The following is a 72,089-nucleotide window of genomic DNA, read 5'->3' as shown; positions in this document are numbered from 1 at the left end:
GCGGTTGTGTCTGCAGAGGGTCTTTGACGCTCAGTGTTCGCCTGGGATGGTGGTTCCAGAGAGGCTCCTGAGTGTGTCATCGTGTTTGCTCCAATGAGAAAAGGAAACAGAAAAGAGGAGATCCTTCCTGGCTGGCCTGGAGTCTCCAGCCGCACTGGCTCCTTTCCGGTCCTCAGACACCTTGGTTCTGCTCACGCGTGATTGTCTGCACTTGCTTCCCTTCCACCTCTTTGCAAGACCAGCTCTTTTTCATCTTTGGTTCTTGCTCCAAATGTCACCTCCCTGGAGAGACCATTGTTGACCTGCTGCTTCTGGAGTCCCCTCTCTTTGCTGCCCTCTGTCTGGTCATCTTATTTCATCCATAGAATTGGTAGTGACCTCATTTCTTACCTGTCGACTGCTTTCTCACTAGAACCTGAGACTGAAAGTGTGGGGTGGCTTGTCCCGCCCTCCCCCAGGGCCTGGGGCCCGGCAGGTGCTCAGCAAACAGGACTGGATTCTTAACTGGCTTCGTCTGCCTCTAGAGTGTGTCTTTTTAATCCTGTGAATACCAATTAGATTTTGGTCTCTTTTCTACCTTTTTTTAGAAGGAAACCTAATTTTGGAGGGAGCACATTACTTTGTACTTCTTCCTGGAAAAAACTGACTGGCTTATCAGAGAGTTTCTTTGAATGGAAAACGTGCTCCTGAGAAGAACAAACAGAAGGGAAGGGATCTCGGCTCTGTCCCTTCCCTGCCCTGTCTGGGCGGAACAGTCACAGAGTTCTGCAGGGACAGGAAGCCCCTCGGTGCGGTCCTGCCTGGCTGGCTTCTGCGGGGTGTGGACCAGCAGGGCGTAGTGGACCAGACGTTGAATGGGGAGCCTGGGAGTCAGGCTGGCTCTGCCCGAGGACACGGAGGGACTGGGCAGTGGTGCCACCGGTGGGGCTGCTCCTGGGATGTGACTGAAGAGTCTGCGTCACCTTCTCGCCCCAGGACCCTGTCACCACGGTGTCTGTGACTCTACAGCTGGGAGCGGTGAGCTGGAGACAGGCAAGGTTTCCTTCAACTGACGAGCGACTTCAGAGAGGCTGCTGTTGTCTGCCATGTCACCCAAGTGCGCTCACGTGAGAGGACTTTCTTAGTCGTTTCTGTAAAGGAGCATTTAGCTGTCAGGGTCAGGGTCTGAGGCCTGCCTGTGAACATCCTCCTCCTTCCCCTTCACGCTGCTCCTCACTCCCTGCCTCCTCAGACTGGATGGAGCACGGCAGTATTCGGTCCCACATCTCCCCCCTCTGTAGCTGGGCTTCAAGTTGTTCTTAGGCCTTCCACGTTCTTCCAGATCGGGCTCTTCTCCCAATATCCACGCAGTTTCCTTGAAAGGGGAGGATGTTGTCTGAGTAAGTCTCATGCAGAGTCTTCAGCCAAGCACGTGGATAATTCCTAAATTACTTTATTTTGCAGGACCGAGGTCTGGGAGTCCTAGAGAAGTGCTGTCTTCTAGCATGTCGCTGCATGGAGTTTCTTCTCCATTTCCTGTGCAGCATAATGCTCTCAGTCTTTGATACCTCTCTCCCTCCTTCCTAATCATTTTACCTGGAAATACTGCTGCTTTTAAAATACACTTCCTGGCTTTTAAAATACATTTACTGGCTTCTCAAACTTTCCATATTAATTTTCCCTTAAGTCCTGTATCTCAGAGGCAGCCCGTCCATCTTTCCTTTGCTCCGTCTTTGCTGACGTCTTCTTTCCATCCTTCACTCCCAAGTTTGCTCTATAAGATACTTCGGGTTCTAGTGCTCAGTGTCAAGCTGTTTTGAAGTCATTTCTGGAAACTTCCCATTTTGCTGAAAACGTATTTCTTTAGTGAGGTCTCCAATGACAGATGGTCCATTTCAATTTTCTTCTGCCCATGGAAAAATCCCTGGAGCGACTGAAAAGAAATACGAGGGCTGCTTCTCTCAGTGACCTGGGATTTGGCTTCTTTGCTTGTCTCCTCTGTTTGCGGCAAGTCCTTTAGGCGACAGCTGTGTCCTGTGGCACTGGGTTTGCATAGTGTTTCATCCACTGTCAGCAGGTGTAAGTTAAAATGTGCTGATGAAGTAAAGGTATTTAAAGTTCCAGGTAGCTTGGTGTGGAGTCATGCCTGCTTAACTGTCCCGTTTAGGCATGTGTGTGTCTGCCTGTCACTTTCAGTGTTCTGAGATGAATGTCATTTTCACTTGGGATGGAGTTCATGATTTAGATAAAATTACATGCATTTTCTTTAAACTCTTTGCCCAAATTGTGTTGGAAATTTCAGAAGGGTGATTTTCTTTAATCATTTTTTTTTTTCTGAGGGGAAGGTAATTAGATTTATTTGTTTGCTTTTAGAGGAGGTGCTGGGGATTGAACCCAGGACCACGTGGAGGGTCCTCTCGCTTACAGCTGCACCCCTTGAGCAGCTAACACCTGGCGTTCGTACCAGTGAAGTAAATCAGGGAAAGACAAATATCATGTGATATCACTTATATGTGGAATCTGGAAAAAAAAAAAAAGACACAAATGAACTTACTTACAAAACAGAAAGAGACTCACAGACCTAGAAAACAAACTTATGGTTACCAAAGCAGGAAGTACAGGGATGGATAAATTAGGAATTTAGCTCCTATATATTAAAACAAATAAACAAGGTCCTACTGTATAGCACAGGGAACTACATCCAGTAGTTTGTAATAATGTAATAATGAAGAAGAACACAAAAAAGAAAATATGTATGTCTATATGTAGAACTGAATCACTATGCTGTGCACCAGAAACTAACACAGCATAGGAAGTCAACTATACGTCAATATAAATAAATAAATAAATAAATAAATAAATAAATAAATAAATAAATAAATAAATAAATAAATATTTTTAAAAAGAGGCTTCGGCAGTCTGGCGGGTAGAGTAAATGACCAAAGTAGATGACACACAGGACAATAGGGAGTGGTGGGGCCTGCGGTCAACTTGGAGGCAGCTGGCCAACTCAGTGGCACCCAGCTCAGTGTAAAACCTTACCCTCTGCTCCATAAATACAGCTCAGCCCACTGGGCGGCCACGTGTGATCACTTCTGCTTGTGGAGGGCGGGAAAGAAAGACTGCCTTCTTAGCCTCATTTTCCATTTCTCTGTCAGGCGTGTAGTAGAGTGGAACATAGAGGGGCAGGAACTTGGTGACAGCAGATCCCATCGAACCCCATCTTGGCATGATTAATGAAGATTAAATCCCCTCAAAGTGTTTCATGAAATCTAAGGCAGGAGAGAATTCCTCATGTGGCCGGGGTCCAGGCCTGGCACAGCTGGTCTGGACCTACCTGCCCGGCTTGCTCTGGGTGACCCGTCCCGTCTTTGGCTAAGCTTTAGATTTCTTTCTTCTCCCTAAGTGCACTTGGCGTTTTTGCCCAGCAGAGGATTTCTGTTCTTTCCTCCACCTGGTGAAGCTCTGACCTCACTTTCCTGGTTGTTCCTGTTCACTCTCTAGGTTCCCGCCTCCAGGTTCCTCAGGGGAGAGCTTGGGCTCTGCAGGTGCCGGGTTGGGAGGGCATCCTCCTCTTTAACCTTGAAGCATTTGCCATATAAACAAAGTGAGTGTCCTTTGCAAAGATCACTTTCCTCACTAGACTGTAAGCCCCACGACAGCAGGGATCATGCGAATCCTTTTTGCTGCTGCACCCTCCAGCACTGTGCCCGACACACAGTAGGCACGATGCGCATTCCTGGAGTGAATGGATGAATGATTGAGTGAGGGCATCAGTGACTAGACGTGAGCAGAGACCTGGGAGGCCAGCTGAGCTCTTGGCATTTGCGGGTGGCAGCACCTACGTGGGGTCACCGCGTCCTAAGGTCTGATTCTTAGTGTTGCAGGTCCCTGAACCTGTGCGGTCTGTCATGATTGACGGATCCACCCAAACTCATAGGAGAAACCAGGGTGCTGACTTTTGAACTGATTGAAGAAGACCCCTGGCCCATGGTCGGAAGGTGTGGGTCGGCCCACCCAGTGTGTTTCCTCATTGGACACGGTCAGCGTAGAGGTGATGAGGAGACCCTGGTGGATCCCGAGATGACATGAAAGGAGAGCGAGCATGGAGTAGGGTACGTGTGTGTCTCTGCGGGGCCACCGTGGTCACTGGCGCTGCAGAGTCCTCAGCGATTGGACAGATCGACAAGGAGGCCCTGCCCTTTAACAGTGTCAGAAACAAGCTGACAAGTTAGTTTCCTCTTGGTTGATTCTTTTTCTAGACTCCATGCTAATGATTATGTTGTCTTCCCTTGGAAAAAATTAAAAAGGACACTACAGTTCAACAAATATTTAGCATTCATGTGCACTGTTAAACCTTTATCTCATAGCGAGACCTGCTCTTTCTGCTTTTGTCCTGGGAGTCACGGTGACTTCTGGGATTTCTGCAGACACCTGATCTAATCTGTCGTGAAGTGATTTCAGTAAACCTTCAGAGGGTGAACTTACCTTGAACTTCTGACTCTTTACTCTGTGTTCTAAGTCACTTATGAACACAGTTACTAAACCATTGTTGATTGCATACGTGCTGTTTGAAAGACTCCACGCTGTTATGACTTACTGTTTACAGAATTTCTAGGTAAATGATGACGGAGAAATAGGGGCTGTGACGTTATTTAATCTTGGCTGTTTAAGTTCATTGGGTATAAGTTTTCTAGAAGGTATAAAAACATTTGCAAACAAAAAACTTCTTGTGATAAAAGAGATCCAGGGGAATGGATGGTCAAGGAAAAAAAATTTACATTCTTTTAAAGTTGATACAGTACTAAGCATTAACATTTCATTTAGCTACTGGTAAAAGAATATTCCTTTCTTCGTTTTTGGCTTATGTAAAGGCACTTTGGAAAGTTTTTTCCAGGATTGGGAAACAGCATAAAATTGATAGCCCTTAAGGCATATTGATTTTCTGTCTGAGATTCCATCTATGCCACCAGAATACTGCCGTGTTCACCACGCTGACAGAGTGGAAATATCGCTCATATTTAGCGTTTTTGGAAAATGCAATTAGAGGGGAAATCAACAAGTGTGGATTTGTTTTTTCTTTCTAAATGCTGACGTACAGCAGGGCGCTGTGACCGTGTTGTTATTTATATGCCTTGAGAAGGCTCTTCAATAGATGCCAAGTCTCTTGCTGCAAGGACAGTGCTCAGGAAGGCTGTGTAGACGACACATCGTGTATTTTGTCGTGTAGGACAGTGCAGAGCAGGCAGGCTGCTCTTAGGTAACTGCACTTTGCTGTCACATAATAAGAGAGTAAACAGATGTAGGACAGGCGAAAACAGTAACTACTTGCTATAGTTCTCATACATTTCATGTCTTTTTTGACTTGTCATAGGATGCCGGGATAAAAGGATGACAAGTCAGTATCCAATTGACTTTTTTTTCCTGATGGCTAAATATCTCATTTGCTTAATTAGCAGGCTAGAATAATGCCATCTCCCCACTCCCCAACAGGGGGAAAAAAAAAGGACATCAAGTCCTAATCTCTTCAAGCCGTAAATATTATATTATTTGGAAAAAGCACTGTTTCAGATGTGATTATGTTAAGAACTTTGAGATCGGAGATTTTCCTGGATTATCCAGATGGTCCCTAGATGCCATCACAAGGTCCCATAAGAGAGAGCCAGGGGAGAGTTAAAAGATACAGATGAGAAGGCAGTGAGAGGCTGGAATAGAGGATGAAGGCAGTGCTGGCCCAGGAGACTGGAGTGATGTGGCCACCAGTCAAAGAAACCCAGCAGCGTGGACCCTGGACGCTGGAGAAGGCGAGACGTGGATTCTGTCCTAGAGCCTCCGAGGTAGAGCAGATCTTCTGACACCTAAACTGTGGCTCAGTGATACTGATCTAGGACTTCTGACCTCCAGGACAGTGAGAGAACACATTTCTGTTGTTCCAAATCACCAAATTTGTGCTCATTTGTTAGAGCAGCCACAGGAAGCTAATATAGTGAGGATCCAACATATTGACTGCTTTAGCATTTTGGAATCTTAAAAATGTCATGAGTTAGTATGATAGGAAAATGTGAGTTTCATTGTCTGCTCTGCTACTAGCAGCTAGCTTACTTTCTGCCTCTAATCTATTTGTCAGCTGAGAGAGCACAGATTCTGAAAAGCTAAAGACCTTGTCATATCATTTTTGTAGTCAATTTTTTTTGTTTTTTGTTTGTTTGTTTGTTTTTGCAAAAGGGGGCATTTGTTGATTACTAAGTAGATGTTCCCCTATGTACCTTTCGTCTTTAAAAATGTATATTCTCAGCTTTTTCTGACACCATGCTGGCTTGCTGGGTTCCATATTCCTTGACACAATATTCAATTGTGATTTTAGTTCTGTTTACCCCAAACGACAATCCACAGAAGTTTGGAAATATAACCATTAGATTTCAGTGATCACAGAGGACTGCCCCGATGATTTTCATGAAGGCACAGGACCAGTGTGCTTTTGGGGCTGTGTTGGCCCTCTGTTTGGAGACATACCCTCTTACTACACCCATGATGACACCAACCTTTTCATCGCTTAGAATTGAGGTTTTCAAATAGGGATTTTAGCTTCTAAAGGCAATTTAGATTTCTTACAATGGTAAGAAAGAAAGGTATGGAAAATGCTAAAGTAAAAAAAGAAAAACAGTAGGGCATACAAGAAGTAATGCCCTCAAGGAACCCGCGTTTCCTACTTAAGATGAGGTATTGGCACACAATGGAAGAGTCAAATTGTCATCACAGATCCCTTAAACCTTTGAGTTCCACCTTGCTTCCTCAGTGCTGTCTAACGTAATAGTTCCGGAGAGGCTGTCACGTCGACTTCCATTCTGATAGCACAGAATCATTATATTTTTATGACTCTGTCGCTGACAATAAAAGGAGAAATGTTAACAGTTTTCAAAAATGTAGGCAGACTTGGAGAGCTCTAGGTGGACAGGTACAGTTTATATATATTAGCAATTAGCAATATGAAAGTCATCCTTGTGCAATTTGTATGGGACACAAAATGCAACTTAACATTGGCTGTGTGTCAGTTTCCTTTCAAGTATTCTAGACCTGTAGACTGAAGCTCTTACATATTGCATGGAATCAATCTACCCAGCCTGGTTGCTGGTTTTTGGGGGATATATTTTTAGGTCTTGTGAAAATTAGTATGATATTACTTTTAAATAATGATTTCATATTGGCTCATGGATAATTTTAAGCCCTCCATTTAGAACATTTGCGATGATGATATGAAAGGATGATAACATAATGCTTTTTTTTAGCAAGCACAGTGAAGCCACTTTGGTGAAATGTCGTTGGTGGCCGTATCCCTTGTTCACATTTCTTGTTTGTAAGTCCTTGTTGACTATGTGAAGAAAAACTATATTCTACTGTCATATCCTGATGGAATAACTAAATACAATTGTGTTAAAAAGATTTATTTAAATCTCATTTTTGGTAGACTATTATGATATCAAGCTTTGATTTTGACACATTCTCAGTGAATTGGATTGTTCTGAATTTGTGGAAATGGTCAGGCTATCAGGGCTTAATAAGCAAGCAGATTATTATTTTTAATTTTCTAATACTTCAGTGTAAATCAGCCTCTAGACCTTTCTAAATATTTATAATTTTGAGTCATTCAAGTAATTGGTGCTTAAATATTAAATGACTTTGAATGGCCTCTCTACGTGGATCATTCATTCAAATGAAGCTAAGCTTCTATCCTGAATTTAGGTTATTTTATACTCTATTACTGTCCAGCTGAATTTTGCTTACTATACTATATCTTCATTAAATTATATGTATCTGCAAAGCAGATGGCAAAACACTTACCTAACAGTGAACGGCATTAACAACTGATTAAAGTTCTAATGAAATCACTGCTCATATTTCTGCTTGAGTCGCTTTATGAGGATTATCTAGTACAGGAAGAACCCACCTGCTGAACACTCCCCGTGCTGAAGCTATACATATATGTGTGAACTCATCAGATGGCCTCCAGTCTCAGAAAGCGGACCAGTGTTTAGATTCCCATCTCGCATGTTGACAGATGCACTCTGCTGCTTGCTGCAAGGCTAAGCCGTCTGTCGATGAGACTGCTGCCCCTGGTGGGGCATGACTTGTTGGTTAATCAAACTGTATTTTAAAATTAAGTTTTCTCCAGCAGTGTTCTCTCAAGAGTAGGATAAAAAAATCGAAATCAGCATTTCAGTGAAAACAACCTGGGTGATAGTTCAAACTATAGATAAAAATTAAAAATTGAAATCTTCTGAAGTCTAATCGAGATGGAGTCCTCCTCCTGGGAATTGCAGGGTAAAATGATCTCAGATCCTTGGGATAAATTACTCCTCCCAGAGGCAAAGAAATAAGTTCTTAAAGGAGAAGAAAGAGAATGGTAGCCGAAGTGTAGAGATTTGGAGACTATTTAAAGGTAAGACTGAGTGAATGTTTGGGGCCATCGTGACATAAGTGCGTCATTAGTCATCTCCAGGTGAAGTTTGGATCACTTAGTTTTATGAGACAATTTGAGTGGGGTGTTTCAAAATTTCAGAGTAACTGAAAGGAATTAACTGAGGGCATAATATATCTTCGGGTGTCGTGTGAGTGGGCCTTTGGACCGAGAATGTAGCTTGCTAAATTACTTTCATTGCCTTACTGATTCTGATGGATAGATGAGTACAGAGTCTCATTAATGTATGTGGCTCACAGGTGTTACTCAGGCTGTCTGTGGCATTAGGCACAGATGGGCTGGATATGTCACCTGCCAACAGGACAATACAGTTGTCCCTTGGTGTCCACAGGGGATTGATTCTGGGACCCCCGTGAATACCAAAATCCATGGAAGCTCAAGTCTCTTATGTAAAATGGTGTATGTGGTATTCACATGTCACCTACATGCACCCTCCAGTACACTTTAAATCATCTCTACTTTACTTATACTATCTCATGCAATGTAAATGCCACGTAAACAGCTTTAAGTGCTATATAATTTCTGGTGTACAGCAAATTCTAGTTGTGCTTTTTGGAAATTTCAGGAATTTTTTCACTTATTTTCAATCCATGTTTGGTTGAATCCGTGGATAGGAATGGCTGACTGCAGATGGACTTTCCCTCCAAGACTGTTTTCATTGACTACACAAATGCCGAGACTATCCAAAAAAAAGATTCAAATTCAACATTGGAAAGAATTAAATTCTACAAGTGTTGCCTGAGTGCGTGCTAAGAGTCAGGCATGGTGTGTGGCGTGTTTGCAAGCCTTTTGTGATTGAGAGGCATGTGTGCAAGTAACTGTAACACAACTCAAAATTCAAGGTTCACCGTGAAGACAAGGACATAATCCATTTGTAGAGGGAAAACCTTCAGGGCAGGGTTTATAGAGGAGGCTGAATCCGGAGGGCTTCTCGTGCTGTGCTGGGATTTCCACAGGCAGACCTCCTGATGGCCTGCTGGGTGGAAGGGGCCTGGTGAATGAAGGCCAGAGGCAGGAATGCTGGGCGTGTTGTGACTGGTACCTGAATCGCACAGGTAACTTAAGAATGAAGCAGAGCATGAAACAGAATAGGTGCGTCAGGCCCCTGTGATGGCCGGTGGTTAATGCTATGCTGAGAATCTTGTTCTGTGTACAAGGAGGACCCACCAGAGATTTCTGAGCAGGAAGATACTCTGATTAGTGTGATGGTTCAGGAAATCCTTGGGTGGTGATCTGGAAGAGGTTTTAGGGGTGATGTCAGCCCCACGACTAAGATGTCCCACATCTGTGTCTCCCTCTGGACAACAACATATTGGCATCCATCCATCAGCTCATGTGGGATCCACTACCGCAGAGAGGTGGGAGGAGCCTTGCCCACCCGTCTCCTGGGCAACAGGCAATGCACCTTCCTCCCAACTGTGGACCCTGCAGTGGCCCTTGAAATGGCTCCAGTGCCACTTGACCGTGCTCTGGGAACCCCTGAAAAACAGTCTCAGAAAACCACCCACAGATGAGAAAGCCTTTGTGGAAGTCTAGGTTTCCAGTGCAGAAGTTCCAGCACCCCATTGGAACCAAGAAATCTGAGACTGGATGCTCCAGAGAGGGCCAGAGGGACGGTGTGACTTTACCCACATGAGTCCTCCCGCACAGCAGCACGGCCCAGAAAATCACAGCTTCTCGCCAATGATTTCTCCCTGCAGGGAGAGTGAGAGCATGTAGGTGAACGGCCAGCTTCCCCAGGGCTGTGGGATGCTGCCCCAGTGGCCTGTTTCTCTCTCACTCCATCCAGAGCCCTGAGTGGTGAGGGGCAGGGACGAGGATGGGAGAGCGGCAGACAGGACTCTCGGAGGACATCCGAGGGACCTGGATCCTAGCTGCACCGCAGACTCCACCAGGAAGCCCACCCACGAGCCTCTGGGATGCCTTGCCCGTGGGTCCCCCAACGTGGACACCCCCAACACTCCGTGCACCTGACCCACACCCCTTCCCTTCCGTCCTGTGGTCTGCGTCTTGTGCGTGCTCCCCAAGTGAGAGCGAGCTTCGAGCTTCGGGAGGTGACCACTGAGCATGCGTGGAAAGCTGGCTCGAGTCAGAGGGCCAGGGAGAGACCACCAGCTTGAGCTTTACTGCCGCCCTCAGGGAAGCAGAAGGCGGGATCCCAGGAGGACGCACAAGCTGAAGAATCTGCCGAAAGAGGGAGCGAGCAGCGTGGCGCAGGCACGGCCTTAGCCGCTCTCAACCACGGGGGTGGCCCGCAGGTCAGTGGAAGGAGGCTCAGTGTCGCTCACCATCAGGGAGACGTGAATCTCAACCACAGCGGGGCCACCTCAAGCTGTCAGGTTGGCTCTCATCAAATGACCACAGGTAACAAGTGTCCACGAGGGTGCGGAGAAAGGGAGCCCTTGGGCACTCTTGGTGGGGATATAAATGGGTGCAGCCACTGCGGAGAACAGGAGGGAGGCTCCTCCAAAAAGTTAAAAATAGAACTACCACGTGAGCAGCAATCCCACCTGTAGGTGTGTGTCCACAGGGCGTGGAATCACTCCCTTGAAGCATATCCACACTCCTGTGCTCACTGCAGCATTATTCACAGTAAAGGCTGGAAACACCCCGAGGGCCGGTCTGTGGAGGACGCGGTACACGCACACAATGGAATGTCATGCATGGGGGAAGGAAGGGGATCCCGGCTCTAGTGAGATATGCATGGACCTTGAGGGCGTTGTGCTGAGTGAAGTAGCTCGGGCAGAGAGAGGGAGACACATACTGTAAGGTGTCACTCAGATACGGACTCTAAAGAGCTGAAGTGATGGGAACAGGCAGCTCCAGGGGCCGAGCAGGGGCAAGTGGAGAGTTGTTGGTCCAAGGGAGCAAGCTTCCGGTGGTAAGACACATAAGTTGTGGGGTCTAATGTGCAGTGTGGTGACTATAGTTAACAACCGTCTATGACATACTTAGAAGTTGCTAAGAGAGTAGGTCTTAAGTGTTCTCACCACAAAAAAGAAACGGTAACTCTGAGAGGAGGTGGAGGTGTTCGCGAACAGCTGTCACTCTTTCATTTGAATGAGGTGAAGATACAGAAGAAGCTTTACATGAGATGTGTAGTTGTCCCGAACTGTGTACTTGTATCAAATCATCACACTGTACATCTTAAACGTACGCATCTTATAGGTCAGTTGTATCTCAACAAAACTGAAAAATAAACACACAGTTTTTATCTGCCACCATTGTTATTATCACTGAGTTTCCCATGACAAGAGCAAGGATGGAATCCAGGTCATTTGTTACCGTGTGGTTTGACCCTCAGAATTACAAAGTCACTGATTTCCTAATGATCAGTGGCACAAATCTAGACATTATAGTCAGTATTTTAGCAGCAGAATACCCTGATGTTCAAATTTTCGGCCGAGCGCTCAGCCAGGTGCAAATGTAACACTGACGATTTTAGAGCAATTTTTACAGCCAGAGAGGTTTTTACGTGATCATTTCCACTGACCTTGGAATTGAAGAAGCCACTCAGTTATCATACAAAGGCTATTGTGGTGATGTGCATCAGAAAAATGGTATGAGATGAAGAAAAAGGAATAACCTGAGCTCTATTTGAGGAATAGGGTGCATTCTTTTGTAATATCCACATTACAACAGGTTTATAATTTGAATGTAAAATGAGAGCTGATGTCCTTGTGGGCTGTGTATTCACATTTTAAGGAAGAGAAAATATTATTCTCAAATGTGTCATGAGATGACATTAACTTTCCCACCCACCAGCCTGTGTTGATCGAATAGTCCTGAATGTTCAGGTGCAACCTCTTGAAAATGAAGCAGAAGTGAAGGTAAAAATACAATGGACTCATTGTTGGTGGATAAATTTAAGAAAAATAAACTTGTTTTTCTAGGTAACTTATAACTTGGAAAGTTTCTGATGCAATATTATAATACCAAAAATGTTAAAACTGTAGGCAATATTACGAGCTTTAAGAATCTTCTTGTTCTGGTCAGTAAAGAAAAATTCTACTGTAAAACCTTTACAGAAAGAATATAGTACTTTCTCCCGTTAATGGTATTATGAATTCAAAACAGTTCTTTGCAGGTTCCCCCAATTTAAAAGGTGACAGTATTTTCCATCTCACACTTACTTCCCTACAGATTAGTTGGAAAATTCCTTTAAAAATTTCCCTTAGATGTATTCTCTTCCATTCATGCTTGTTTTCACCATTCAAGCTGTGCTTTTTTTTTTTTAAGTTTGAATTGTCTGAGTAGCCTCCTCACAGTTCTTCCAATGCATTTTAGAAGATTGTCGTCTTAGTTTGAACTTCTGTAACAGAAATGCAGTAAACTGGTGGCTTATAATCAACAGGCATTTATTTCTCACAGTTCTGGAGGCTGGAGTCGAAGGTCAAGGTGCAGGCGGACGTGTCTGGTGAGGCGCCTTTCCGGCTCATAGGCGGTGTCTTCCCACTGTGTCTACACGTGACAAATGGGGCAGGAGAGCTCTGTGGGATCTCTTTTCTAAAGACACCAATCCTACTCATGAGGGCTCCATCCCCTTGATCTAAATCACCTCCCAGCCACCCCAGTACCATCACACTGGGGATTAGGTTTTGTGCACAAATCGGGGTTGGGGGGGGACACAAAACATTCAGTTGATAGCAATTTTGCTGGGCTGCTGTTTTTACAGCACTGCTTTGGTCATGTCACACTCCTCTAGAATTATTACTTCCTTTTTTGGGTTCTATCTCCTCCAGTAATTAATTGTTTCTTCACATTTTCACGCCCAGCAGTTCAGTGCCAGTCTATCCATCGAATGCAGCCCTTACCATCATCAGTTTGACTTGCATCCACCATGGCGCCCCCAGCGCAAACACTTCCGCGCCTCTCTGTGCCCTGCCGGGTCTCTCCTTCCTGCTCTGGTCATGCCTTTCTGTCCCTGGCACCTGTCCATATCTGTTCCATCCTTCAAAGCCTTTCTGTTTCGAGCTGGGTCATGACGCACAAACCAGAATTTGCTTTCGGGAATTCTCTCACTGCAGTGGTGATGGCAGGGACCCTGCCACATGGTTTAAGTACAGACTCCAAATTCCTGGCCACTTTCAAGGACAGGGAGGTCACAGCTGAGACTCGGTCTTCACACCTACCACAGGACTTCTGGGAAATCAGGATGGACTACCTGGTGTCTGATCTGCAAGAGAGCTTCGGGGCTTAGAGTGATGGACTATTTGGGAGCGGTAGTTGAGCTCTGACATTCACGCTGCTACGATACTTACAGGACGTCTTGACGAACCTAATAGAACCACAGCTGTCACTCTTTCATTTGAATGAGGTGAAGATACAGAAGAAGCTTTACATGAGATGTAAATTTTAAAAATGCAGTGAGCCCCAGTCTTGGAAATATTAGAGTTTTTCAATGGGAATATGGTATTTTACTCAGTATTAAGTAAGTCTTTAGTAATACATACATATGTCTAAATAATAGTTGAAGGAGGAATTTATGTTCTTTTAAAATTTTTACTCTGTTGGGGGACGGTATAGCTCAATTGGTAGAGCACATGCTTAGCACGCATGAGGTTCTGGGTTCAATCCCCAGTGCCACCTCCTCTAAGAATAAATAAACCTAATTACTTCCCTCACGAAAAAAAAAAATAAACTTTAAAAAATTTTTATTGAAGTACCGTTGCTGTAAATGTTATGTTACAGGTGCATAATAGAGCGATTCACAACTTTTAAAGCTGATGCTCCGTTTATAGTTATTATAAAATATTGGCTGTAGTCCCTGCGTTGTGCAGGACGTCCTTGTAGCGTGTTTTATACCTGATAGTTTGTGCCTTTTACTCCCCTCCCCCTTCTCTCTCCCCACTGGGAACCAGTAGCTTGTTTTATGTATCTGTGAGTCTGCTTCTGTTTTGTTATATCCACTACTTTGTTGTATTTTTTAGAGGAATTTCTGTTCTTGAAAATAGACATGTTATTTTTCTGGGCTTGGCTAAAACATAATAGTGGAATTAATGCTTTCTGCAAAACAAATAACTGTGTTATAATTATTAAGAGGAAAATCTCAAAACTGAAAGTTTATCAACTCCTAATCTTTTTTTTTTTTTAAGACAAATTAGCTCTTAATGCGAAGCAATGATTTCCATCTCCTCTTTTTTCTTTAGGGTCCTGCACGCTTCATTTGCTCCTAGGTAAATTATTTTAGAAATGCTGTGCTTCTCCTGAACATTTTTAAGTAGAAATTAAGGGTAATTGGGTACTCCTGCGAGACACAGTAAAGGGTATTTCTTATACAGAAGGCAAGAGTTAGAGGTAGAGTTTTCTTCCTGTGGTCACGAAACTGGAAGCCGGTATCAGACTTCCAACTTGATAAATCATCTTGAAGTTACTGTCTGTACTGTCTTCAGCTTTTCCTAAAAGTCCCTTCCACCGACATGAGCAGAAACCGAAGCTAAGGCAGGCATTCAGGCAGTGCAGTCACTTCCGTTTCCAATAGGAGGCTGATGGGGGAATGACAATTTTACAACCATTGACTCACTTTCCTGGGGACTTAAGTCACCAACTCTGTCCAGGCCTCCTGTTGAGGTTTGGACTTGGCAAAAAAGGAGAGGTCCCTTCTCATAGTTTTTTTCCCTCTTTTTTTCTTAATGGAGGCACTGGGGGTTGAACCCAGGACCTCAGGCATGCTAAGCACCTGCGCTGCCCCTGGGCTGGACTCACCTCCCTCTTCTCACGGCTTTGAATTGTTGACCCCACACTCCACTCCCTCCCGCCAGTTTCTTCTGAATTTGCGTTTTCTCCCTCCGACCTTAAAAAAAAGTTCTTATTTGTGTTTTGATTGAAAAAAGGGCCCTTGTCAGAACTCAGTCTGCTAAGTGGGTGTGAGAGGTGCACTTTCCTGAGCCGCCCAGCGCCCAGGCGCGCTTTCCGCCAGGCAAGTCTTACAGCCTGGACCCCGGCCACCGTCAGACGCAGCGTAACAAACGGGTGAAAACAGAAGTGGGTTGCAGACGATGGCAGCCCACACGCGGAAGGCCATCTCTTCTGCGTTGCCGGGGGTGTTCGCAAGGTTCCGGTCAGGGATCGCTGTTGATTTTGTGGCAATACTTGGAAACTGCTCAAGTGCAGGTTTTGTTTTCCCCTTCACATGAGCCGAAGAGAAGACTGCAGAGGGACTGTGAGAGTTTAGAGCAGCCCTCGGCAGGGAGTGAGGGCGGCGCCCAGCGGATGGGCGTAGTGAACGAGCAGCGCTGCGCGCTCTGTTTGGAATCGCCGTTTTCAAAACGGGTGGTTCACGAAATGAGAGACGTTTCATTGAGAGGAGCTGGTGGCTTTGAGGCCACGGTGCTCGTTTCTGGGGCCGACGGCTTGCTGGCAAAGGCGCCATGGGTTTTCTACACGGACAGAGGCCCGCGGAGGGCACGCACGCTACAGTTGCGCGAGCCGCATCACCAGGCGCCCCGCGGGCTGCGGTTTGTCGCTGGGGCGTGTCCGGTGGATCCGGAGGGCGGGGCGGGGGCGAGTTCCAGGCCGAGCTGGGAGACTTCGAGGGCCCGCAGCCTCTTCCTGGCCTGAACGTGCCCGCCTCGTTCCAAGCCATTAAACACCTTTAAACTCTGGATCCTGTAAACAGCACACGAGCCAATGCCCATCTGATGGCTTGAGTCTTCACCATCACTCAGTGTTTGCCCAGAATTAGCAAGTTCCAGGCTAACTGAGAGAGGTCATCTGCCCCAAAGTGATGTCTTCAGTTTTTCATGTTGAATTCTGCTTGTTCCAGCCGTTTCTGGAGGGCGGGGAGGTACTTTAGTCTATTTCTCTCTCGAATGGTGTTCCACAGCTTCCCCTATGTTTGCATCTTCTAGATGGGGAAACAGTGAAGGCAAAGGGTTCATTGAATGAATGCCTCACAGTCTCCTCAGATTAGCTGTGTTTAAAGATAAACTACTCAGCCATAAAAAATAATAAATAATGCCATTTGCAGCAACATGGATAGACCTGGAGATTGTCATTCTAAGTGAAGTAAGCTAGAGAATGAAAAATACCATATGATATCACTTATATGTGGAGTTTGAAAAACATGACACAAATAGACTTATTTACAAAACAGAAACAGACTCACAGACATAGAAAACAAACTTATGGTTCCCAGTGGGGAAAGAGGGTGGGAAAGGATAAATTGGGAGTTGGGGATTTGCAGATACTAACTACTGTAAATAAAATAGGTAACCAACAAGTTTCTACTGTATAGCACAGGGAATTATATTCAATATTTTCTAGTAACCTATAATGAAAAAAATATGAAAACGAATATATGCATGTGTATGTATGGCTGAGACGTTCTGCTGTACACCAGAAACTGACACAGCATTGTAAACTGACTATACTTCAATTTAAAAAATGGAGTTAAAAAAGCAAAGATAACCTGAGGCATATTAAACATTTCTAGAGTTTATTTGAGCAAAAATTGATTAGAATCAGGCAGATAGGAGGTCCGAGGATCTGTACAAAATGAAAGTCTTTATAGGCAGAAGGGAACCGAAATGAGGAAGTTATACAGGCAAAAAAAAAAAAAAAGTGGATTGATTGTTGCAAAGTTCTTTTCCTTCAGGGGGTCTCAGGGGTCTGTCAGGTAGATTACCTAACCAGTGCTGACCAGGTGTTTCCTGGCTGGTTTTAAGATTCCACTTCTGGGAGACCTGAAACTGTAATTAAGGTAATTCTCAGTTTGGTGACAAGAGTGGAGTTGGGAGGGGGCTTAGCATAAGCCACTCCACTGGGGGCCTGTTACCTTGTTTGGAACAGGGGCTAGTGCTTTGTGGGGAAATCTGAAGTTAAAAACCTGAGCTGCTGCCCAGAAGAGGGGATTTGTATGATGTCACTACACAGAAGAACCGTTGAGTCTGTGCCATTTCTTCTGGATTCTGCACCGTTTTCACTTTTCTGCGCACCTGTAGTCAGTCTAGTGACATAAGAGGCGTGTCAGGAGTCAGAAGACCCAGGTTTGTATTCAGACCCTGGCCCCTACCAACTGTTTGACTCGGAGCAACTTAGTCCTTTGAATCAATTTTACTACCTCATAGGTTTCTTATGAGAATTAAATTAAATGATGGATGGGATTAATATGTCTTAAATGTTCCAAGCATCAAGAGATGAGACAGCCAAAGGCAAGAACGTTCACAGCAAAGTGCTAGTTTCCTTAGCATTTTAATTACACGGAAAATTTCCTTCCTGAGGAAATATTTTCTTCCCCGTAGATTGCCGTCTTTTCATTTGGATAAGAAGTGCATCTTCTACAACTAAATATTTTCTCCTTTCTCCTCTTTCTTTTAGTCCCTCCCCCCTTCTTTCTCTTGCATTTATTTTTTTGGGGGGACTGTGTGTGAAGGCTTTTCTGTCCTCATAAGAAGACATTGATTCGAAAGATAGAAGATAAACGATTCTTACAATTCGGTTGTCACATTTTATTCATTCATTTCATTTCTACTTTATTTTTTATTTTAACATATTCTAAGTATATGTTACTAATATACTAATACAACAGACATCTGATCTAGATTTTAACACACTTTGCTTTAGTTGCCTTTATTGAAATTCAGAATATTACAGAGACAGCCAATGCCACAGACCCACGCGTCATCCTGTCTGCCTTTCCCTGGGCACCCTATCTGCTAAAGGGATTCTGCGTCCTTTCCATGAGAAGTTTTGAACTTTAGTCACAAATGCATGTCTCTGTGTGCAAAAGAAGGTATTTTCCTCTGTTTAAATAGCTTATACATATTTATTCTTACCATATTTACCAACCTTCCGTTTGCTTTTTCTCTCTCAAAACATTAGACTTGTAAAACAGATGCGTCTAGTTTATTAATGTTTACTATTACCTAGCATTCAATTTTATGATCCTTCTGGAATTTATCTGTTTTTTTTTTTAATTGATGAACTTTTAAAGGTCATTTCCAAGTTTCTGCAACTATAAATGTATCTACGGTGAATTTTCTCGCATCCATGTGTGTGTGGTAACTTCGTTAGATTATACGCCTTGCAGTGAAGCTGGCTGTGTTGCAGCGGGTTTACCTGGGCACCTGAACTCGAGATTCCCAACTGCTCTTTAAAGAGGCTGCACCGAGTCCAGGCCTGCTGGCAGCGTGTGCGTGTGCTCATCACCCTGATCCCGACACAGCTTTGAAATGCCTGTCTAACTCTTCGCTGTGATTGACTGTGTATTTCCTCAATTACTTGTTATTTGGTCATTTGACCATGTTTTTATGTTTATAGTGGTTATTCAGATTCCATCTTCCATGAATTGCCTGCTTGTATCTTTTGTTCATTTTTTCCCCTCTGTTCTTCGTTTAAAAGTATTTACAGGACTTTTAATGTTCTCTACACCAATCTTTTGTCAGTCACGTGCATTATAAATATCTTCTCCCCATCTGCTTCATGTTGTTTTGACTACGATGCTTAGAATGTATTTTACAATACAGATTTCTTTTTAATTTTAATGTAGCCGGATTCTTCCTTTATGATCTGCCATTTCACTTTTGTGTCGTGTCTAAGCATTCTGTTCCTCCCTAGATGTCATAAATATATTTTCCTATATTCTTTTCTGGACATTGTCAAAGGTATTTGGATCTTCAATGACACAGGTGTCATGTGGATGGTGCGAAGAGGAAATCTGCATTAGAAAAGGCAATGCTAGCTGCTTTAAGAAATAAACTCCCAAATCTCAGTGGTCTAACCTAATAGAAATGTATCTCTTTCAAGTAAGTCCAACGTGGGTATTACTGATGTGAAGATGTCCCTCTGCTAAGCTTTGATGCCAGGACCCAGGCTCCTTCCACATTGTGGCTCTGCTGTTGTACACTTGGCTTCAAGGTTGCCAGAGGAGTGAGGGAGCCATGGTGATTGTGGGGGAGTCTTCAGTGGGTCAGGCCTGGTGGGGGGTGAGTTCATTCTGCCCACCTTCCAACGTCCAGAGCTTAGGCACAGGGTCACATCTAAATGCAAGAGAGGCTGAGAAAGGCTGTTTATCCATATGCCCGTGAAGAAGAGAATAAAAAAAGAAAGGAGAATCTTATAAACTACCTACCACCAGGTCTATAAAATTTTTCCCCCAAAACAATAGCTAAATGTTCCACCACTTTTTAAAAAATAACCTCATTTAATTATAACACCATCATCTCTATTATATACCAACTTCCTGTATGTATGTCGGGTTACTTTTTGACTCTCAGTTTCGTTCCATTTGTCTGTTTTTCTGTGCCTAAACCTTACTGTTCTTTTTACTACAACTTTACAATTGATTTTGACAGCTGGAAGTATCATTCTCAGCTCACTTTTATTCAGAGTATATACACCTGGTATATGTAGAGAATTACAAAGATATGAATTCCAAAGTGGTGATAATATACTTGCCTTAGTGGGTTTTTTGAGACTTTGCACGATCTGTGTACATTCTCTGCACCATCTGCTTTCATACGTTTTTGCCCCAGGCAGGAAGCGTTTCACCTCTGGAATGAATTTCAGTTGTCTGTGAACGTCACACTAACAACTCAACCACGATTTGTTCAGTTTCCAAAGGTGTCAAAGTTGCCTCTAGTAGTGCTTTGTTATTATCTTTAAATGTAGACAGAACATCTTAAAACCTTCGGAACGCAATATTTTTAGGCAGTTCAGGGGTTCCTGCTTCTTAGGCTCCTTAGTAAGGGGAATACACACCCCCCCAGGGCAAGGCAAGTGGTCTTACCGTGTCTTGAAAGAGGCATGATTACAGAGACAAGCACAGGTGCTCACAGGTGTAAATCACGTAAAAACAAAAATGTTTCCTGATTTATTTCTTTTGAATATAAGAATATATATTAGGAAAAGCAACTTCCTTAAAGATAGTTTTTGTTTACAAATGGCTTAGGAGGCATTATATATGGAAAACCTAGGGTTCTAGGCATCAGAGAGGATGGAACTTCCTGTTTTGAGAGGATAAAGGCCCTGGGGCTTGGGAAGGAAGGAATGGGGCAGGGGGCAGGCTGTCCCGCCGGAAGTAAGGCAGAGCTAAAACAGACTCACTACTCCCTCGCTGCATGGAAGTCTTTACGCCCCCCCCCCCATCACTGCCTGCTGAGCCCTCACATCCTCAAGCATCCTTAGTCTCTTCCCTCCTGCCTGGTTACGGCCCTCACGTGCTCCTTCGCCTCCCCCAGGGAGCCTGCCTTGGTTGAGGACTTTGGTTAGCTCGCTGACAAGTTCAGCCGGGAAGGTAGGTGGGTCGGCTAAGCAGTGAATGGCTCCTGCCCTGGCGGGGAGACCCCACCCACAGGCGATCCCGCAGGGCAGCTTTTGTGAGCAGTGCTGGCAGCTGCTGTTTCTCCAGTTGGTAAAGATGGTGTTACTGTAACCAAATGCAGGTTCGTGTGCCTGATGCACAGTGAAGCCACACAAACCGAAATGTTGGAGTTTGGAGCAGAGAAGGGTGTATTGCAGGGCCGAGCAAGGAGGGTGGGGTGGCTCAGGTCCAAGAAAACCCTGAACTCCCAGAAGGCGTTCATCAAAGCATATTTAAAGGCAGGTGAGGGAGGAAGGGGGCCACAGGGTACACGATCAGCTCATGCAGTTCTCTGATGGGTTGACGCTGAGGGAGCAGGGCGTCAACAGCATCCACCCCTGGGCACTAGAAGGTCTGGGGACAAGTGCCCTCCATCATCAAGTAGTTAATTTCTTCCCGTTGGTGGTGGTTTTTAGCATCTGAAGAACTCAGGAAATGTGCATGAGAAGCTGTTATCTGGGAACTCCAGAGAGGAGCTGCAGCAGAGGGTGCGGGGAGGAGGCTGTCCCGGGAAGGCCCTGCAGGGCCCTGCTCGGTTACAGCACTTTAATATGTTTCACCTCATCTTTCGTAACCAACACTGCTGGGTGCTGGGCATGCTACCTTCCAGGTGCTCATCTATTTATTAATTGATAGAAAGGCCCACTTTTTTCTAATTCAGCAACTATTCCATAAGCACTGCCTGTAAGGAGTTTGCTAGGTGCTGGGCTCTGAGGCTGATGGGGCTGATGGTTTAGTGAGCGGGAGGGACACACACACACACACACACACACACATCAGACTGAAGGAGAAGAGTGAGGTGTGGTAGATGAAGTAACGGGGGGCAGAGGGAGCTTTCTTGGGAAAAGGACTGTGTCTGGAGTCGGAGACGGAGCCCTGGGCGGAGGCTGTGGGTTACGCCAGGGCTTTTTGAGGGGGTGACGGAACACGGAACATTCAAGCATCTGAAAGAGCTCACCGTGGTTTGAGGGTAGAGACTGAGCAGAAACTCATCCCCGATGGGGTTGAGTTGGGGTCGCAGGGCTGCAGACAATGTCGAAAACCTGAGATTTCTGTTTGTTTTTTTTTAGAGTGGCTGTCATGAGAGATCAGACTGGGGATCGCAAGGCAGATTTGGTGAAAATGATGGGGACCAGAGGAGAAGATGGACTGGGGCTAATGGACAGGATCTGGGAGGTGAGTGGGGAGGAGTCAGGGATGACAAAAGAAATGCATGACAGTGGAGCAGAGTTACAATAAAGCTGAATAATCCAAGGCTATGATTGTTTACTGCAAAGCTGCCCAGTAAAAGAATAATGACCTTGTTGAAGTCGGGAAATAGAAAACACTTCTTTCTTATTGAGATTTCATGTAAGTGGGAAAAGTTTGCACAGACTACGAGGAAATATAAAGAAACCCCAGTCAGTTCTGATATTTTCAACAACAACCAAATTCTATTCTCTGCTGCCATTTCTATTTTGGGATCTAATTAATTATAAACATACATACCAGACTGAACTTACATGTAGGCAGCTTAAGAAATAAAAGATGACAGGCAGAATAGGACATTGCAATTATAATCTACTGCTCGAATCACTTTGAGGATGAAAATCAGGTGATTTCTGTCCTAGGAAGGAGTGAAAAATTATTTTGAAGCAAGCCATTTAGAACTATCCTAAAATAAAGATGCACTCAGAACATTTATTTACGTAATTTAAGATACGTAAAACAGTATTTTATAGTGATGTAAGTACATAAGAATTTGTAAAGTAATACATAAAAGAATGCAAAAATACCAAATTGAGGTTAGTGGTTACTTCTGGGGAGTAAGAAAATGCAGCGGGCCAGGCGTATGGCAGTGCCTGGCTCCAGTTACATTTTTTTTAAGTTAAAAAACTGTACAGATATCAGAAACATAGATCAAAATGTTAGTGACTAGTGAATTCCAGATTCCTAGACTCTAAGATGGTGCCTGGTGTATTATTTCTCATATTTTCTGCACATTGGAAATATGATTAAATGTTTAAAAATTTTAAGAATGAATTTTTGTGTTTATCATAGCGTGGCGATAACTATCTCATGGTTTGGAGACGTGATACATTCGTTTTTCTAACTTCTTCTAGAGGAGCTTTTAAATCAGAATGTTTTTATTTTTGTTCATTTGTTCTCTTGGAAAAAGACATATTAAGCTAAACAAAGGATTGTTTGAAACATTTGCTACTTTAAAGTAAATGGTAAATCATGATACAGCAATTTCATGAAGCTGGGAACTGAGAACTAACAGGTCACAGAATGTGCATTTTTAGGTTATTTTACCTTTCTGTGTTTTGATGAGGCGAACAGCAGCATGTCACGTGGCAGGAAAAGGGCTGTTGCATTTTTAAGCCGGAAGACTTGTTCTCATTTTAACCTCTTCTACAAAATAAGTGTATTAATTTGAGCCAATCAAATAATTTCTATTGGCCTTATTTTCTTTAGCTGCAGGGAAGACAAAAGATTGGAAGTTCATGTTTTTATGTTATGGTCTGGGTTTTGCTTTCTAGGATTATGTTACCATTTTGCTATGGTATGGTGATACTAATTTATCTTACAACAATATCCTATCAACATGACCGTGCTTAGTAAATTTTGTTTTAACGTAGTTAAAAAGAAATACTTTTTTATTGCAGAAAATGTGGGCGCACGTATAGAAAAGTGCACAAACCATAAATGTATAATTTGACCAGATTTACCAAGTGAACATACCAGTGTAACCAGAATTCTGATCAAGATTCGAAACATCACCAGTAAGCCACCTTGCGCCCCCTTCTGGTCACATCCCTGGCACTCAGGCCATTTCTAGCCTGAATTCCAAGGTCATAGATGAGCTTTGCCGGTATTTGAACATTACATAAATCGACAACTCAGTGTGTGCCTGACTTTTTTTTTTGCTCATCAGCGTATCGGGAGAAACATCCATACGTTCTTATAGCTGTGATTTGCTCTTACTCATTAGGACGTAGCAAAGATTGGCAAACTTTTCTCTGTAAAGCACAAGACTGTCAATATTTTCAGCTTGGTAAGCCATCTGGTTGCTGCCTTGACTCAGCTCTGCTGCTTTTGTGTAAGAGCAGTCTTAGACAATACATAAGCAAGTGTCTGTGAATGAGCTCCTGTGAAACTTTATTTACACAGCCAGTGGGCAGGAGTTAGCCCATGAGCCTTAGTTTGCTGAATTTGGTCGCGTAACGTTCCATCCACGATAAACCGCAAGTGGCCTGTTCGTTCCATTGTTGGTGGGCATCATTGTTTCCAGCTTTGAATGATAACGCCTGATGTAGTGCACGCATGTGTGCATTTCGTATACCTAGGATGTAAGTGCTGGGACACAGGGTGTGCAAATGTTGTTTTCATTGACACTACCAAACAATTTACCAAAGGGTAATTGAATATTCCCACCAATCAGTGTGTGAGGTTTTCATTCGATTCACGTCCTTAGGACATCTGGTTTTGCGCATCCTTTTAGTCATTTGAGTGGTTGTGTAGTAATACCACACTGTGGTTTCAGTTTGCATTTTCCTGATGACTAATACAATTAAGCGCTTTTTCTTTTGTTTGTCAAGCATTTTATTATCTTTTGTGAAGTGCTTACTCAAGTATTTTCCTTATTTTCAATTGGCTTTTTTCCCTTTCCTCCAGCTTTATTGAGTTATAATTGACGTATAACATTATGTAAGTTTAAGGTATACAGCGTGTTGATTTTGCTGTATTGACCTATTGCTAAGTGGTTACCATAATAACATTAGCTAACGCCTCCATCATGTCACATGATTGCCATTTCTTTTTTGTGGTGAGAACATATACGATCTACTCTCTCGGCAACTTCCGAGTGTGTAACACAGTGTTGTGAACTCCAGTCACCATGCTGTAACTTAGCGCTTGCCATTTCATGTTGATTTGTAGATGCTCTTTATACATTGTGGGTGCGTAGCTTTTGTGAAATAGCTGTACACCACATATCTTCTCTGTCTATTGATTACCTTTTCATTTTCTTGAAGGTTTTTTCCCCCCTTCAATTATACAATCAGTGTTAGCACCTATAGACGCCATGTAACACGTTAGACCCTCAGACCTTACTTACCTTAGAAGTAAAAGTTGTACCCTTTTACCAACTTCTCCCTATTTTCCCCACCCCCCATCCCCTGGAAGCTACTTTTCTACCCTCTTGTTCTATGAGTTTGACCTTTTATTTTTAGATTCCACATGTAAGTGGTGCCATGAACTATTTGTTTTTCTCTGCCTGGCTTGTCTTAGCATCATGCTGTCCAGGTCCATCCATGCTGTTGCAAAAGGCGGGATTTCCTACCTTCCCATGGCTAAACAATTTTATACATGTGTGTAAATTATATATATATGTATCACATCTTCTTTGTCCATCATCCATTGATGGCACTTAGGTTGATTCCGTATCTTTGCTCTTGTGAGTAACGCTGCTGTGAACATGGGAGTGCAGTTATCTCTTTGATGTTCTTCTTCTTCTTTTTTTTTTTTTTTTTCATTTCCTTTGGATACGTACCCAGAAATGAGATTGCTGGATCACACAGTAGTTCTATTTTTAAAAATTCTGAGGAACCTCCATATCTTCTGTAGTGGCTGCACCAATTTACATTCCCGTCAAGACCGCACTAGGGGTCCCTTTTCTCCACATCCTCGCCAACCCTTGGTATCTCTTGTCTTTTTGATCATATCCATTCTGATAGGCGTGAGGCAATATCTCATTGTGGTTGAAGGTGTCATTCGATGAGCAGAACTCCTTAATCTTAACGTGGTCCGATTTATCTTGTAGAGTTAGCATGTTTTTGTATCCGGTTTAGGAAATCTTGGCTGGAACAAAGGTAAAATGCTAATACACCTTACTGACTCATCAGTCTTATCTGTGGCTCTCCTTAATAGTGCTGTCTAACAGGTAAGTTGACACAAAGTTAATGATCTCTCAGCTTCCCCACCCCCTAAAAAAAGAGGAGAGAATAGAAGTCTTAGCGGTCACCTGGCAGGGAAGTGGTGCTGGACAGAAGGCTTCAGGAGCTCTTAGCACAGTAGACTTGCTTTTGCTCTTCGCCATTTGTCCATAAGGAAAAGATGACAGAGCGGACAAACGTCTGTACCACGTGGAGTCCAGGAAACACCCCTCATTAGCTCCCCCAGTGTAACTGCAGTAAACGGACATAATTTAGAAGGAGAGACGTTATTGGTGGTTGTGGAATGTATCTTGATGGGATTCTGGATTGTAAATTTAGGTTTAAATATCTTTGTATCTAATTTTAAAACTTAAAAAAAAAAAAACCAACTTCTAGAAAGAAGTATTCGAATGTGGTAAAGATGGCTGACCTAGCAAGAGTATTTATGTCTTTTCCTTCCCTAAATCCTTAATAATTTGGAAACAGAAAATATGTATTGCAATGCTTACACCTGGAATCAGAATCTGGAATCTGTAAAGCAGAGGGAGAGGAACTGAAAACAAAACCCAACCCAGCTGAGTAACCTACAGCACATCGCAGGAGCCGAGAAGCCATCGCCCTAAGTGAGTTTTCTCAGAATAACACCGAGAGCAAAGGTCTCAGTTGCAGGGCCACAGGAAGCTGGTCAGAAGATTAAGGGGGAAAAGTGACACAAATTCATCTCCCAGGCTCCTTTTCCTCTTCTTGTAGGGAAATTATATATTAATTAATTTCTCAGTGTTGACGGAAACATTTTGAGTCTGTGAGTCAACAAGGTTGCTGGATATAAGATCACTTTACAAATATCAAATTGATTTCTGTTTCCTAGTAACATTTAGAAAATGTATCAAATATAACACACCATGTTCATTGTAGTCATATAAGGAAAAATGATAAAACTTTTAAAAAAGGTTTTGAAAAGCTAATCTGATGAAGACATGTAACATTTCATGCATCGGAAGCCTCTGTATAATAAAGATGTCATTTCTCCTCAAATTATTCCATAAATTGAATGCAGTGCCAATCAAAATCCTGAAAAGGTTTTAAAGATAACTTGGCAAGGAGATTTTAAAGTGGAAGCACAAAGTGCTAAGAATAGCCGAGACAATTTAGGAGAAAAAGAACAAATGGAGGAGCCTTGCTTTTCTGGATGACAAAACTTAAAACATACAAAATTAAGAAGCTTGGTATAGATACAGAGAAGGCCAGTGGAACAGGACAGAGAACCCAAAACAGATATACACGTACATGGAGGTGTCATTGCTGAAAAGTGGTCTGGGATAAGTTCCAGGAAGAACTTATCGCAAATCAATTTTAAGGAGATTTAAGACGTCCAAGCCAAAGTTGGAAGGAAATTTTGAAAAACAACTTTTTCCATTAGCTTTTCTTACGTAAGAAACAAAAAACACAAACAATAAGGGGAAAGGACTGACGTGCTCAACTACATGAAAATTTTAAAAACTCATAAACTTCGACTCATCAAGAGATAGACGAAAGTGGAAGTGGAGGCGTCAGCCAAAAAGGAGGCACCTGTGGAGCACGCACCCAGCAGGTGCCCGTGCCCCTGTCTGGCTACGCAGGGGAGCGTTGCTCCGTGACTGTGCCCGTCCGCTGCGCGCCTGCTGCGCTGGCTGCTCTCCTGGCTTTGCCGTGACCGGCAGATGATGTGGACGCTGAAGAAATGGTGCCTGGAATACCACAGCTATTGCCTATCACACTGGCTGCCAAATTTTTAGAATATCTCCCCCAATAACATTTCACATATTAAAATGTATACAAACATATGTATGTAGGAAAACTCAAATCAATGAATGACAATCCTAAACATTCAGTTCAGGGTACTTGGAGGGTGGAGAAGTTGGAGCTGTGGAGGGAGAAGGGAAAAGTGATTAATCCGGGTGATGGGTTACTTTATATGCATATATATATATATACACTGTAACAGAGGTAGACTATTAAAGGTCCTAAAAATTATGTTCTGCCCACATTCCAAGTTTAAACAGAAGCTTTTCCTTATTTATCTCTTCTGCTTTTAATGATAAGCTTTAGGAAATAGGAACACCTTATCTGCTAATTACTAAAAAAGAGTTCTCAAAGTGACCCATTGAGATGTAGCAAGAATATATTGAGACATTTATTAGTGTTTGTTTTAACTCTGCATGTTTTGCTTTATTTTTATTAGATAAAAATTCACAAAAAAGAATGTAAGTCCTACAACTTTTATTTTCAGAGCATCATGGCATCAGAATGTATTAATATATTCAGAAAATGCTGAAGCCGCATTCCTTTTGGGGAACATTTAACATACCTGTCTTAGAAATAGTCAGTCCAGTAAACAAACAACTATCGAAGATAGAAAGAACTTAGCATATGCAATAGTTACCAAAATGGAAAGCAGTATCAGATGCTAAACATTTGCAATGATATAGACCAGGTTGTGCTCTAGGACCACAGTGTTACAGAATTAGAAGTAGGCACGGGAGTCTGGAGAATTCTGATGCAAGGGGCCCACCCAGGTCTGATGTGATCAGGTCTCTGGGAGGCACTGAGGTGTCACATACTTTGGAAACAGCCTAAGTGCATCCTGAGTTAAGAATGACTGCTCTTTGTTTCATTGAGTTTCCACTTAAATTTTTTTCCCCATTTTTTAAATTGAAGGATAGACCGTTAACAATGTTGTGTAAATTTCTGGCCCACTTACATTTCTATTATCATCTGTTTGCCAGAGGCCAGGCGCACATGGCCAGGGCCATTTATGTCATTGTGTAGGTCCACAGTTAAGGCTGGATTCTCCATTACCGGGAAAATAGTACATTCCTTATAACAAATGGATAAAAATTTTCCTAATTCTGCATTTTGAAAAATGTAAGACAAATATTTGTTAGTGTAGCAGTTTTTGAAAATGAATTAAGCATTCATCTAAAAACCACTCAGTAAGCAAATAATTAGGTGGGAGAAATCAATGAATATGAAAGCAAAATTAGTGACTTAGAAAGTAACATAATGTTAGACTTGGATGAAACAAAATAAAGTGAAAGATAAACTCACATTTTGAATAGACCGTCTATTTTAATTGTAAGTTTTTCTTTCAAGTCTGTTCAAAAAGGGAGAAAACACAATGTTACAAATGTAAAGAAACTGTAGCTTTGCATTTGGGGATTTAAAATATTGTAAGAACACATTGTGAGTAACTTTTTTAATACAGTTGTGGTGATAATGATTACATGATGACTGGTCCCCTGCTATACATTGTCACACAGTTGTCAGCATAGCTCTAAGACTGCTTGTTATCATCCCTTTTAAATTAAATCTTAGAAAGGTTAAGTGACTTACTTCCGGTGACCAAGTAGCAAAATCGGGAATCGAACTCAGGCTGTCAGATTCTAAAAGCTCTTAACCACTTTGCGATACTGTCCTTTAAAAGGAGTAAGTTGTAAACTGGTAACCAAAAAATGAGGCTTTTTCTAGTCCTTTTGCTGAAGGGACTCACCATTCTGTGATCTTAAGTGCTTGGGAATCGAGTCAATAGGTCCTGATGCAGATTGATTCTTGCTCATTACAGATTTCCTTGGGGCATCGCTCTGCGCTTTTTCTCTGAACTCTTGTTAGCATATGAGGAAAGATTTAATTGGTTGTTTCTCTTTCGAAGTTCAAAGGGCAAGTTAATATTGAATACAGGATCGAGGTTTGTTTTCCCAAAGGAGAGAGGAAGAAAGAGAGATCGGTGCAAATGGGACTGTGTTGACTCACCGTCTTCCCCTTTTCTTAGTAATACCCGTGCTGAAGTAGACTGTGACCAGTGCACCTCTGCATCCTCAGGAGTCATCCTCATACAGACAAGCACTGAAAGTCAGAATTACCTTGAATGGGATGAAATGAGTTTACAGTTTTTTCCCTTATGCTCTTCCTCTATCAAAATGGAAAAAGGACACCACTGATGTTGTGCACTTTATGTAGCACTGCTTGACGCAGACTCACTTATTTTTTACTTCTTATGGGTCTTGTGAGGCTTGTTTTAAAATAAACCACAACCTTAAATATGTGTATCACCAGGAGACATTCCACTGATTTTCACAAGTGGCATAAAGAAAATAGTCCTTTGTGTCCGCAGCTGCGTGTGCCTGGATGCTGTGGTGACAGCAACCAGGACGCTACTTAAGGGGCCATTTATCCCCCGGTCCTAGAAGAGGAGGGACTTCTCTGAGTCTGTTTCCACAGAAGTTCTGAGAATGACTTTGCCGTTGTCCCCAGGACTGATATGTTTATTTCACCTGGAACAACCATTGATTTTCCATTTAACAGAGTGACTTGACTGATTTTGCCCATTGGCTTTATGTCCTAGTCTCTTCAGGAATTCTAAATAGTGGGCAGAGTTATTGGGGGTTTATATTGATACTATTGAAATCACCACACAAAAGTCCCTGAAGAGGTTTTCTGTTAAGAACGTGGATCTCAATAATGACTTGGTTTTGGGTTAAACTGGGAGTTAATCCAGCAAACGGAGGTTTAGAATTTGTTCCTTGATGTAACGGTGACCATGAGAGACTGTGTGCATTTCTGTGGCTTCCGGACGGCAAGACCTATTTTTAAACTCTGTCTTTGTCCTCTCAGTAGTCAGCGAGGGCATGGCAATTAGTAGGGGCTCGATATATTTTTGTTGAAAAACTGTATGAAGGTTCACAGACAGATAATTGTATCTTACATTGAAGCTTTCACATACAGTGATTATTTGGTGCAATTTAAAGAGCTGGGCTTTGTTAAACATAATTTGTGTCTTGGATGGTTTGTTGGTTTTATAAGCAGTTATTTTCCAGAAATCCCAAGATGTGCATTATTATAATTGAGATCCAAGAGACAGAACTTTTTTCAGTTCTCAGATGCTGTGTGAATGCCTCTGTTCTCCACCACATACATTAAAATGCATTTTAGCTCTTCTGTGCAACTCAGATTTTTACATAAGGCAGGTTTACTTCTTTGAGAATAAAAATTTATTTTGATAATTTTCAGTGGAAATTTTTATACAGTTATTTCATGACATTTGAAAAAAATGCCGATTCTTATTTTTTATTGAACCTGTACACTGACATAGATTAAAAGTCAGTAGTATTAAACGCCTTATGATAAACACTTGCGACCATTCATACTGGCCCTCCCTCATCTCCACCGAGAGAACGTATTTCAATTGTTTTCATTCTTTTGTTAATTAGGTCTTTATTTCTAAATGCTATGCTTTACTCCTTTAAAATATCCATTTTAGATCCTGTTTATTGGTTTCCTTCAATGATGGATGAAGATTTAGGGCCTTATACATCCTCCTCCATCACAATTTTTCACTTTCCATGCTTTTAACACACCTGCATTATAGTTTTTGAAGCAATAGCCAGATTTTTATTAATGTTCCTGGTTGAACAAAATTGTGGGCACCTTTTAATGTTTCCTAGGGGAAACGTTTGCCTCAATGTTGGTGTGTTTTTCTGTGCTCCCGTCAGCAACATATTTTGGGATGGGCCAACATATCTGAAAAATGTCTATCAAGAATATTTTGTGACTACTCAGATGTACCACATATTCTATCATTTCCCCCAGGAAACCTCCTTCTAGAGCCTTCTCGGGGCCAGGCGGGGCCAGGCGCTCTCCGCACCGTTGCCCGGCCCTGGCCCGGGCTCACCCTCACCTCCCTCCTTGTGGGGTGCAGTCTTACTCTTGCTTCCTGGAAACTTTTTCTTGGTTTACTGCCTCGTTTCCTTTAAGGGCAGTTTTATTAAGAGCCTGGTGGGTCTTTGTCTCCTCAAAACAGACACGGCAGACACTGTCCTCTGCTGCTTTAGAGGTACCTTTTACTTCATCCTTAGCCTTCTGCTTTTCATGGGTTCAGAAGTTGGCGAACATTTTGAGGGGAGACTGGCTGTGTTGACAGCCCACCAGCCTCTGGCTTCGACATCCCGGCCCCAGGTGAACACCAAAAATCTCTACCTTGTTTTCTGCCTCCAGCTGTGGTTTCTGCCTACACCAAACCTGAATTCTCAGGCATTTGGCAAATGCCCCCAGGAAAAGGTGTCTGCAGGAACTCAGCTGACTCTTAGCATTTCTTTCTGACGCTCTCAGATGCATATAATGCCTGTCCTTTGTGATTTACCCAACCCTCCGACTGGTTCTAAGATCGAGCGTTCAGTTGCTGTAGCTTATGTGGTTGGAAGTGGAATTCCATGTAATAAGATTGCTGGGTAAAGTAGGGTTTTCTTCAGTGTTTGCACCCCCCCCCATTCTTTCTCTCAGTTACACTCAATTTGCTGACGTATTTAGTACGGAGAATCCCCTGCCAAATGTATGCTTTGTGTTCTGTAAAGTACATCTTCCCTGATCTTCTCTGTGAACTAAATGGAAGAATCTAGGTGGCATGCTAAAGACCTTGACCTCATATTTTTTAAGTTTTGGAGTTTAGTGCCAGATAAAAATTCTAGGTCTCGGCTTCCTCTTGGCCCCACTGTGTCCTCTTTAAGATGAAGTCCAAAGGTCCGAAGGTCCAGAGATCCAAAGAGATGTGACATCAGTGAGTGCATCCAAAGTGCTTCCCTGAGGAGATCCTGAAATCCTCTCTCCTGATTTCCCGTCCTTCCGTTCTGTCATTCCCACGGAGGTAGAAGTAACTGTTTTCAAGTATCACCCCTGCAAGTTACTAAGCGCGGCTTTTGACAACGCTCGGGCTGTTTTCTCGTTGGGGAAATGAGGCTCAGCGTCTGTGTCTCCTTAACAGTGAAGATGGAACGAAGTGATTCAGCCCCCAGCAGCGGACCTGAAACCTGGGAGATGGTCACCAAACGTCCGGTTTTCACTGTCCCAGCCCCAGGCGGGCAGGGGGAGGAGAGGCAAGTGTGGGAACAGGGCCTGCAGGGGACACGGCAAGGTCTAGCTTCCTCCATCGCGAGCCCTCCCCGTAGCGCTTCATTCTCACGGTAGCCCTTGTTGCCTTTCCCGGACTTAAGTTAGAACAGGGAGAGAGGACGGGGATAAGCACAGACAGCCCTTTCATAGGCCGTCAGAGAGCGAGGCTGGCCACGTGCTTTGCCTGAGTAGTTTAACTGTTGGATAGGAACCCAACTCGTGAGCGGTTTAAGTAAATCCAGATGGAAGGCCGTGCAGGAGAACAGAGGAGTTCCAGAAACTTCCTTCTTTCCTCTGTGTGCAGTCCGGGAACAGAAGGTCAGAGGCCGGCTGCTCAGCTGGCTGCATCGCAGTGCCAGCGACGTAGAGACCCCTGAACGGGCTCTTTAGCTTCCCAGCAGGAAAAGACAGTTTTCCTTGAGCAGATCACATGCCCAAAGCTGGAAAGCTAACGTCCACGTCCGAGGCGGCCAGGCTGGGGGTGTGGGTAGTTCAGGCAAAACCGATGTCAGCAAAACCAGGAGCCAGGAGAAAACCCATTGTTAATGAAGACAAGTGAGTGGGGGGGACCTTCTCAGATCAGTGAGCACTGATTCCTCCTTCCCAACAAGGACTGTTTACACCCCAAACAGCATCTAGAGCGTCACATGTTTTCACTTGTGTGCAGTTTTGAACCTCCGGGGGGTTGGGACGGGGGCGGGGGTCAGGTGTGGAAGCTGAACCCCGGTGCAGGTTTTAGGGCTCACGTGATATGGCTTTGAGGTGATGCTCTGAGTTTGCCTGCAGGGTGAGCTGTTGAGTGGATTTTAGCTCTGATAAAGTCTATAACTGCTTATTCTCCCCCAAATACTGTAATTAGCAAATCCTTTCTTCAGTGGATGGTACCAGGTAGAGCTACATTCTCTTCTTTATCTGCTCTTAGGCTGCAAACATAAAAGTTCATTTATAATTTTTCATTAAACTTTCTGTGCATCTGTATTAGAACAATACGGTGTTGTGCTCTGTGAACAGGGAAAGCCCAGATGAGTTCTAAGGTTCTGTGTAGAGCTGTGGGTTCTTCATTAACTATTTCATTTCCACTTTGTTCCTGGCGTCTCTGCACAAACCTGCCAGACGGCTCCTCCTCATTTCTAGTCCTCAGCATTGCCCGCAAAAACCTTGAGAGAAATGATGGTTTCAGGTGTCATATTTCCAGCCGCTTTGAGGTGAATTCATTTCCCTTTCTCGGAGTGTAAACCCCTCAGCTGACTCTTCCAGGGAATTTTGGTTTGATTGCTCGTAGTCACTCTGCCAGGAAGACTGAAGCTCTTACTTGTACGTGGAATCTAAAAATGCAAATGAATCTATATGCAAGACAGAAACATTCACAGACCTAGAAAACAAATTTACAGTTGCCAAAGTGAAGAGAGAGGAAGAGAGGGACAAATTAGGAGTATGGGATTAACAGATACAAACTACTATTCATAAAATAGGTGTGCAACAAGGATTTACTGGATAGCACTGGGAATCACAGACAATATCGTGTAATAACCTATAATGGAATATAATCTGAAAAAAAGTGACTGAATCACTTGGCTGCATACCTGAAGTAACGCAATATTGTGAGTCAGCGATACTTCCATAAAAAAACCTGCCAACTATAAAAATATACACGTGAAAAGAGGAGAGAAGAAAATTACCCTCACCTGCATAGCTGTTACCATTGCATTAATCAGGAGCTTTCAGGGGAAGGAAGAGCGTCCTGTGTGCACAGAGCGTACGGAGGGACAGACACACTGGGCAGCGGGTCCAAGCCTGTTGTTAGCCCATGGGAAGAAGTCCTGGGGTAGCAGGTGGTTCCCCCCAGGTCTGTGGCTCTAGTGCGTGGAGGCTGGCGTGACCACCTGGGAGGGGGGCTTGGCCTCTGGACTAAGAGCCAGACAGTGAAGGTGCCAAAGACCATCAGACTTGCTGCCTGCTTCCTTACGTCCCTGGTACAGGCGGGCGCAGCGACATTTCCAGAATGCATCAGACAAAAATCCGAAGGACACTGGGGAGCACGTAGTATTTTCTTGTGTATTTCCAATTGCGGGTTGGGACTTTGGAATAAGAACGGGGCATTGGAATCGATTTTATATGTTTAATATGGCTGGAGTTAATGGCGTATAGATTTTGGTAACATTAGACACAGCTAGAGGTGTCGGTCTTGAGCCGGTTTCAGAGGACTTGCGAAGAATTCTTTTTTCTTTCTTTGCTTTTGACTCAGACTGAGAAATTTCTCTGCAGACTATTTTAGTTCACATGTAGAGTTGAAATCTTGAAAGATGAGAATTTCAGATAATCATCATACATTTTTTGTGTTTTTAGGCAGCTTTCAACAGTGGACTCGGGATATTGGTGACAGTGATACATTCTACGCCTGCCGTGGGAAAGCACCAGTTCTCCAGTGTGTTAGATGTAATTTCTGTTTTGTAGAATATATTTACATGTTTACATAGAAGAGATTAGTCTGTGTTTAATTCAGTCTTTTTTTATTCCAGATCTTTTGTGTAACCACCTCCATTTTTTTTTTCATGTGTTTTGGTCTGATTATCTCTGCCTGGTTCCTAAAAGTGTAGATCCTAGTTTTCTGACTCCTTCTTATGATAGGAATTGAGATTTTATCTTCTGAGGCAGCGTTTGGGATCTGGAAGTGCTGAGTTGAAGTTTCAGAGAACAGTAAAGAATATATTATATGGAGAGAGGCACATCTAAGCCAAAGGTTTTAAAGCTGAAAATAGAGGGTAAATAAATATGACCCAAACAGCAAATCAGATGGTGTGGAAAACACTGAACAGGATAGTGGAAAGGAAAAAAAAAAGCCCTTAAATGAAAGAAATGGTAACAATGGAAGGAATACCTCAGTAATTCTTAGGAACTGTTAATTAGGACAGGAATCGTGTTTGTTACTTAAGACTTCAGAAGTGTTCAAGCCTGCTCCAGAGTGCGGAGCGAAAGGCAAAAAGCGCTGGCGGTTTTAGAAATAGGACAGTGCAGGACGTACTTCGTTTTTTAGCTTAACATAGAGATATAACTTAAATATAAAATACACACAAATACTAGGGGTGTAGCTTCATGAATCTGCACATGCACGCGTAAGCAGGACCCATATCAGGATGGAACATTCCTGGCTCCCTAGGTGGCTCCCTGATGTCCCCTCTGGGTCACTATCTACCTCTCTCAGGTTAATCTCTTTTCTGCCTGTTCTGAACTTTCTGTGGGTGGGATCATACAGACTGCATTCAGCAAAACGATGAAGCCATTGTAGACACTCCTGTGCATGCGGTTCAGGGTCAGAGTCGCTCATTTCTCTAGGCTGCGTCCCTAGCAGTGGGGTGGCGGGGTCGTCAGTGGACGTTCAGTGAGCCTTTGTAGGTGCCACCACACAGTTTCCCAAAGCTCTGAAGTCAGTTTACACTCCTGCCAGCAGTGGATGAGGACTCCAGTTATTCAGTGTACTTGCCAGCACCTGGTATTTTTGCTCCTCTGGTTTTTTTTTTTTCTGTTCTGGTGTATTTACTCTAGCATTTCACTGTGTTTTCAATTACTGTTTGCCTAATGAGACCCTTTACATGTGGATTGATGGAGCACGTGTTCAAGTCTTTCAGCAACGTAGAAAAGTGGATTATTGTTTTCTTATCGATGAGTTGGTGTCATTTCTCTCTTCTGGATTGTTCTTTAGCGAACATAAGAATTGCGAATATTTTCTCCACTAGTTTGCCTGTTATGTATCCTAATGATATATTTTGATGACCAGAAGTTCTTAACTTCAATGAACTCTGATTTATCATTTTTCTCCTTTGTGGTTAATACATATACTCTTTGTCCTTTAAGAAAGCTTAGCCTACCCCATGCTCGTAGAGATCGTCTCCAGCGCTTTCTTCTAGAAGTCTGATCACTGTAACTTCCCACTTAGATGGGCGATTTACCTCAGATTGATTTTTGCTTGTGTGTGAGGTAGGGATCAAGGGTTATTTTAATTTTTAAAAAAAGTTACCCAGTTTCTTGAGCCTCATGTGCTGAATAGGTCATTCTCGCCCCACTGAGTTGCATTGTGCCCTTGTTATAAATCAAATAACAGTACATGAATGTGTTTATTCTAGTCTCTGTTTTGTTCCATTGGTCAATTCATTTACTTTTTCTACCAGTCTCACGCTGTCTATTTCACAGTAACTCATCCACACTGGTGGTGTGTTTTCCAACACTGTACTTCTGTATCTAGATTTTTCTTGGCTATTTCAGATCCTCTGAATTTTCACATAGGTTTTGGAATCAATCTGTTGATCTCTGTGAAAAACCTGATAAAATTTGATAGGAATTGCACTGCAATTTTTGATCAACTTAAGGAGAACTTATATCTTAACAATATTTCGGTTTTAACACACGAACAGGGACATTCCGTCCATTTGTTTAAGTGTTCTTTAGCTTTTCTCAGCAATTGTTATATTGCACTGAGGTCTTCACATCTTGCCCTAGATGCTTCCCCCCAGCTGTTACATATTAGTGGTGATACTGTAGGAGGCGTCGCTGTTTAATTTTCATTTTGTTGTGTTTGTTGCTAACAATTGTGGAAAAATGCATCTGAAGTATCTGTATTGACTTTGTATTCAGAGATGTCTGTACATTCACTTGTTAGTTCAAAGACTTTCTGTAGATTATTTTTAACTCGACCATTTTGAGTAAACTTCATGTGGCCATGATGTGCTATCTTGTAAAATATCTTGCTGGATTCTGTTTATGAATTTTTGAGGGATTGCTGAGGTTCTATTTGTGAAAGTATTGGCATGTGATCTATGTACACAGTTATGCTGTCTATGAAAGACAGTTTTACTTCCTCTTTTCCAACTTTTGCTCTTTTAATTTTTTCTTTTCTTGTTGCACTAGTTAAAGTCACCACTACAATGTCATGTAAGAGTGGGAAACAAAGCATCCTGGCTTTGTCCTCAGCCTCCGATGAAAGGGTTCACTGTTTCAACTTTAAGGTATTATCAGTAGATCTTCTTTTGGAAAGTAATTTTATCAGATTAGACAAGTTTCCTTGTACTTCTGTTTGCTGATAAGTTTATTATAAGTGAGTGTTGAATTTTTCAAATAGGTTATGCATACAATTGTGGCTCATAAAATAATGCTGCAGTGACAGCCGACCGAGAGAGTGAAGCCCACATCTTACATCCTGGGCCCTAGTGATCTGAGCCAAGTGAGACGTAATTTGTCCTCAAGGATCCCTCTGCTTGGTAGATGCTGTACCTACTAGATACACTTGCAGCTTTGATACCATGAGGGAAAGTACTGTAGGATTTAGAATCCCAAATATGTGTACATACACATGCATATATATATACATGCATATACATACACATACACAAACAAGAACAGTGAGACAAATTCAACAAGATGCAGTTCCACGCCCGGATTCAGGATGAAAGTTCTCCACAAGGGGATGGGGTGGGGCTTGGGGACTAACAGGAGTGTAAAGAACTCTTAAGTGTGTCAGAAGGTGTCGTTCAAATGTGGAAAGGACCATTGTGGGACGCAGAGGTGAGAGATTTCTCTGGGAGCTCCAGCAGGCTGAACTAGGGTCGGAAGTTAGAGGGAGGGCAATCCAGGGTGAGGACCAGGAGCACTAGTCCATCATAGGAGCCCAGCCTATGGTAAAGGCACCGGTGCTCACTCTCGTGTTCTCTGTTTCCATTCATACAGTAGTGGGAACAGCCCTCCTGAACTTGACCCTCAACAGGACCAGTGTCAGTAGTGAGTCACTGCTGAATGGATCTTTATTTTAACCCTAAGTCTACATTGGTGAGGAAAGTCTCTACTTTGTGCATAAAGCGCTTAAAAAATACCACTTTCCCTTAAGCAATAAAAATGACGGATGATTCTAACTCCTGAGGAGAAACTGTTGGAAATCGTGGTGGTTGTGTCAAAAGACAACAACCACATTAAAAAAAAAAAAGTGCCAGAGAATTTGTTGGTGGAAGCATCTTGACTTTTTTTTTTGTTTATCAGGCTGATTCATGAATGGCTATGGGGAGGTAAGAAAATTAAGAAGATATATTAAAAGTGAAATGAAAAATCTGTTCAAGTGAGAGAGTGACCTGTTGAAATTTATCCCTATAAATATACGTATGTGTGTAAGATATACACGTATATGATATATGTTTACTTTTTTTTGGCGTGAAACTCCTGCTCATTAGAGAAAAGGGAATGACTCTAGAGCAGTGTTTTTCAGATGAATTAAAGTGTTTGATGCTACTGTCCCCTTGCTGTGTGCTTTGTGCCAACAGACAAGATTAGACTAGACTGCGGTGTACCCTAAGGCAGGGCACTTTGGCTTTTGGAAGCATCTTTCAGGTGTATGCGTGCACCTGTGTGCACATACGTGTGTGTGTCCTAAGTCTTAAATGCATCCTTTGTTGTTTTAATTAAGGTATAATTTACATGCAGTAAAACGCATGAACATTAGAGGTACAGCGCCATGATCTTTAAACATACGTATACACTCAGGCAACCATCCTGGAAAAAAATTAGTGAGAATGTCCCCTTTCATAAAAAGTTCCGTGTCCTCGTTTTACAAGTTTACCAAGCTTCCCATTTAAGCCTCTTTCTTTATTTGAACAGCGTGCTGTCTTCATCTTTGCTGTCAGTCACCCTCTTCACTCTCTCACTTCATTGTGTGTGTGTTTTTCTTAAAACAGTTGTAAAGTTATAGCTAGCTGTTCATAGCACCGGAAGCTTTTATTTTAACGAAGATGTGATTCACATACCACACAATTCACCCATTGAAAGTGTATAATACAATGGTTTTTAGTCACAGGACTTTTTGAGGTTCACCAATGTCTAATTCCGGAACGTTTTCATCACCTCCTAAGGAAACCCTGTCCTCCTTAGCGGTCATGCCTCACCCCCCCTCACCCGGCCCCTGCTGGTTGCTGACCTCCTGTCTGCCTTTATGGAGCTGCCTGTCCTAGACATTTCAGATGAATTAAATCATGGGATTCATGGCCTTTTGTGTCTGGCTTATCTTTCCTAGCATGATGTTTTCAAGGTTCACGGACATTGCAATATTCCTTTTAATGGCAAAGTGATATTCCATTGTACGCATATAGTTTTTCGTTTATCCATTTATCCTGACATTTGTATTGTTTCTACTTTGGGGCTATTATGAATAAAGCGCCCATGAACATCTGGGTACAAGTTGTGTCTGCAACTTTACTGAATTCATTTACGAGTTTTAACAATTTTGTGTGTATGTGTGTGTGGAGTCTTTAGGATTTTCTATTTATAAGATCATGTCATCTGCAAATAGAAACAATTTTATGTCTTTCTGTTTGATTTGGATGCCTTTCATTTCTTACTCCTGACTAATTGCTCTGGCTAGGACTTTCAATATTATGTTGAATAGAAGCGGTGAGAGTGGGCATCCTTGTCTTGTTCCTGATCTTAGAGGAAAAGCTTTCAGCTTTTCACTGTAGAGTGTGATGTTAGCTGTGTGCTTGCCATCTGTGGCCTTTATTATATTGTGGTACATTCTTCCTATACTTAATTTGTCAAGAGTTTTTATCATGAAAGGATGTTGGCTTTTGTTAAATATGTCTTATGCAAACTACTGAGATAAACATACGGTTTTTATCCTTCATTCTGTTCATGCAGTGTATCAAATTTATTGATTTGTGTCTCTGGAACCATTTTGCATCACAGGGATAAATCAATTATTTTCAGTTCTTTGTCCAGCAATTCAGAGACCTCCACTCTTCGGTGTCAGTTATCAGAAAATCACTGTGTTCCTTGGGCGGTGCTAGGCTTCCTTGCCTGGTAGTGGCCCTGGAGGCCCTGTGTCCCTGTCTGCCACGCCCCCTGTTCTTGCTGGCGTCTTCGGGAGAGAACCACGGGATTCCCCTGCTAGCTGAGACCTTGTGTGGTGCTTCCGCTCCACGCCTCTTGTTCCCTCTTGGGGCTGGGCGTTTAAAGATGGCATGCCTTCTGATCTCGCAAAGCCAGGCTGGGGGCTGAGAACCTCTAGTTTGCACTAGTTGTGGTGACACCCCAGAATGCCCACATTTGTGTGCCTTCTCCCAGTACCTTAGAGATGGGCCAGCTTTCTGCCCATGCTGGCGAGACCCGTGCAAAAGCTCACGCTCACTCACCACGGGGGCTTGTTTTGGCAGCCAGCCATGGACCCAGGGTGAGGCACTCGGAGCATTGGGGTTGCGTGGGGGCGCCTGGTGGACCAGTGGGGTGGGTCTACAGCACAGGCACAGAGGGTGTAGAGGCTAAGGATGGAGTTTGGGTTTTACTCTAAAGGTAACAGGAAGCTTCTGGGGGGTTTCCAGATGGGGAATGCCTTGTGTTGAGTCATGTGTGAGACACGTGTGGCAGACGGCTGGGGAGGAGATGGCACAGGAATTGGAGGCGCTCTCAGCTCGTGGTACCCAAGAGGCTAAGAGGTATCAGGAGCTCTGTGGCCGTCCCGCGGGGAGATGATGTCAGCCTCAACTGCGTGAAGTCAGAAAAATCAAAACTTTGCTTTGGGCATAAAAGGACCAGGACTTAGGGAGGAATTCAGAGCGGAAAGGCTCAAGGGAAAAACATCTAGGCTTGTATTTTAAGCAACTGAAATCCACTTAGTTGGGTGGTGCTGCCATTTACTGAGATGGGCAGAACCTGGCAGGAGCCTGAGGACAGTCAGACAGTCTGTTTACTCTTCCCCAAGTGAGGGCTCGAACTGAACTGGAGATGCTTTCTGGCTCTAATGCAAAACAGGTGGGGGGAGGGCACAGCTCGGGCAGAGCGCATGCTTAGTGTGCAGCAGGTCCTGGGCTCAATCCCCAGTATCTTCGATAAAAGAAAAATTAAAAATAAAGAAATAAAACTAATTACCCCTCCCGCAAAATAGGGCTTTCCGCACTGGGGGGCTTGCCCAACTCAGTCTTCGACACAAGGGTGGTGAGTTTCCCCCGTCAAAGGACGCCAGAGCCCTGGAAGTGTCTGCAGCCCCGCCTTCCGTCCACAGCCATGCGGAACGTGAGCTACTGGTGCTCACTTACTCTGCGGTCATCTGTTCCTAGTCACTGAAATCGTTTCCATGTCCACCCGCTGTCCAGCTATGTCCGCAGATGCAATTTTTCCTTTGGTTTTCTCTCCTTATTAAATTGAATCCTTCCCCTGAGAACTATTTTGGGCAAGCTCTTTGACCTGGACTGGAGGAGACCAGCTGTACAAGCAGGTGAACCGAAAGGCACTGTGGAAGTCCAAGCTGCTGGTAGCGTCTGGGCGAACTCGGTTACAACACATGGGAGGGGGAGAGACTGAACGGGGCTGCCAGCTGGTTGGCCCAGCTCTAAATCTTTATCACCAAACCTGCAGGTAAAGGGCAAATCTGTTTTCCTAAAAATGCACAGTACAGAGTTCTTATTGCTCCAGATTGGATCCTTGTCTCTTTGCAGCTGGAATCTTAATTGGCTGTGCTATTTCTGTAACAGCTGCTGGAAATGCTGCCCTGCCTCTGCCCGTCCACAGCACATCAGATGCACTTAGGGTTTGTTGTGCGGACGACGTGTTGATGGTGTGTCATTCACTGGTGATGCGGCCCGCCCCCAGGGGCCACTCAGGGAACCTGGGGTACATGAGCCGCCTGGGGGAGACGGCTCTCCAGGAACGTTGAACAAAACTGCACGGGACGCCTGGGAGAGGCTGGACAGAGGTGGTTGAAGGCTGGGGTTTGCCGGACAGGATACGGGTCTCACAGGAGCTAATTATTAGGAGACAGTGAGAAGGCTCCGTGGTGGTGAGCGGGCTTCTGTGGAATCAGGTGAGGCACCTTTGCAATTGTCTGGGCGCGGGAGGCCCGTGCCAAACGCCGGTGACTTTAATTGGCGCCCGAGGGACTCAGTCTGCGCGCGGGCTGGTCCGCTGGAGCCCAGCCTGCTCACAGCCCTGGCTGCTTGGGCCAGGGGGAGAGGCGATGGAACTCTCAGCTCCGCTTTGCTTTTGTGAGAGCTCTCCCAGCCAGGGTGAGGACAGGAGGACTTGCGTTCTGAGCCTGCCGCTTGCTCCTTCGGTGACCTCGGGCAGCTCGCTTCCCCACTGGGCCCCGGCGCCTCGAAACTGATGATGTCCGATGGGATTGTCTTTAAGTTTCCATCCAGTCCGACCTTTCTCAGTGCCCCTGACGACTTAAAGTTTTTCTCAACCAACTTGGAGAGTCAGGACACCTCACAGGCTCGTTTGGAAAAGATATCTCAGTGCAGGTGAGGACACCCGGGGTCTCTGCTTCTGGCTGCTAAGGTAAGAATTGTGTGTTGATGAACCTGGAGGGCGGGTGCAAAACAGTGCCGTCAGAGGGGACCGCTGAGGACCTGTTGTGCCGAAGGTCCTGGGGAAGCCTGAGAATCCTGGCTTGTTGGGATGACCTTGTTCTGAAGCCAGCTTTTTCCATCCGTCCTTGAACTTTTGATTAGTGCCCGTCAAGAACTTTATTTTTCAAAATTGACCCTTTCGCTCAGCTTCTTTAAAGGCCAGTCAAATGCATTCTAACACCTTAACATGTGCTAGAAGTTTGGATTATGCTCATGTTCTTTGTGGTTGTTTAATTGTAGCAAAATGCACTTCTTTTTCTTCTCTGTGAAATGGGTTTTCCCTACTACATTTTAAGGTGGACTTTCTCAGTTTGTAAAAAGACCAGCTATCATCTGTACTCTGTAATTTAACCCCCCAATCTAGGGTTTATAATTTAAAAATTATGCAGACTGACTTTGGCATTTCATCCTTTTAAAGAGGAATCCAGCCATTTTATATTAGAGAATGAATCATAGAAAATAGGATGACAGACTCATGAAATGTGGGGACAAAGGGACCAGACCCTGAGTCTGTAGTGAGAATTCAGTGGGGTGACTGCAGGACAGTGCTGACGATACCTCCTGGCCCTTATGAAGTGGCCAACACGCACTAGTGCACGTGTGGACTTTGGAAACATGGCTTATTCTACTTTATTTGGAAAGTGAATTTAAAACTATGGGATAGAGTCAGGCACAGGAAAGGAAAGTTGGCTGAAATATTGGATTAAAATAATAATAAAAATGGCACAAAAGAAGAAGGGAGACGGCTGAGCTCATGGACCCCCGAGTGTGAATCCCAGCTTGCTTCGCTAATGGCTGTGCCGTTAAGAGATTCCTTTGCCCTCTCTGCGCCTTGGTGGTCTCATTTCAAAAAGGACACAAATGAAATTATTTACAAAACAGAGACAGAGTCAGACATAGAAAACAAACTTACAGTTACCAGGGGGAACAGCAGGGAGGGATAAATTGGGAGTTTGAGATTTGCAAATACTAACTACTATATGTAAAATAGATAAATAACAAGGTCCTACTGTGCAGCACAGGGAACTATATTCAATATCTTGTAATGGCCTGTAATGAAAAAGAATGTGAAAAGGAATATATATATATATACACACACATATTAATGAGTCCCTATGCTGTACACCGGAAATTAACACAACATTGTAAATTGACTATACTTCCAACAACAACAAAAAATAAATAAAAAATGTTAAAAAAGAGAAAAATGGGGTGCCTAATCATAGTACTTTTCTCGGAGGGTTGTTGTGAAGATTAAACAAACTCTTAGAAAAAGTACTTAAAACAGCACCTGGTGTGTGTGAGACTCTCAACAAGTGACCGCTAAGTGTGGGCAGGAATGGATATTGAGTCTTTTTCAAATGAACAAATCCCTGGAAGCTAAGATGGAATTTTAAGCCAGTGCGTTCAATTGACTGCTTTATTGGGAACAATCTTGAAAGATCTGTGGTAGCGTCTCAGTTATTCAGATGTCAGGCTTCCACCTGTTTCGTATTTACACAATGTAACGATGTGCCTGGATGCGGGTGCTGAAATCTCTGAGGTCAGAGACGGAAGTGACTCCATAAGGCACGGGCTTTTCTCCTGGGGAGTCGCGGGTCGGTGCTGAGCACTCTTCTCCCGAGGGTCCACAGTGGCCAGGCATCTGTCGGTGCAGGGAGGTTGGGAGTCCCCTGTGAAGACCGGTCTCTGTCGTTCCCAAAGCTCACAGTCTGTCATGGAATGGGAGCAGGGGCAGAAAATCAGTTGCACACACTATGGTCACTTCATAGAACGGCGGAACAATGGGGCTCGAGAAGGAACCTTAGGAGGAAGGCCAAGCCTCCTTGGAAGGCAGCCAGGAAACACGTCCCACGGGGGAAGGGGCATCCTGAGCCAGGAAGGCATCCAGGCTGAGGGAGGGCAGACGGGCTGGAGGACGCCTGGCTGGACCAGGCACCGGAGCGCCTTGCCCACCGAGCTGGGCTGGGGGCATGCGGAGAGGACTGGGCAGAGGGGCCCTGATCTTGTGCTTGTGAGTCATTTTCAGGAAGCTTGAATTTCAGTACTGATGTAATGAAGGGCCCCTGACAGGTTTTAACCTGGAAGATGACACAGTGCAATTAAAGTTTTGGAAAGATTCCGCTGTGGGTTGGGTGGAGGTGGACTGGACAGGAGTGTGATGGGGGCAGGGGTTGGTCCTGAGTCTGCCAGTGAGGTTAACCTCAGTGGGAAATGGCGTGGACGTCATCTTAGGCTCCAGCCGCAGAGATGGTTTCACAGGTGCTCTGGTGGTTTAAGGGACACGATCTGGTGACACATTAGATGTGAAGCCCTTAAGAAATACGGTGCTGTCATGAGATACTCCTATGTTTTCAGTCTGAGCAACTACTAACCCCAAGAAAGAGAAGGCAAGTTTGGGTGGAAAGAAGACGTGTTTAGTCTTGAACATACTGAGTTTGAGATGAATTTGCGGTCTCAGTGGTAAAGCTTACTGGTGGGGGCCGCGTGGATGTCTAGCGGAGGACCGGAGCCGGGTCGGGGGTGCACAGCACTAGCACGGACATGGCCTTGATGGCACAGGAGGGAATGAAGTGGCCCAACAGCTCGCACTGAGGGCAGCGAGGGCTTGGAGAGCTAATTCAGGGATGGGGGAGTCTCATCAGAGGACACCGCAGGGGACAAAATTCAGGTAAACCCTAAAGACAGACCCATGTGCGAAAGAAATTGTAAGTTTGTATATTGAGGGAATCCTGGAAATCATGGGGTGTGTTTTAGGCAGATTAGGAAGATTTATAACCCCAAAAGCATGGGAAAAAAATCAATACTGGAACAGGCAAGCATTGGGTACGTGAGAAAACCCCATGTGGAAGACCTCGCTTCGTGTGCCTTAGTCAGCTGCGTGTTAATGAGGGACTAAGCTGGAGAATGATGAAAGGCATTTATTATTAATACAGCAGATTAATCACATCTAACAAGTCCAGTGCATTTATTAGACTCTTTGCTGCCTGGAGCTCCATGCGACAGCTACCACGTACCTTTAGAGTTACCACGACGTCCCTAAATAAAACATAAGTGTCAGCCCAGTATGACTGCTTGCTGTTATCCGTGTTTCCTGCTAGTTTCCAAGGCCGGGAGGTAACACCTCTTCCAGGAAGCCTTTCTGATTGCATTTAACTCTGTTACTTCTCTCTTCTTGGAGCCTTCGAACATACCTGTGCGTTTCTCACATAGTCTCATGTTTTCCTTTGGGTTAGTGGTTTGTGGAACTCCCACCCTGTCTACCAGAAGAAAATCCTGTAACGACCAGGGTTTTGTTCTGAGAGGTGAATGACTCAGGGCCCAGAGGCAGAATGTCTCTCTGGTGGAGGGGAGTCACTCCCTAAGTGTGTGTTCTACTAATGTGTACATTCTGCAGAAAATCAAGGATGGGGTTAAGATTTGAACTATGGGAAGGAAGAGACCACTAGTGATTGGATTAAAGACAAAAAAAACAAAACAAAACTAATGCCCATGGGAAAAAAAAAGGGGGGATAGAGTAGACCATTTCTGCACAGTCAGGAGCACCAGGCCACGAGTGGTGCAGGAGTCTGGCTGTGCCCAGGGTGGCAGTTTTTTTTAAATGCCAGGAGGGTCACCTGCGGGGTGGAGGAGACAGGTGAAGTCCTTGGACTCTGGTCCCGAGTCCCCCTGGGCCCCTCAATCCTGAGCAATGGAGGCGAACCCAGAAAGGCATCAGCGAAAGATGGGAAAGTGAGCAGAGGATGAAAAGTTCAAGGTCTTACACCGCCAGGTCTGGTGAGTGACAATGAATGTAGATACAAAAAAAAAAGACAAATAGGAAAAAATGTTTAGCCTGATTTGGCAGAAGGATAAACTGTAAACTAGTAAAATTTAGGCGAATCTTCATTAGGCTGGTGGGAGTGAATGAAGAATCTGACTGAGACCAAAGGGCTGGTGATTCTCAAACATGCGACGCAGCAGAGAAGTCTGACAAGCACAGAAAGGGCTTTGCGTCTCATTCGGCTTTGGCAGAGGTTTTGCATCCTGTCTCTTCTGCTTCCTCTTCTCCTCCTTGGCTGTGGGTCTTGGATCAGTTTGCGAATCCTCTGGAAGAGACGGAATTCTCCCTGGGAAAAAGCACACATACATGCAAACGTCTTACTTCAAGTCAGGGGCTCGTCTTGGGAGAAACTTTCCTGGACCCACAGCGACAGCTCCTGGCCCTCCTGGGACGGCTGGGCCGCCCCTGCCCAGGCTGGCCCTGGGTGCTGCGTCCAGGCATGTTCCGAGCATCTGTGATGTCCGGGCCTCCGGCCAGCGGCGTTCACACGGCTGTGCACATTTCCTTATCTAAGATGGCAGCAGACACACGCTGAAATGCTCAGGCACAACTCAGCTCCTCTTTATTTTCTTTTCACGTGGTTTTTCAGTGTCATCAGCAAGCAACGCTCCCTCTGAGGATGGTTGGGAGCTTGGGCTGAGGATTCCACGTGACCCAATCAGGGCTGTGGCGTTTGGCGCTCTGACTTGCCATCTTGAGTCCGTTTGGATGGTGGGAGCACAGCCTTCCTGCGGGCCAGGCTCTGGGTTAGTTTGTTTACTAATGAGACGGCACTGACAATTTACTTCCAGGAGCCGGCGTGCCGGGCAAAGCAGTTTAATTTGAAGGCACTGAATAAAACTGAGGCAGGGGACACTAACTCTCAGGGCGCCCTGGGTTTAATGATGAGAGGGAGTGCTGGAAAACCAGAGACGAGTGAGGTGGGGGAACCCACATTAATTGTGCACCGACTGCATGTAGTCAGACTGGGTGTCAGGCAACTGCAAGCCACTCGTCAACTCTGCGAGGTAGAAATAGTTATCCCCATCCTACTGATGAGCGTGTAGTTTGACAGAAGCTGAGAAGTCTTCCTCAGAAGGTGCGATGTCACTGTTCACGGTAGTTGGGAGGGTTGGGATTGAGTCTGAAATGGACAGGATTTGGGCAAGGGAGCTGCATGGCTGAGAATTCCATCTTCGAGGTCAAAGAGACAGCCCGAAGCAGTTTTGAATGGTGGATTTGGGGCTGTGTTGCAGTCCAGTGGAGGGGAACTCCTTTAAAGTCACTCAGGGATAAGGTTTGGGTGTTAAGGTTCATCCTGTCTCTTAGGCTGGACCAGTAGCCTACGGTCTTACATAGATGTCCTGCAGAGATCTCACTGCACCCCAGCTGTAGCTCTGACTACATTTCAGGGCTCCTTTTGGATGACTGTTTATGAGGACCTGTCCTGTAGCTAGCGCTGTATAAATATTTCATGTGGCAATTATCTGAGAGCTGGCCTATTAGAGCAAATGGAGTCACAGTCACCCTCACCACCCACGTTTCACTGCTCCACGCCCTGTGTTCACTTGCGCCATCTGCCCCCGTGTTGTCAACCTCAGGAATTTCCAAGAGGACCCGGGGGGCGTGTGCATGTGGTGTTAGCCTCTGTGCCCTCCTTTCCCTCAGGCACTGTAACAGGAAACATCCTAGACAATTACAGACAATTACAATTACTGTTGAACTGGGTTCTATTGTGAGGGAGACTTGCTGTGGGAGTCCCAGCGCATCAACCCAGGATGAGCACGTAATCTGAGGGAGAAGAAACTTTGCTGTTTGTCATTGAGATTTTGGGGGTGGGTACTTGTTACTGCACCATAACCAAGCTGGTACTGACTGATACTTCCTCCAATGCTGGTCTTAAATGAACACCTAGTTTGCAGCTTACTTATGTTTGCACTGATGTTATCTCTCTTCTCTTAACAAATACCTGCATGGCTCTCAGCACTGCCTTTAAGCCCGGCCATTTGAACCAATTCTCCACCACCACTCTGTCCCAGAGTATGAGCAGTTACCTCCTTTGAAGTAGATAAGCCTATGTCTTTCCTGGTTCTTAATTTCTGGAAGTTCAAGGGTGATGCTATATGAGGTGGAGGAGGGTTTCTTTTCGGTTTACACAGCTTTGTCTCCCCCAAGCATGTGGGCTCCACCGGGCACTCATGGATGGCTCGGGTGGGCTCAGGTACCAGCATCCGTCCTGCTCCAGGGTTCTCTGCTCTGGCCAGTTGTAAGCTCCCGTTCTCCCCCTTCTTCACTTAGGAGGAATTTGCTTTTAGAAGCCTGGTGGTCCCTCTGATACTTGCCCTCTGATGCCTCACCTAACTGTTGTAGGATGTTTGCTTGGTAGAGTCAAGTCATGGAGGGTTTGAATTATTTCCCCAGGGACTCCTCTGCTCCTATATAAATCAGAGGAGGCAAAGAGGTGGGGGAGAGAGCAGAGGTATTCCTCACCACTGCATGCTAGATAATTTCTGACTGTTCTAAAAGTGTCGCTTGGCTGTTTGAAAATTCATTAGTATGTGGATGAAGCAGTTGGCTCTAAACAATGGGTTAACGTGCTTTGGCATCAAAGGTTAGCGGCCATTAGTAATCAGGAAATGAACAGACTGTTCCTTGTCTGGGGGAGACAGGTTTCACATAAACAAAGAGTCTGTTTCTGACTGAACCATCATCCTCACACCCAGGCGACACTACTTCCAGACTTATTTGGGTGTTTTATTTAGGGCAGGTGGACATCTGGCTGAGGAGGAGACCAGGGCTCTGGGGGGTGGCAAGGATCGAAGGGGACTCTGGGGGCCTTGGTTACTAACATGGGCTCCCGTAAGCGGCTCGGTGTCTCCTTTCTCTGTGCATCACCAGCCCTGCAGCCAAAGCCTGCATCTTAAGCAAGCCTGTCGGCAAGGTGAGGAGTGAAACTGGGCTATGAATTGCTATGAAAAATTAAAAAACGAAAATAACACTAGTGGGAATTAAAGCAGCAATAAGGGAAATTAGAACAACATGGCAGCTGCTCCTTAGTGAGCAGGTAAATCACACCAGACATATGTCCTGTGTTGATGTAATCCCTGTTAATTACAGGCCCCGGAAATCAGTTGTGGGAAGGCGCATTTTACAGATTAGGTAACGGACAGCCAGAGTTTGACTCCCTTGCCAAAGCCCACAGTGTGTGTGTCTGAATTCGCAAACCTAGGTGCATTCTCATGAGTCTGATTTTCCCTCAAATAAAATGTTGAGGTGCACCTCTTTTAAAAGAACAGCTTCCTTTTTTACAGTGCCGGCTGCTGGTTCGTTGCCTTTTTATATTTGTTATTGTTAGTGTTGGATCATCCCAAACCCCTTGGGCTAGTTTTCAAGACTCTTCTGTGATATTATCTGGCCCTTACCACTCAAAAGAATTTCATTAAATTTCTCAACAAACATGCACATGATTTACCTCACCCAGGAGTCAGAACCAGTGCCTTCCTCTTCCCTCTCCTCACCCTGCGTCTGCACCCAGGTCACTGTTTCCAGGTTCTAACCCCAAGCTGCCAACACAGTTTTATTCTTTTGCAGAGTCAGGAAACGAATTTGTTTGACTTGAACACCCGAGACTCCAACTTACTTGGGACATTTAAGCTTGAAGGTGGATGACGCCTCTGCAATGCACAGTCTCGTTTTTTCTTTTTGCTTCTCGGCAACTGGCATGTTCCTGTGCCCTGTCCTTCTCTTCCCACCTGATGCCACCCACCACTCTCTCAGTGATCTGTTTCTAACTGTTCCATCTCGTGCTCTTCTATTAGGAGCTTCAGATGGAGAGAATGGAGGTTGAAGAATGAGGTTCACGTTCATAACCAAATAAATGTTAATGAATTAAATTCCACAGTAAAACACAGGGAGCAGTTTTCAAACTCAACTATAGTGTCTAAGAAATACACCTACAATAAATGCTAGAGAACCATTGCAAATAAAGGAGAGAAGCATTTTTTAAGAAAAATGAAAAAAAAAGGGAAAACAAATGTGACAATACAGTGGAAAAAGCAAACCCCAAAGGATTTAATATAGTAAAAGATACTTTATAGTAATAAAATATTTAATTTACTTCTAGAATAAGAGTCATAAAACTTTGTGAAACTATCTATATAGCTTTAACATATATATATATAGCAGGAACAATTAAAATATAAATCAGAAATGACAGTTACAGAGTAAAAGTATGCGTCACTCAAAAGTGACAGAGCAAGCATACAAATAACACAACGATATGATGACTTTAATCAAAAGCCAGTGTGACAGCTGTTTGTACTTAATGCGTACTATGTGGTCATTTAAACACAGTGGGATATTAACCCAAAATAATATTGTTATCAGGCAGAATGGTAAGCTCAGATTTTAAAAGAGAAAAAAAAATCAAATATATAGTATTCATTTAAGACAATGTATTGAACTTAGTAATCACAAGAAGATAAGCAAAAACAGCCAAATATCATTGCCCTGCCAATACTGTCTTTTTGGACTTAGTAATCAACAACAAACCAAAACTTTAAAAAATAACATGTTAATAAGGAAAAAAATAATGATGTTTTAGAAGCAAAACAATGTGTTTAATATACTCTCATTTATATGAAAGCAAAACAGAAGCTTTGTATGTGTGCAGATGTGCGTCTAAACACCTATCAGGTGTTCTGGAAACATTTGCAGCAAAGTGGTAATGGAATTTGCCTCTGGAGAGGGCAGTGCTGTCGGTGTGACGAGTGATGAATGCGGATTTTTATTTTTCATTTGTATATTTCTGCATGAATTACTTGAGACTGCATTAGTGTATTCTGTAGAGAGTAGTTTTTTAAAAACTCAGAAATGACCTTCATCTGTGCAACTGGTAAAATTAAAATTCCATATGTTAATACAGCCAGTAGAATTACAGCTTTTGCATGGGCACGTTGGACCTCTGCTGAGTGAGAATGTGTCTGTGGGTGCACGGTTCACGTTGTCTGCAACCCACCAGAAGTACGTGTGCACATCAGCGGGGTTGTACGACCACTCTCTGGGCAGCTCAGCGTGGACTTGGTGGAAATAGAATTGCACTGAGAATTAACTGGGTAAACTAAATTAAAATCATTACATTTATACCTAAACTATAAGGTTGACTGCAGCTACATTTTCCTGGTGGGAGAGACAGATGGCTGTCCTCTGAATATAGCTGAGCTTAGCTTTATAACAAAAATAGCATTAAAATGTGAAATCACTTAATAATACAAAATGAAGAGTGTGAAGTCCAGTGAAATAATTGGTGGGGGTGATCTCCTGGAAGACCCCACCCCGGGCCCATGATTCTAGTGCTTTCTTAGCAGTTGACCTAAGCTGGTTGACCTTCAGTCACCATTTGGGATGATTGGCTCCTAATATCAGGAAATGAATCAGTCTTAAACTCTTATCAAGGATGCCCTGACTTCCCATGAGAAGAAGGGGCGAGCCAGTGCCTGGAACTCCCTTTCTGCAATAACTTCTCAGGCTATGAATATAACATGAAGAAAAGTGAAGCAGATATTAACTGAGGCGAGGCTCGAGAAACAAGCCCTGCGCTCAGCAGTAAGCCAGGCCACTGGGCGCGGTGTAAGTGGCGAGAAGCAGATTTAGCGTAAGTTTTGAAGTTCAGGTTTTAATAAGAAGTCCTCTGCCTCCTTTCACCTCTATATTTCAGCCTCTGTGCACGTCAGCTCTCACAACCGGAGCACTAAATCTGGCCCGCTCTTGCTGGAAGCATTCTCTGGTAGTAGTTTACCTGATAAAAGCACTCAGAGTACTAGGTAACGTCTTACGACCTTAATCACATTTGCTGTGAGATCCCAGAGCACACTTGTGAATGGTCTGTACTGGAAGGAGTTTTTGTTTTTTTGTTTTTTGTTTTTTAAATCAGTGTTACACAGGCTAACCAGAAGATACTACACCATCTAAACGAACTGTTTTCCTTGCATTAGTTCTAGTTAGTGGAGTAAATTAGACCATGTGCAGTAATGGTGGCTCTCAAAGGCTGGCCCCAGGCATCTGTGTCATCTGGAAACTTGTTAAAAATGCAACTACTTGGGCTCACCCCAGACCCACTGAATCAAGATACTTTGCTGGTGGGGGGGCAGGGGATGGGATTGGAGACTAATCCATCGCTTGACCAGCCCTCCTGGCGATCCTCGCGTGTGCTCACGTCTCAGCTCTGCAGTTGTGAATATTAATTAGGCCACGGGGTGTGCCGGAAGATGGATTGCTCTCTCCTGTAAGTGTTAAGCACTTTTTAGACCAGCACTGTCTAAAACATAATGTGAGCCACGTGTGTAATTTCAGATTTTCCAGTAGTCCCATTAAAAATAAAAACCAGGTAAAATTAATTTTAGTAACCTAGGTTAACATGACATACTCAAAGTGTCACTTTAACATGTGACCGATAGAGACATATTTATAGATGGTCTGCGTTTTCTTGGTCTTATATCTTAGAAATCCAGTGTATTTTGCATTTACAGCTTAGTTCAGTCCGGCCATAATTCAGGTGTTCAGTAGCCACTCATGGCTGGTGGCTGCCACACAGAAACAAGGATTAAGACCCAGCAGAAGTGACAGCTCTTGCCTGAGGGGAATCTAGGCTTCCATGACATACTTTATTGTAAACTACCAGGATTGGATTGAAGGAATAATTTTTTATCAAATTGATTTGAGTCCCAGGTCCTCAGCCATCCCTCCAGCAGCCAATTGAGAGCAGACAGATCCTTAACACAACCTAGTGTAGGAGGGTCTTGGCTGTCCAGTCTCCCCGTGTGCCTGCTGTGTGAATATTCCCCGCCCAGTGTTCATATGTTGAACCTTAGGCCCTGGTGTGATGGTACTTGAGGGGGGACTAGGTGATGAGGTCATGACAGTGGGGCCATCATGAATGGAATTAGTGCCCTTATAAAGGAGACCCCAAAGAGCTCCCTCGCCCCTTCAACATTGAGAAGATGCCATCTGTGAACCAGGAAGTAGGCCCTCGCCTTACCCCAAATCTACCAGGGCCTTGATCTGGGACTTCCAGCCTCCAGAACTGGGAGAAATACATTTCTCTTTATTAGACAAGCATCCAGGTCTGTGGTATTTTGTTTGCACAGACTGAGACATACCGCTTCTGGTTTGGCAGAGCTAAGCTCCATGTGGCCCTTTGATAAATGATGATAGGTGACGTTTATTCCAACCTAGTAGGAAATAGAGGGTGTCTTCCCTCAGGCGTGAGGGATGAGCAGGAGTAGACGCCCTTCCTTTCCAGGGCAAGGGATGTGGGAGTTAGTGGCGAGGGCCAGGGATTTGCTGCCTGACACCGGAGTCTCTGCAGATTTGCTGAATCTCACTTTTGTTGAGTCTTGTAGGGACAGAAAAGCAAGTGTACGTGTGAAAATCCTTTGTAAAATATATAATACACCAGGTACCCATCTAAAACCTCTTTTTTAATTTTTCCTGGCTTAAAACAACTTTATCTGACAGTTCTAGGGACCAAAAGGCCAAAGACCTCTGTGAGTCTAGCTTTTTGCCCCAATCTATTTCGGATCCTGTTCCTTATATCTCAACTTTTAGCATATTGTCTTTGGCCCCTCAAATCTGGGCGTCTTGGCAAGAGGCTTCCAGTGGCCCCTGTGTCCTAGTAGGTGGTCTGAGCAGTTTCACCCTGGGGTCTGGGCAGCGCGAAGACAGTTCTGAGAGACGGCACGGAGTGTCACGATCCTTCTCGCTGTTTACTGAAAGGAGAATTTGTCTGTTGCTGTCTCTGTCTCTGTCTAACTAGTCTCCATTCATCCACTTTGTTTTGCATTTCTTAGTGTGAAAATGAAGAATTTCTAGCCTTTGGCTCTCCTGGTTCCCCTTTCCATCCCTCGTCTCTCTTTGGGTTCAGTATCAGTTTAACTTACAGATTGGAAACGAGACTTTTCTCCATCCTTAAAAAAATCCTGCATCTGTTTCATCAATGGCTACAATTATAATTATGCTCATTAGCAGTGTTCTTCCTGCTCCGTTTTACTTGCTTTTGGTCTCTGTCAGGAATAGACCACCCACATTCATGATTTTTTCCTTCCTCCAATTGGTTGGTTGGTTGTCTTCATCCTTGTCAACAAGATCCTGCAGCAGTCTTTTCGTACAAGGTTATTTCTGTTCTCTCCCCACCCTGCCCTTCATCCCTTTTCACAGAGGAGCACCTCGTAGTCAAGCTTTTGGGTCTCAGTCTCTGTTGCTTTCACATATAAATGACAGTTTGGCATCCTTCAGTTCCTGGCATTCTTGGATCGCAAACAGTTTTTAAAGGATTCTTAGACGAGCACACTCTTATATTCTCATATTAAAGTTCTGTAATATAAACACTCAAAGCAACTCTGCTTTAAAGAAAATCTCACTTCACTCCTGTCCACCCTTGCTTGTTCTCTGTCCCCATCACCTTGTCATCTTCATCTCTCTCAGTCTTTCTCTGTTTCAAAAAGCAGAGAATTCCTTAATCTTAGAGTTAAGAATTGAAGAATTTTAACTATTTGTCTTGTCATTGGTTTATATTTGTTAATTTTTACTTGAGGCATGGTTTGCCCATTCAAACTTCTAGACTTCTCAATCCTTAAACGTATTCTTCAATTATGCTTTTTTGACTAGTTTTTAAATTGAAGTACTGTTGATTTATAATGTTTCAGGTGTATAGCAAAGTGATTCAGTTATATATATACATATAGATATTTTCAGATTCTGAAAACATACTCATACTACACGAGACCCTTAAACTTTTGTCAATAAATTAAATTCTTCAAACCTGGGGGCACCCGCTGGCACTAGGGTACTTATCACTTGCTCTCCAGGTGCAGACCTGATGACTTAATCGATATACTGGATCAAAGGGATGTTTAGAAGCATGTTAAGATAAATGAGGTCCCTGTGAACTACATTATAACAGAGAATAGGAGTTGCCAGGGATTGAGTGCAAAATGGTGACTATCCCTTTCCTATTGTGTGAGGACAGGCTGCTTTGTGTTTTTCTGTTGAATGAGGAACGTTGTCACCAAAGCTTAAGCTGCCAGATCAAGGGCCAGAGTCTGTGTTGACCGTTTGTAGGGAGGACGGCTCGTTTGGTGCAGTGGCTTCTGTTGGGCTCTATGTGGTTATGTTTATGGCTGTGAACCATCATCCCCCACAAGCCACCTGCTTTTGCAGGAATGGGACAGGCTCACTGAGTGTGGACACGGTAGGAGACCATATCCTGGCTTTGATGGGGTTGGTCTCTGAAATTCTCCTGGAATGGGGCATCGTTTGTTCTGTCTCGTCCAGCGTGGGGAACAGTGTTAGTCTAGTGGATACTGGGGTGAACCACACACATACCCCAAGCCTCCGTCCCCTTTCAGGACTTAGGTACAACCACTAGGCCTGCAGGTGCCGACTGCTGGGATTGTTACCTGCTGAAGGTCGAGAGATGAGTCCCTCCCTTAGAATTTCTTTCTCTGAAGAAGTTTCCTCTCCCCAAATTATAGCCCCACCCCTACAAGTTCCCATTTTCGATTGTTTACCTAGAAAGTTCCCCCAAGCCTGTGGAACTTATTAGAAGTATAAGTGCAGCAAACATTTCAATGATGCAGTTAAGGAGAAGACCCCATTTGTAACAGCATGAAAGGGTCTCATGTGCATAAGGCCTGAAACTGTGCAGTGGGTGTATAAACCCTCTATGGTGAAAGTCAGCACTTTATAAACAGATTGAAAGTAACATACATGCAAACTGATTTGTAGTAATCAGTTATAGATTGTTGATACTGTTTGTCATAAGAGTGAATAGTGAGGCTTAATGTCTTAAATTCCAATTTGTCTCAAATGGGTGTGTAGATGCAACGCAAATCCAACCAGGTTTTATGGGCTTTTGAAAAAAAAATGGAACTCATTAGGATAACTCTAAATTTATATGGAAGAAGACAATGGCCAAGAATGGGGAGGATACTTCTGCAAGGAAAGAGCAGAAAGGAGAGCAGAATCCTTACATTTGTCCATCGGGAGACATGAGCAAGGACATTTGTAGCTACACTGTTCAGAAAAGTCAAAACCTAGAAACAACCTAAATGCCCGTCCGCAGGAGAATTAATGAGTAAATGGTGGTGTCTTTCACAATGCAACGTCAGGTCTCAAACAACTGAACTCCAAGTGACGGAGAACTGAATGGATTCAGGGTGAGGGAAATTGGGTTGCATATTATCTTCAAGGTCATAGCTTTTATTTTAGGTAGAGTGCTTGGAAATACTTAGTACCTCATCAGAAAGAGCTAATTAAATTAAAGGGCCATTTATGGCCCACTGATGAAAGCAAGCCATGAGTAAGTATTCAGGATAATTCGACTCTGCGCCCTGAGGTGCAAATGGGGAAAAAGACAGTAACCGTCTTTTGCATACATTTCATACACGTGCAAGTCTATCTACAAACCATCCCTGAAGGTAGAATTTTTAGCCAAAGGGTATTTGAATTTTAAATGCTGAGAGATACTGCCCAATCCGCCACAGGGGTTGAACTCATTTATACTTCCTCCAGCAATACATGAACATACCTAGTAACTCACGCTTCTCTTAATACAGAATGTTATCATTTAGTTGAAATTCCTTAGTGTGACAGATGATACACATCTCCTTGAATTTACTGTATATTTCTTATTGCCGAGAATTATAATATTCTTAAATCCGTTTGTATTTCCTTCTCTGTACAATATTCACAGCTTTATTCAGTTTCTTTTTTTTTTTTTGCCCATTTTTTGGGGGTTGTTTATTTCTTATTGATGTTTAGATCGTTACAGACTAAGGGACCAGCCTTTCTTTGACGGCAATGTTGCAAATACTTCTCCTTATTTATTTTTGTCTTTCCACCTTGAGTTGTTTTTAGCCATGTAGGAATTATTTATTTTTTGTCATCAGATTTGTCAGTCTTTACTTTTATGACATCTGAATTGTATGCCTTACTCAGAAATGACCTCTCAGAAATGACTTCTCTCAGAATATTAAAAAAAAAAAAATATTTTCTCCCTTTCAATACTTTTTGTCTCCCTTCTCAAGTTTTAAAATGTGTCCCAGCTGGCACTTCCTGGATATCCAGGGGAGACAGATTCTACTTTCCCCCAAATGTCTGTCTAGTTCTGCTTAACATCATTACTGAACATTTCCCCACTGACTTGAAACTTCATCTTTATTATTTGCTAGCACTTTCCATGTATGTGCTTCTGTTCTTCAATTTTCCATCTTGTTTCATTGGTCTGTTTGTCTCGTCAGCAGAGCTGCACTGTTTATTTTAGGAACAATGTTACTACATGGTAAGGAATAGATTTTAGTGTTATCTGGGTTTTGTTGACTTTATGGATTATTTGTGTAATAGATTTTATTATTTTCCCCTCATTTCACATCCTTTTTCCCTTTAAGAGTCAAATTGGCCACGTGACTTGCTTTGACCAACAGAGGAGTGGGTGTCAGGGGCACCGTGAGTGGTCTCTGCAGCTGCCCCGCTCCCTCCCTCCCGTCACGGGAGGGCGTGCCTCCGCTAGGGACAGAGATTTTGAAGCTTTCTCTTCACAGCCAAACTTACTAATTCAGTCTAGTTCATTCTCATAACTTCTTCATGATTTGGCAGCCCCTTGCCTATTTCTGTGGATTCCTTTTTTCCTAAACAGAGCTCCCTTGTCTCATACACATCTAAATTTTATAGTTTATTTTTACACTGTACATTTTCCCCATGTGTTTTCATCACACGCCTTTATCCCTAATTATTCTTGACTATGCCAGTCTTCAGTTATAAATGATTATTTCCAGAGGTTCAAAATAACTCGTTTACTGCCTCTAACTTTTATAACATGGTAATAGCGTAAGGAGATGCAGCTTTGGGCTCCCTCCCCCCTTCTCCATGCTGACTTCCTCACACCTGGGTGTCAAGCCTGCCAGACAGGTGTGTGTGGGGGTGGGGGGGGGATGGTGATGTGTGGAGGAGGGAACAAATGGCCTGGCGTTTTCTCTCTTATTAGAAACAAAATTGGAATGCTATTAAAAGTTTCAGAGTACAGTTTTGGTTAGCATGAGTGATCTTGGGTCTGTCAGCTGTCCCTAATATTATTGATTTCAGGCATCTTTGTTGCACGTTAGATGCTGAACTCGTAAAGGAAAACGAAGGTGTACACTCTTTCTCTGCCAACATCAAAGCATTGTCAAGACAATCATCTTTGTAGTATCCAATGTTGGAATGGCACTTTGTTAATATTTTCTAGCTGCCTAAGTTTCAAATATGCGTGGTCTTTAGAGCTGTGCAAGCAGCTGGTTAAAATTATTCCAGGTGTGACATGCGCGCCACAGAAACATTGGCAATAACTGAAGCTGTGCCAAGGGGACGCACGCCTCGCGCCGTGTACAGTGCAGCCGCCTTGCCGGGTGTGTGCGTGCGTGTTCCTGCGTGTGTGTAGTAAGTACTGTCTATTTACAGCCTTATTAAACCAATCATGAAACCCTTAACTCTGCTAAGGAAGATCTTACATATATTTTTAATTCGTATTTTTGGTCCTTTTGCACCATTCTTGCCTTGTGTCTGTTTTGGAAAAGTTTTGTGTCTTTATAAGGATTTTCATGACTTCATCCAAAAATTTCCCAGTCTTTGCATAGGAATGTGTTCAAAGGCTGAATTTTAAGCACAGTCTTTATCAATACTAATTAAAGGAGGTGCTTTTCATTAGCGAGCAATGTAAATTTTCTCACAACTATTCGTTTACAAAGAGCTCCTTCTCTGGCGCGTGGCTCCGGGCCTTGGCTGTGAGGCCGGGTCTGCTCGGAGGCCTCTGTGTCCTTGGATGCCCACCTTTAAAAGCATGGAAAACATTTGAAAAGCCCCCAGCTTTTCAGTTGGAGGATAATTTTAGATTGAATTAAAGCAGAAGTTGGCAGAATAATGGGCTCTACCATATGTCCATTGTGACACTACTGAACGTCCCTCGCTGCTGTCGCCTGGAGTTTTGCAAGGTGATGACTGTGCATCTGGACATGATTCCTTGCTGAGAGATGGTCATGTTTCTGGATATGTGGCAGCGGCTGCATCTTGGGCATTAATTTAGATTGTTTAGTTTGATTTTGCTGTTTTTTTTTGGTGTGTGTGGAGGGGAGGTAATTAGCTTTATTTACTTATTTATTTTTTAATGGAACTACTGGGGATTGAAGCCAGGACCACATACATGCTAAGCACACACTGTATCACTGAGCTGTACCCCCGATCTTGATGTCACTTTGTTCTTCGGACTGTCTATACGTAGGGCACTTCAGTCACTGGGGATTCTCTAGAATATATCCCGCCCAAAGTCCTTCACAGAAGCCATTTTTCTATGATAACAACTGTCATCACACAGAGTAGGTTGTCTTAGCTTGGGCTGCTGTGACAAAAAGTATTGTAGACTGGGTGGTTTAAATGACAGGCACTTACCTCTCACAGTCCTGGAGACTGGAAGTCCAAGGTCAAGACGCTGGCAGATTCTGTGTCTGGCGAGAGCCCACGTCCTGGTTCATGGATGGCTGGACTTCCGTTGTGTCCTCACACGGCCTGGGGGTGAATGAGCTCTCTGGAGTCTCCTGTATCAGGGCACTAATCCCATTCACGGGGGCTCCACCCTCGTGACTTAACCACCTCCCAGAGGCCCCACCCCCTAATACATTACATCACACTGGGGATTGGGTTTCAACACATGAATTTTGAGGGGGACACCAATACTCAGTCTATAGCATAAGTTTTTCATGAGTAGGGTTTAATATTTTCACTATTATAGACAAACAGCCCTCTTCAATACAATACTTAAATGCTTAATGGGAGGCACAACTAAGAGTCATGGAGGGTTTTAAAATTCGCGAATGGAGAACAATGTGCCAGACTCTGCGGTGCTGTGTGCACGCTCCATTGTCTTGTTTGTGCTGGTTGCGGTACAAAAGGAAACCCCGCTGACCTAGCTGAAGCCCTGCTGTGTTTACTGTTCCCAGCACAGCCTGATGCAGGTGGGGGGGGGGGGGGGCTCTTCTCCTAAGGTTACTCAGAGACCCAGGCCCCTTTTGTTTCATGATGCTGTCACCAAAGCACAGGTCCTGCAATGTCACGGTCATCAGGGGACAGAGGGCTGGGACCACCCAGTGTGCCTGATGGCCTGGCCCGAAATGGGCCACCTCACTTCCACCCGCAGCCATTGACGCGGGGTCCAGTCCTATGTCCAAGTCAGCTGCAAAGGAAGCAGGATTGGTAGTTACTCAGTGGTCCCTGCGACAGTCCTGTTAGGAGCTGAATTTGTGTGTTGAAGCCCTAACCCCTAGTAACTCACAGTGTGACTGTATTTGGAGGTAGACCCTTCCAAAAGGTAATGAGGTTAAATCGGGGTGACCTGTAACCCAGTATGACTGGTGTCCCGACAAGAAGAGGACACTGGGACTCAGAGACACCAGGGGCGCTTGTGCACAGAGGAGAGACCACGTGAGGACCCAGTAAGAAGGCCTCTGTTTGCAAGGCAGGGAGAGAAGCCTCAGGAGAAGCCACGCCTGCCGACACCTTGATGTTTGGACTCCCGTTCTCCAGAACCGCAAGAAATACCTTTCTGTTGTTAAGCCCCAGTGTGTGGCATTTTGTTATGACAGCCTTGTCAAACTAATAGAATTCTATACAAGAAATAGCGTAAAAGTTATAAATTAATTTGGAAAAAAATGGCTTTTTCATCATTATGATTCCTTGCCATTGAGGAGGTCTCCATTTATTTAAACCTCTTCTAGGACATTCTCTGTGCTTCTGTCCTTTTCTGCATGTAGTCATGCATGTGTATTTTAAAGTTTATTTCCTAGGCAGTATTATTTGGTAAGTTTTAGTGAACGTGTTAATTTCTGTTATGTTTTCCTGATTGTTATTCCGGTATAAAGAGAAGCTACTGACTTTTGTAGCCCATATATCGCACTGAGCTCTCACTTTAGTTCAAATATGATTTCATTTGGTTTCTTTCCGAATGTTGCAGGCAAAAAAAAAAAATCATTCTGTTCGCAGGATCCAGCCCAAAGCAATTGTGCTAGTCACATAACCACGTCGTTTACTGCCTCTCCTTAGCAAAGTCCTTTCTGTCACTGAGGGAAAACCAGACCCTTTCTCCCTGGCCCCTCCCCTCATTTCCAGTCTAAGCAAACGCTCTGGGCTAACACACCTGGCTTTTCCTATTGGAGGGAAAGGAAGGTGGACTCAGGCGGCCGTCTCTACTGGGATGACGGGGCGATAGACCTATGTCTGGTCCCTTGTTTTCCGGTTTATACACACTTGCAACTTGCCTTCTTTGGGGCTCCTTGCTGGGGTTTGTCTCTTGGAGGCCGTGATGCTTACCAGCGCCACCCCACAGAGGGAGGGAGGAGGCTGACTCTCTAAGCCTCCAAGCGCGAACTTAGCGTGAATAGCCACCCTTAGCCCCGGGTTTGGTACAAAAATTGGTCCTTAATAAGTATTTATTGAATGAGTTACTGAATATAGGATTTTAAGTCATAAACTTTTCTATTATAATTCTGGAAGTTTCTTTGATGTTGGGACAAAGATATCTGAGTTCAATCTAATTTTTCTTTCTGATTCGATCTAGTTTTTTCAATTTAACGTCTGTAATTCTTTTCTTTACCTTCAAGAGTAACACTTTCAGCTTAAGGGTCTAGATGTTTAATTCTTTTGAAATAATTTTGCTGCCATTCAGAATGCTCTTCAAGTAGGAGGGGCAAGTCTGGCCTGAGGAATTGTTTTTCTGTGTTGTATGTAGTGTTGATTCTGTTTACGAAGCTCTGTGTCTTTTCCTACAAGCACAAATGACACGCAATTTCATGCCGTTCTACCTATTTTGTACCTTTGCTCTGAGTCTGTTTAACTTTGTCTTTCTTATTCATGAAAACGGGAAGTTTCTCAAGCTTGTCCTCCACGCTACTAATTCAATTTTCTGCCATGTTGCTTCTGTTCATTACCAATTCTAATGCAGGTTAAATTTCTAGAATCAGACTTCTTCTTTTATTAAATACAAAGCGTGCTCTCTCTCTCTCTCTTTTTCGTCTTACTCACTTCAGTTTGTGCCTGCTGCTTGGTCACATGTCTGTCAGAATCTGTCTACAGTCTGAGAGTCTAGTATTTCATACATCGTTTTGCAACACAAGTTTTACCCTCCATTGCGATTATAAAGCATAGCTTTCTGAGATAGCTTTCTGCTTTCGGCAGTGAAATAATTTTCCTCCTCTTTCTTGTGCTGTGGCCTCTTTCCCGTTTATCTTTTGTTGTAGAACCTTTTAGTAGAACTTTCATGTTTCCTGTTTACTTATGTTCAAGTCGTGTGAATTTTATCCCGATCCGGTACTTCTATGAAGAGAGCTGATCAGCTCTTACAGTAGCTCTTTGACTGGTGCCTGTTCTTAGTGATCTACTCTTTGGCTTCAAAAATATGTTTAAAACTACCAGGAGAAGCGTTTCCATCTAGTCCTGGGCCTTCAAAAGCTTACTGATCTCTGAGGTGTCTACACCCTGGCTGAAAAGCAATAAATTATTTGTTGTACTTTCCTTGTGATAAGGGGAATAAATAAAACACCTTCTTATCATTTAGTTAAAACGCAATTGTGAAAAATACTCGGATTCTTTTATTGAATCCCTTAAGTGATTAATTGGTCCAAAAAGAGCTACATGAGTTCAGGCTGTAGGGAAAGAGAATTGATTTTGCAGAAATTGCCCTGAGATTATTCAGGGTCACTCTTCAGTGTGACTGTTAATACAGCAGGATAACCTTTATGATAAATAATTAAAATTCTGTGGCATAGCTTTCCAGAAAACAGAATGCCCACAAGTCAAAAAAGTATGGTCTTGGCTCAAAATGAATAAAATATCAACGTCATTATTCTTTTCTAATCTATCAAGTAGAAAAGATGTCTGGGAAGATTATAATTTCGTAGCATAACAAAGGAAAGTCTGCGTGGAATTTCAAGCTATATTTGTATCTGTTTCTCTGTCTACACGTTTATCTGTCCTTAAAGGCTGATGTAACATCAGTCTGGAGTTTTGTGACTTCTACACCCATCACTTTCTGTAACATTTTGTTAGAATAGTGTTAACCAGATGACATAGAGAACTACCATGTAAATTTGAATTTCATATAATGGATAATTCTATTATGAGTATATTCCAAATGTCACATGGGACGTGCTTGTATTATTCATCAGTCACTGTTTATCTGAAATTCAAATTCAACTGTCTCTCCTTTATTTTTATTTCCCAAGTATAGCAACGCTATATTAGAGGGTTTTAAATATGTTTTTATTGAAGCAGGTCAGTTTAGAATGTTGGGTCCGTTTCTGGTGTACAGCACAGTGCTTCAGTCCTGTAGGTAGAATTAGTTTTAAAATCATCCATCCCAAGTGCAGCATATAAAATATATTTAAATATTTTACTACAGACCTAGAACAATGAGACTTTATTTTTCCAAATCTCATTTTGAAACAGGAAAATAGGATTTCTAATGGAGAAACCCAACGACCCTTGAATTAAAGCAAGATACCGGGAATGGTCCGTCATCTTCTGTGCTGGCGTTCTCGGTGAGATGCACTTTATGAGATAAAAACTGTATTAACTGAGATTAATTTCCATCTGCCCTCCCCTTCATTTTCTTTGAAATACTTATGTTTTCTATACTTTTGTTTCTATTCTGGATCTATGTGATTGTAATAGGCTGGTTTCTCTTTGCTAATTCTAATTCTGTGTGTTTACTTACACGATAGAAATGGGAGGCTGGTGATGTTTAAAACCTCTATCAGTGCATTCAGCAGAGTGTATTGAGCATCGGTGAGTACCAGTTATCGTGTTAGCTGCTGAGGGTATGACTGTAGACCGTGCCTTCTCCCCACTCTCAAGGAATGAGTGGTCTGGTAGGGAAAAGTGGACATCGTTACTTTTAGTGTGGTTAGACGTTAACAAGGTGTGAACAGAGCGATGAAGCAGGTCTAGAGGAAGGAGCAGTGGAAAACGTCACCGAGGGGGAAGTGAAAACACACGTTTTATGGATGACAGCCTGGAGAGATTACAAAGGATGCGAGAAGAGGGGACGTGAGAAGGCTACAGTGAACAAACCCCATGGCACCTGTGAGGAACCCTGCATTCTATGCCGAGGTTGGAGCAGGGGTGTGAGGTGTGGGGCAGGGCTGCAGCTGAGAAGGGGCTGTCCTTAGTTGTGGATGGAAAGGAGGCAGGCTCCGATCTTGGAAGACAGAGTCCCAGGCTAAGGAGTTTTGGATTGTATGCTGTAGGCTGACGCGAAGGCACTGGAGCAGTTCACATGAGGGATGTCGCAACCAGCGTGTGTTGTGTGCATTTGACTCTGCCTGTCATGGTGTGTGGATTAGAGGGGCCCTGAATGGAGGCAGATTCTTGTAAAGATTCACATTAGAGTCAAACAGCCTGACCCGAATCACTAGCAGTGGACATGGAGATGAGGCAGTTTTGGGGTGAGTGGGTGATGGGGTGGAAGGATGTATGGACCTGCTGGACTTAAGGACATGGTGGAGTCTAGGTTTTTGGTGTGGATTCCTAGGGAGAGCGACGGGTCCCCTACACCATCCAGCTCTAGGGGACCCATTAACATTCTGTGTCACGTGAGTGGTACCCACTGGAGTTTGAAGAGCCCAGTGCAGCTGTCCATAGTGGCCCTGAATGTGAATGACCCCATTTAGAATGAGGAAAACTTTCCCCACTGCACTTCCTTTAAAATGTTGTTACTATATAGAAGGCTATATACGTGAGAGCCAGTTTGGGTCTTTTTAATTATATTCATTAGCTCTATTTGTCCAACTTTGTGATGGTACCATACTGTTTTAATGATAAGAGCTTTATAACAACTTTGATATTTTGTTGTGTAAACCTTCCGGCTTTGATTTTCTTCGAGTTTACCATGGCTGTCCTTGGCTTTTTGCATTTTCATATAAAACTCAGAATCATTTTTCCAGTTTACTCCTTCCCCCACCATAATTCTGTTTAGACTTTTATTGGGATTGTATTGAATATACAGATCAATTTGGAGGGAGTGGATATTACTGCAACATTGAATCTTCTACTACATAAACATAGTTTATGCCTTAATTTATTTAGCTTTTCTTAAATATTCTCATTTATGTTTCATAACTTTTTTTGTGTAGAAATCCTGTTTATCTTCTGTAATTTGAGAATTTCCAGATGCTATCATAATGAAGATATTTAAAATGTTTATTTTCCAGTTTGTTCATTAGGTTGCAATACCACTGGTTTCTAAAAATAACAGTCAGAGACCTTGCTAAATTTGTTAACTAATCCTAACATTTTGTTTCCAGATTCTTTTGGATTTTCTATAAATACAATAATGCCATGTTGGGAAAATGACTAAATTTTTTTTCTATTCTCAATCCTCAGACTTTTCATTTTTTTTCCCTTATTGCATTGGCTGTACCCCCGGTAAAGCACTGAACAGTAACTGGGATGGTGAGCGTCATGGTTCACTCTCAGTGAGCAAGCTTTCTGTAATTCATCAGTGAGTTTGCTTACCCTGTAGGTTTTTTGTGAACTTTATTAACACATTAAATAAATTGCTTTTTACTCCTTGTTTGCTAATTTTGAAACCATAACTGAGGTTTGAATTTTATCAAATGCTTTTTCTGGTGTTACCAAGCTGATCACCATGACAAATTTTGGAAAGTCAGCCCCCCATTAACTGAATGGCTTTAATTAGATTACCATTATTTTCAGTTACTGAAAGGATTTGCTGGTGAAAACACCTGGAGTTTTGTTTTTGAACACATGTTTAACTACAAATTAATTTTTAAAGCAGCATTATAACCAACCGTAATTTCTGTTTCTTTTACGTGTTATTTAATAAATGGTATTTTTCATGGAACTTAGTTATTTCAAGTAAATTTTCAGAATTATATGTGTAACGTTGTTTATAGTATAATTGTTATGTTTCAGTGTTTCTGTTACTTTTAGTGAGCCTCTCTCTTTTCATTCCTGATACTGTAATTTGTGTATTCTCCACTTATCTTTAAAATCATTCCTGCTAGGTGTTTGCCGGTATTAGACTTTTTTTTCTCCTAAAGAACCAACATTTATCTTTCTTGACTGCCTAATTCTCTTGTGAGAGCCTCCGAGTTTTTGTTGTTTTTCTCCAGCAAACATATTCATCATAGTTATTTTAAATTCTTGCCTTTAAGTTCCATATTTGGATGAAATCCAGATCCATTTCTATTATTTTTATTGCTGGGTTGGTTTCATGTTATTTTCTCTTGGTATGCTTGTTCATTTTCACTGAATGAGAAAGATTTTATAAATAATAGAGGATCCGTGGGGGGTGCTGTCTCCTCTTCCAGGGAGAAAGAACGGGTCCTAGTCGGGGACGGACTGGACAGCGGGTGGGCTGCATCTCGGTCGGGGTGGTCTGTTTTTCACTCCCTGGGTGCTGTGGCGTAGAAGGGTGTCACCCTGGGGCCGAGAGTCCGCTCTGTTTGCAGGGCAGCTCTCGAGCTCAGTCCTATAGGTTCCTATCCTTCTGTTTTGCACCTAAAACTGGCAAATACCCAGGGGTGAGGTGACTGCAGAACACCGGTTAGAATCTGAAGCCCACCGGTTCTCGCTTTTCACTATTTCTTGTATACCTTTAAATAGAGATTTGTGTGTGTGTGGGGGGGGGGGGACAGCTCATATAATTTTCTAGTAACTTAGGGTTTTCCACAGTTGACCCCACTCTCCTGTGAAGCAGAAATGCATCGTCTCCAGCGTATCTCTCAGTTTCATTGCTGATGCTTTGTTGAGGATGCTTGCTTTCGTGTTCGGGACAGAAATCTTGTCTTGAATTTTCCTTTATCATGCCCCCATCAGACTTGAGCAAGAAAGTCCTCTGGCCTCATAACAGACTAACAGCTGCAATTATCCCATCCTTTTTTTTTTAGTCTCTGCAAATGTTTGGCTTTATTATTTTTTCCTTGAAGGGCTGGAAGAATTCACCAATGAAGCCCTTTCAGCAAAGAGTTTTCTTTTGGAGAAGTTTTTAGTTCTCTGTTTAACTTTCCTAATACATAGAGGGAAATCTCATTTAAAATTCTTAAAATACTTGGGTTGGTTATTCTCATTTTCTAAAGCTGTCATTGTCAGTTTCATCTAAAGGCTGTATTCGTTGGCAGAGAGTTGTCCATCAGTGTTCCTGGAAGAGGTTACCGTGTACCTGGGATCTATAGCACAGCTTTTCCCTTTTTCTGATTCTGGTGCTGTAAATCTTCTACTTCAATATTTCCTTAGTCTCACTAAGGGTTTGTTGATTTTATTAGCTTTTCAGAAAACAGCTGAGCATCACTACCTTTTTCTATTCTATTCTTGTTTCCTACCTTGTTAAACTTTGTTCTTTATTATTCCCTTCATTTGGCTTGTTTTGGTTGGAAACGCCAGCTAGGGAAGGGAGGAAGGGGATTTGTTCAGAGCAGACATTTAGGCCTTGAGGGGAGGTGGGCGTCCAGGCAGGATGCTGGGCAGGGTGGGACGGCCTCTTGATCTCGGTTCATTTGCATACGTACTGAGAAGAGCTTCTGAGACACAGGCATTTCTCCGGCATCCTTTATTCCACAGGAGGTGGCTGGTGCTTGAAGCTCTCTTGAGGTTCAGTGTCCTCCCCCATCTCCCACACCTCAGGACTCCCTGTCTGATCCAGTAACACACAGACAAAACCTGTGAGGCCTCAGGAAGGAGAAATTAAACTCCCACTGAGTTACTATTTGGACTGTTCTAGAAAAAAATGTTACCTTGTGAAATTCTCTCTCAACTGCATTCTTCTTAAGGGTGTTTAAAATAAAGTGTAGGTGCTCTTGGTAGCTCTGAGTATGAAGACAGAAGACGGAGCAACAGGTGGCCACTTACCCTCCCTTCATTCGGTCTAGGAAAAGTGCCTGCGTGGGTATGGCTGGGTCAACACAGAGATCTAATAGTAGTGAACTTACTTGGTCGGATAAATTTGTGCGACTAATCACAGAATTAAAATTTAGAAACCAAGCAGAAAAAATTATGGACGGCATCCCCTGATAAGAATCACAGTGCACCCAAGTCCAGGCGGCTGTAATAAACACCTTTTAAAAAAAATACTCCTTTGTAAATTGTGTTTTGGGAACACAAAAAACTATGTAAAGAAAGATGCTTAGAAATTAATGACATCAACTAGAGTTTCTTCTTCAGGCATTTGGATGAACTATAGTCAAGGAATTGGACAGTATTTTCAGTCAATCAACGTTAGTGTCCAGATGCCATGTCATTCCCCGGAGAATCAATGCAGAGTTCCGCCAGTCTCTAATTAATATTTGGCTTCCTTATTTTCTCTGGCTTAGGAGTGGCGGATCAGTTAAGGGCATAAGTTTTCTGTTGAATATCTATGATATTCTCAATTAAAATAAAATAAAGAGAATACGAGGATGGATTTTGTTTGGTCAAATAAAGACACGTTTATTTGTAAATACACATTTACAGTTTCGCTTGATATGAGCTCTCCAATGTAAACATTCATGAAAACCAACAGCCATTGCACCCCTTACAGTAAGTTCATAATTATTATTTTTTTGTGTGAAACCATTTACGTTCTGCTCTCTTAGCAAAGTTCAGTTATACAAGGTGACGTTACCAACTGTAGTTGCATGTTTCACATTAAATTCTCAGACCGTATTCACCTTAGAGCTGAAGGTTCCTACCTTTTTACCAGCCTCTTCCTCTTCCCCCAACTCCAGCCCCCTGGCTACCACTTTTCTGCTATCAGTTTGACTTTGTTTTTTAGATTCCACATGTAAGTGATGCTGTGCAGCATTTGCCTTTCTCTGTCTGGCTTACGTCACTTAGCATAATGCCCTCCAGGTAACTGTGAAATGCAAAAAAGTTTTGCCGTGCACCTGCTTAGTTTAGGTCCCCGAAGTACGTGAATGGACAACTTATCACCACAAGATGGTCCTTTGTTTGTTTAGCTTTATTTTAGTGCTATGAAGAGTTGGGTAAAAAAAAAAAAGTCTCTCTAAAGAAAAATTCTCCTAAAAATCTCAAAAACTCAATCTATTTAGTAAATATTAAGATTCTGAAAAAATAATAGTGTTTCATATGCACTATTCATTTTGATGTTGAAGAGTTTATGCAGTAAATAGGTGAATTAGTTGATTGTTTACATGGAAACATGACCCATGAATTTGAAAACCTTGTGTGTGCTGTGATAAATAGGACCTCGGAAATACAACCGGCCTCACGTCTTCTCAGTAAGAGGGAATATGGCCCTTCTTGTGCTAATGAACTGTGCTGGTTCTGTGAGTGGAGAATAATGCCAAGAGTGTTTGGCCTCTTCTTAGGGTTCGTACTCACAGGGTTGGTTTTATGATCTATAGTAATATTTTTTCTTTCTGTTATAGTTAAAGAATTGTCAGGTTCTTATTATACTCAGATTCTAATTTCTGGATTGAGTCTGCTTCATCTTGGCAAATCATTAAGTACAAATCACATCACAAATAAATGTTGGTTAAAGTATTCTGCCCCACAGAACATGGCATGGGGTTCTTGGCATCTGTTCCCTTGACTCAGTTTAATGCCTGTTCTATGGTTTGGGTTGTCAAGGGCTGTGTTGTTGTTGTTGTTGTGTGTGTGTGTGTGTGTGAAGCAGTGTGGGAAACAGGCTTGTAGAAGATTAGAAGCGATGCTGCTTTCCAAGTCAGTGATTGCCAGTTCATGGGGTACAATGGAAACCAATTTAAACAGGAGCACACAGAGCGTAATTAATAAAGTGTTTGGAGAGAGAGCAAAACTGGGCTGCCTCTGTTAAAAATCCAAATTACTTTTTTTCTTACGAATTCTCATTTTGAAGGCTGAACTAGCGTATATAAATTTTAATATTATTACATGCACAGTATTAAATTTCAGCATTATTAGATTATAGGAGTGCTGTTTTCCTCCTGAATTCTCAAAATGCTGCTTCAATATAACGAAGCCAAATCATCTTCCTCTTGCGTCTTGTGTCGCACCTTGAAAACACCGCGCGCCCGGACCGTTTCACCTGCTGAGGAGGGAGTAGTCACAGTCAGGATGCTAGTTTGACTCGTGTTGCCAAGGGACTGCAGTTGGCTAATAATCAAAATTACTGCGTGTTAGGAGAGAGCATAAGGGATGACAAGGGGGAAGAAGCTGCGGCGGGCACGTGCAGCGCGGCCGGAGCGCCTCGGGGCTGGGCAGGCAGCGGGCGAGGAGCGCGGCCCGGAGCGCCGAGCGGCAGGGGCGCCCCCCCCCCCCCCGAGCACGGGGCGCGGCGCGGACACGGCCGCCAGGCGGGTCCCCCGTGCGGGCGGCGCGGCGGCGGGGACCCCACCCGAGCTGACGTCGCTCTGACCTGCCTCGAGCAGAGCGGGGAGCGGGTGCGCCCGAGCGCCAGCGCCCGAAGACAGCTGGGTCTGGCGCTAGCGGTGAAGGCCGGTACAGGGACTGCTGTATTGCAAGCAGATACCTTCACAGGAGGAAATGTCTTTGGCAGTTTCTAAAGGAAAAAAAACAAAAACAAAAAAACCGCGTCTGTGGGGTATCTTGATTTTCTCCCTTCTCATGGGAGAGGATTGTGAACGCTGATAAGTCAAATTGTCAAGAAAGTCTGCGAAGCTGGAGGAAAGGATTTGTAGGACGACTTTACCGTAAAATACTTGGAGAGAGTGCAATTTCTGTGCCGTTGTCACACATGAATCCTCATGTATTCATGAGGAGCTCTGGCCAAAGGAATATTAGACCTTTTCAAGACAGCGATGTGAAAATATGTAAGAAGGAAGAACAGGCAAGTCGGTCTGTGTCAGGGACCGTCTAGCCGCTCACCAGACTTCTTTCCTTTCTAGTCCTACGGTTAGTCCGCACGTCTCAGACTCCCTCCTCAGGTGCGGTCATCATACAGCCGATTTCTAGCCGGTGGGATGGAGTAGACGTGGTGAGCATGCTGTTTCCAACCATTGACTGAATACAAGGATGCTCAGCCCCAGAAGAGGGCGCATCCTTGATACAGAAGGAGCCTGGGTCCTCTCATGCCCAGATGGAAGGCTGCCCGACAACCGAGAACACCCATTTTGAATTTCCTGTGGGCAAGAGATAAACCTATTGTCTTAAGCCTCTGAGGTTTTGGAGGACATCCAGCTTGTTGTGGCGAGCATGCTTCTGATGAGTGATTCTTAAGTCAGAACTTTTCATGGGAAGTATAATCAATTGTTGACCATCATCTATTCAAGGACATAAAATTAGTTTT

Source organism: Camelus bactrianus, chromosome 26, assembly GCF_048773025.1.
Source record: "Camelus bactrianus isolate YW-2024 breed Bactrian camel chromosome 26, ASM4877302v1, whole genome shotgun sequence".
In the NCBI taxonomy this organism is placed as follows: Eukaryota; Metazoa; Chordata; class Mammalia; order Artiodactyla; family Camelidae; genus Camelus; species Camelus bactrianus.
This window is presented reverse-complemented; position numbering follows the sequence as displayed.